The sequence below is a fragment of the Onthophagus taurus genome, chromosome 11, assembly GCF_036711975.1.
Source record: "Onthophagus taurus isolate NC chromosome 11, IU_Otau_3.0, whole genome shotgun sequence".
Classification (NCBI taxonomy): domain Eukaryota; kingdom Metazoa; phylum Arthropoda; class Insecta; order Coleoptera; family Scarabaeidae; genus Onthophagus; species Onthophagus taurus.
The window spans coordinates 3517179-3589267 of NC_091976.1; the positions used below are offsets into that span (position 1 = coordinate 3517179).

Genomic DNA, 72089 nt, shown 5'->3' on the forward strand with positions numbered 1-72089 from the left:
TTCCGTGTTTAGTTCGTCGAGTTTGTTTTCCCAGTTACGTTGGTATTTTTCGTTAATATTGTTTCGGATTTCTTTTGTTATTTTGTTCAGTTTACTTTTCGTTTGTGGATGTCTTGTTCTTACGTATTCTTTTTTGATTTTTCTTTTCTCATTTAGCTTCTTGTATAATTCCGCTGGAAGTTGTATTTTTTTTTGATATTTAAATATTAAAAAACCAGTGAAAGTACAGATTACAATGTTCATTTTAATAATTCAACAACTGGTCAAAAATGGATCTAATTGATTCTTACTATCTAAATATTATTAACTCGAAATAAATATCTAAATTAAATTAATAATTTTAAGGCAAATTAAATCGTGCCACCTATTAATAAGATGCCTAACTATACTTGTTACGAGTTTATACAATCAAATTTACAAGAATGTCCAAATTTTGCAAATAGAATATCTTTTGTAATTTTTACATTTTCATATTATTAACTTTAAATAAATGTCTGGATTAAATTAATAATTTTTTATTTAAATCTAAAATTCTAGACAAATTGAGTCGTGCCATCTGTTAATAAGATGCCCAACTACACGTGTTACGAGAAATTTTGTTTTAGTGATGCAACTGTTTTATTGATTTTCTATTGTTACCTGCATTACCTGCATATAATAGTCATCTCATCGGTTTCGATGTCGTTTTGTTTTCCAAACAAAAACAATGTTGTTTGGAAGAAGCTTCTCTGGCAGTTTTAACAGCTTTTTCACTATGAAGTTTACAAAAATGTCTAAATGTTGCAAGTGGAGTCTTTCTAGTAATCTTTACGTTGAAAATTATCTACTAATAAACAAAAAATCGGAAATTTATTGCAAATCGATGTTCCAAAGGTGATATGGAAAATGATAATGGTACCATGGTATGGATAAACGAAGAATTTGTAAAGGTTTGGTTTGGATAAGGAATAAATTAGAAACGTTTATTTCTTATTAGCTACAATATTACATTCTTATTTATTTTTATGTTATTGTGTAGTGTAATTTTTTCTATATTTTAGGTGGAATTGTATTGTGGATAGACATTAGACATTGGTGTGATTTGGTTAATGAGGGACTGACACCCTCAAGGAATTAATTCTTTATTGAAAATTAAAGATAAACTATGGTGACACTGCTGCAATTTTTGAATACAATGTTTAACAGGTAAAAGTTAATTTTTGAAAGACTTTGTTTATAAATTAACAACATAAGATAATCATCTTGTTTTGTAGAAAATGTGGAAAAGAAATTATATTATGCATAATATATCAATAATATTCGTACTAAGTAATAACTTTATTAATTAATAATAACTTAATGAACAACTGATGTTATGTTTTAGGGGAACATCTAATCTGATTAAAGTTACAGCCAACCCAGCCCTTATATATCAATGTCACTATATTTATATAATATGCCCTTTTTTTTCTAAATTTTAACAAGTTAAAATAATAATAAAGAGACTAAAACTAAAAGTGTAAAACCTAATCACCTAACTGTTTAGGCACTTTAAGTCATTGTTTGGATCTTAAACTAGAAGGCTCTACAGTTTCAATATCTTTGGTATTTTGAATATTTCAAAAAAACTTCTTACTTGCTTTAAAATAATATATTTATTTTGAACTGGTTTCGAGCAGTGTTTTACTCATCATCAGCCGAATCTACATTCAAAAACATATCTAAACAGATATTCGAATATAAAATAAGTAAAAAAAGTAACTCACAAACAGAAAAAAATTATGTTTTAAAAGTTAATAAAATATTGTATTAAGTTTTTCTTGAATTTGTAAATCTCATACTGCTCCAATAAGTTCATTTTTGGATCTTTGTTGTTTAAATGGGAAGCTATAAAGAACTGTAAAGATAAGTTAAATAAATAACATAAGTTAAGGGAAAAAAATGTTATCAAAAGGAAAAAAAATAAATGGCGTAAACTTACTTGTTTCTTTGAAAATATAGTTGAGGTTAAGAAATCAAAACTCCATTTAAAACATATACAATGTTGTTCATACAAAGCTTAAGAAATTATCAGAACTGAAATATATTATTAAATTAAAAGAAACCTCAATAATAGGTTGGAAAACACTCACAACTCAATGTCACGACATCCAGTTCGAAATAAACAGGTTATCTGTTATTGTTAAAGTCTGTAATGTCGTTAAGAATCATTTGTTTATTCTTTTTATTAACTAAATCAGTGCTCGAAATGGACTTTTTTATGAACCGGAACGCTTCCGAAATTTTTTCCGAAATAAGTAAAACTCGCAACTTTTATTTTGTTACAAAAGTTTCCACAACAGCTCGTATTTTTTGTCTAATTTGTGAACTCTTTTGCGGCTGGCTGCATCATCGGCTGAATGTCGACCTGAAACAAAAAAAAATTATATATCTATACTGATACAACAATTTAAAAATGTTATTAGGTAGTATTATATAGATTTTAATTACCTTTTGCTAACCACGATCGCACATATTTTTCAGGGTTAAATTGCGTTAGTGGTGGTCCAACGCAGTTTATGAATAACAGTGCAGCAGTTGTTTCCACCAACAACGATGATCGTAATGGTGTTACTATTTCATTCATTGAACTGAAATTCCTCTCACATTCGCTAGTGGATATTGGAATTGATGCAATAACGTTTAAAAGTGGTTTCAAATCATCAGGAATTTCTTCTTTTTCTCCGCTCATTTTGTAGAACCTAAAGCCACGAATTATTTGTACATCATTTAAATAGAATTGAGTACACAGATGTCTAATTTCTTTATCACCATATTGTATTTCTACTTCACCATCATTGGATTTCGGCCAATTCTTCGGCACAAGAACACTAATACTCGCTAGTAAATTAGTGTATGTGTTTTCATTTTCAATCTGACTTGTCTGACGTTTGGCATCATAACGAGAACCGTGAGAAGACGAAGTTGTTATCATACCATTCCTCATGTTATTTGCTAAACTGGTATACAGCTGTGCAGTATTTATGGGTACAACTCTACCCTCATGAAGTTGTATACCTTTGTATGTATTTTCTGAGATAGAGCACAAAAGTTTATCAAGTTTGGGTCCTGGTTGAGTAGTCATGGAGTCGAAAATTCGAATTGTAGTTCTTATAGCTCTATCAGCTTCAACAAGAGTAATGTTTTGACGCTGCAATATTTCTGATAAATCTCCCATTTCATCAAGAGCGTCAGACATAGCATGTAGATTTTTTTTAAATTGTACATCAGTCATAATGTTGAGTAAACCATTGTATTTAGCCCTTTCTTTTGTGTCTCTAGTCAAATGCTTAGAAGCTGTCTCAAAATGTTCACAAAGTGCTTGGTAGTTATGTAATACAGCATTGATTGTACGTTTGCTTGATGCAACCCATCGAACAGATAAAATTCTTCCGATTCTTAAAATTTGCGCCTCAAGCGAAGCTGCTGCCTTTTTGAGCCCATTTTGGTTTTTGGGCGATAGGTGGTATAAGCTATATAATTTATCTATAAAGATTTTAAAATGGTTGATACCACTGACTTCATTAACGCAGTCATTGACAGCAAAATCACAGATTAGAGCAGTGCCACACTAATAAATTTGGAAATATTGTTAGCAACCGCGTTGCTACTCCGGACTTCTTTCCATTCATAACCGAGGCTCCATCACAGGCAAAGGCTATGAGGTGCTCTTCCAGAAAAGTTTGATCAAAGCCATATTTATTTAGGCATATCAAAAGATCATTTGTGATATTTTCAGCAGTTGAATCAGTCAGCTCAATTAAGTCAAGATTAAAGACAGGTACCTTCTAGATTTGACGAGGAATCTTCGAAATTTGACCTTATTACTACAACCAAAGTCGTTTTTTTGCTTAGGGTTGTTGACTCGTCTATCAAAACTGAGATTTTCCTTTTATTGTTAATAATATTTTTGCATATGGCGTTTTTCATTTCAAATGCGATATGAGTCACAATGTCATGACACGTTTTGTCAGAATGTAAAATCTTACCCATAGTTAGTCCATTTGAAATTTGTAGATCTATATCAACAGGCAGATCAGTAAACGGCCTTTGATTTTTCGCAATTTTGTAAACAGTTCTGAAAACTCGTTCAGTGGTGGTAAATAATGTTTCATTCATTTTGTCAATGCCTCCTTCAATGGTCTTTTTTTTTGCATGCTCTAGAATTTCTATGGCCTTTTTATGAGCTTCCGAATGTTTGTGTTCAAATATTTTTTTACGTAGGCTTGATTGCTGTGACTCCCGAGTCTTTCCATTTTCTGTCACTGAACATTCTTGCCACGGTTTTGAAACTCTTTTATTTTTGTCACTGTGAATGGCGAAAGAATCCACTTTGCTACAAACTAAACAGCCCAAAGCCTTATTTTCGACGATGAGTCAGTCATTGTTTTCTTTGAATGTCTGGTACTGGCTTACATTCCAACAAGCAGGTATGTGTTTGATATTATCACTGTTCTCATCGACCTTACTCGGGCCACTTGTGCTGGGAAGATTTTGATAATCTTTTTCCAGTACTGTTTTCTTATTGCTGATCGGACTAGTCTCGTCAGGCTTGTGTGGCCTCTTTTTAAGCCAATTTTGTAGATTATTCATTTTAAATACCTACGCGACCGACACTGGACCTACAACGACATTGTAAATACAAAAATAGTAAGGTTAAAAATTTTTATTTATTGTTAGATGATTAGAATGCATACACACTGTCACTTCAATAAACTATCAACACTAATCCTATCTACCAACAAACAGGAACGAAATGAAAATAACAGAGTCTATATCTTTTAAGATCAAAGACAAATTGTACTTGTACAATTAGCACTTGTTGAAACTACGCTGCCAAATGCCAATGCGAACTCGGCTTAGGCTAGGCGCACATAAGCACACAGACGCAGGGCAGGAACAGTGCAGAAAAACTGAACGTGCGCGTAGTTACGCAGTAGAGAGCGCATATTATAATGCAGTATTTTACTATCTGTGCAATGGAAGACACCGATTTAAGCTCCGATTCGGATTTAGATGCGTTAATAAATTGTACGTTATTATATGCAGCTACAAAACTCAAGAGAAAAAAAAAGGATATGGAAAAGCAGTTATTTACGAAAGCGTGAAACTCATGGAGAATTTCGTTTGACTTCAGAGTTTTCAGATGACCAGTTTACAAATTATTTCCGAATGAATCGTATGCAATTTGAAGAAATACACAATACTATTCAAAACAAAATCTATCATGAAGGCAGCCGTGCACATAAAGAAATAACAACAAAAGAAAAACTAGCGGTATTTCTAAGGTAACTTTTTATTGGTGAAAATATTTTATTAGCGATATCTCTATAATAAACAAAAAACTTGTTCTGAGACATTATCATGTAAATCGGAGGTTTCTTGTCGAAGTGTTGATCTAGGTGTAATTTCAGTTGAAGGATAGTCAAAGGATTCAAAGGAAAATTGAGTTGAAGATGAAGTTTGTGGTGTGGGTACTGTAGAGGGTAAGGATTCGACGGGTTGAGGTTGGGATAACGCACAAGGACTAAATGGTAAATTTAAATTTTCTGCTTCAGAGGCAGATACAATACCAAATATTTTGCTTTTTACAAGATGTTGTAAATGAATTGGGAATCGCTTGGTTGTTTCGTACATACTCATAAAAAAATGGTACAGTTCGTCATTTTTTTCGATTTCAACTCTTCGCTTTCTATGCATATCCCTTTCCATACTTCGATGCTCTTGACGTGCTAAAGAAGCTTTAATTAAATCAGCAACATCACAGCCTTTTTTTCGTTTAGGTTTAGGTGCAGTTGTGAGCGTTCTGTGCACTTCTGCTTGGTCCTCGTCATTCTCTCCTTTTTCTTCTGTGTTTTCAATTTCAACTTCTTCTTCTTCAGTCTGTTCATTATCAAATTTATCTTCTGTTACATTGGTTTCTCGTGATCTATTTTGCATGTGCGCCAACAAAAATTCCATCTGTTTTTGATATTTCCATAGTTTGACACTTTTACCTCCTCCAGCACCGCTTTTCGGTTGTCCGTTCTTCTGCCTTCTTAAGGCGTCACGGTGACAATTACGTAATTTTGTCCAAGCATCTTTCGCTTCTTCACCTGTTAAATAAAGGTACGCTATTGAATACTTTTATATTTCAGATATTTGGCGTCAGGGAACAGTTATAAAAGTATTGGATATAGCTATAGATTAGGAGATCGCACAGTATCTAAGATTGTGAATGAAGTATCAGCGGCTATATGGGAATGCCTGCAACAAACTTTCTTACCGGACCCCACAGAAGAACTGTGGAAACAAATTGCAAAGGAGTTTGAGCAAAGATGGCAATTTCCACATTGTGTGGGATCGATCGATGGCAAACACATAGTGGTCAAGAAACCGGCCAAAAGTGGATCTTCTTATTTTAATTATAAACATACTTGTTCTATAGTACTAATGGCAACTGTAGACGCAAACTATAAATTTATTACGGTAGATATCGGGTCAATGGGACGATTTAGTGATGGGAATATATTTTCTAGCAGCATACTATACAAGAAAATACAAAACAAAACTCTTAAGCTTCCGGAACCAGATATGATTAGCGGTGGTGAAAAAGAATTGCCTTATGTTTTTGTGGGGGACGAGGCTTTTCCATTACTAGAAAATTTAATGAGACCTTACCCCAAAAGAAAAGTTACAGCGAATTATGAAAATAAGGTATTCAATTATAGATTATCGCGCGCACGACAAACAGTAGAATGTGCATTTGGGATACTAGCTGGGCGATTTCATGTTTTTAGAAAACCATTTGAAATCAAACTTGCTAGTGTTGATAATGTTGTTAAGGCAGCATGCGTTTTACACAATTACCTTAGAATGACTAGTACTGCTACAAATGTGGAGGATATTGCTGATGAAGAACTCCTCTCCGACCAACTAACTTCAATACGCTATAATAACTCGCGAAATTCAAGAAATGCTTTCTTAGTACGTGAAAATTATACACACTATTTCAATACTACAGGTGCTGTACAGTGGCAAAGAGATAGCATATTACGAGGAAAATATTAAACACATTTACAAAAAGAACATATAAAGTTACTTATAATAAGTTACTTATAATAAGAACATATAAACTATTTTCATACTTACCATTGTTTAGTTTTAATTCTCTTGCAATATTTACCCAAATTTCATCTTTAAGTTTAATTTTCATATAGTCAGGGTTATTTGTATTATATAATACATCATAGTTCCGTACCATTTCTATTAATTTTTCGCTGATACTCATTTTCACTATTGACCACTACTTACATAACCTTAAATATTAAGATCATAAACATTACAAATCCCTCACGTGTCGCTAAAATCTGTGTATCGTTTACTGCGCCACACGTTTCTGTCTCGCAAGTTACTGTTCTACCCTGTACTGCGTTGTAATATGCGATTTCACGTCAAAATGTACTGTACACAGATTTCTACCCTGTACTGCGCTGCGTTGCCTGTGTCGCCTGGGTCCTTATGTGCGCCTAGCCTAATAGTCTCTGAATCCAAATGGTTAGTTATTTCAAAAATTAATGTTGTTAAATATCAAACTATGCTCACCTTTAAGTATTCGCATTTCAAGACGTCAATTATGGCTCTGCAAGACTCTGGAATTATACGTCCTATAAGTTGAGGTGATATCCCAGAGCTGAATTTCAGACATTCGTAAGTCCTCCCGGTTGCCAAAAATCTCAATGTCACAATGAGGCGTTCTTCTGGAGAAATGGAGTCTCGCATTTGGGTATCTTGCTTTTGGATATATGGTGTAACCAATCAAAGTAATTCTTTGAAAGTTTCTACATCCATTCTTAAGTAATTTTTAAAGTCAAGAGGTTCGGAGACGGACAATTCTCTCACAAGGCTCATATGGCTAAATCTGTTCCGTTGCAATAGCCAGTTCTTCACCCAGTATTTGTGACGCCTTTTCTTTTTCATAAAACATTCCACATAAACACCCACGCATGCAATTGCAACTTTCCTCTTCTCATCCATTACAATCGGTTATAAAATTTTAACTATTTTGCCTGTAAAATATCATACTATTATTAATAATAATAATAATAATATTAATAATAGTAATATTAAAAATAATATTAATAATAATAATGTTAATAATAATAATATTAATAATAATATTATTATAAAATTAATTATTAATATTTATTAATTCATTTGTTAAATATCAATATTTAATAAATCTCACCACTAACACGCAAGGAATCCCAACGGCTTATGCGACGCGCCACGCTTTCCTTCAACGGGACAACATTCCCTTTGTAAGTGAGAGGAAAGCACCCATCCACATTCGTTCATTCCTTCGGGTCTCAAAAAATCAATAAAACAACAGGTTTATGCTATTTCTCGTGGATGGGCAATGAAAGGATTGCGCGTCACACGACAAGCCTGCACGATGGAATGAGCGGATTGTCTCACAGGAAAGAGTGTAGGAAAGTGACTGTGTGGATGGTGATGACATGATTATCGATCATGCCATGCTTTCCTTCGCGATTACGGAAAGGATAAGCGTGACGGGAAAGAACGCCACTGGATAGGGCGTAATTGTCATTTATTCCGCTTACAAAGATATCTTTAATTAATTGTTCTTTCAACACTCCGAAGTCGCATGTTGTTGCCAGATTTTTTAAAATTGTCACATGTTGCTCAAAACTTTCGTTTTCTTGTTTTCTATTGAAAGATATGTATCTTTCATACGTGATATTCGTTTTCGGCTTGAAATGTTGATCGAACTCTTTTATTACGTCCGCCATTTTGGTTTCGGTGCTCATTTCGAACGATTTATAAATCTACATTCCTTGTTCACCCATTCCATGTAATAGCAGAGCTGTTTTCTTCTTTTCTTTAGTATCATCGTCCAGCCAATTGTCAAATCTCATTTTGAACTTTTCCCAATTGTTCGCCAAGTTTTTTTCCATTTTATTTATTTTTTTTTAAATTTATTTTATTTCTCTTTACTATTACTTTTAATGCGACCGTTTTACCCTTTGACTCTTCAGTACTGCCGTCGTTTTACCGGTTTTTTATTTACCGGTGTCACCATGTTATATTTTTAAGGTTCGAAATGATGCAACATAATCTTATGAAGTTTGTTTATTAACTGCTGGTCATGTTTACAATGTAACGGTGGAGGGATCTAGAAATTACTTAGTTATATAATACAACACTGCCTATACAACACTTTTGTAAAGAGAAACTTTATTGGACGACAATATCTCGTCGAGGAAGGATGTGGCTTTTCCAATTGAACCACTTTTTCTTGGGTACCATTTGTGATTCCAAGGAATTGAAGAGGAACTGCAGAATACCTAAAAATACTGGTATTTGAGTAAACTATTGTTACCTCTTCATTTTCTTCCGAACCTTTGAGTCGTAGGTGTGGAACAATTGCATATACCTATTTATTAACTCCAGAAGTTCCATCACATCCCCATTTGAATAAAATTCGAACTTTTAAAATTTTTGAAGATATGCTTCATCCTCGGGGAGAATTAATGTTTCAAATAGACGCTGGCACGTTAAATTTAATAGGCTTTGCAATTTTATTGAAGCGCCTAAAAAAGATTTAAATAACAAAAATTGCTTTGTCACAGTGTAGCTGAAATAAAATGCAAATCATTGTTTCAGATGCCAGAAATACGGGAATAATGGATGATTGTAACCAGGGACTAAGAACGGAACGAAAACGAGAACGAAAGAACGAAATTAACCGAATAATTTATAAGAACGAAAACGGAAACGAAAACGAAATTTTTATTTTTCGTTCATGATTGAAAACGAAATAAATAATTTCGGTTACCGGTTTTAACCGGTTTAATGACACATTATTTTTGTAACCTACTCCTAGCAAAAGAAACGTCATCAAATGAATTGTATAACGTTGCAAAACAAATTATTGGTTTACCTATGACACAAATGGGTGTTGAACGAGCATTTTCAGCACTGAAATATATTTTAAATTGTCAAAGGATGAATTTAAAAGAAAATTTATTGGACGATGTCTTGCTTCTTAAATTAAATAGTTACATTTAATTTTTATATAAATATATTCATGTATACTAAAATTAATAATTATCCTGTGATTTACTTTAGAATATATCTTTAGTTTAATTAACTAAAATTTTTATTTATTTTGGAATGCTGAATTATTTATATATATTTTTACTATAAAATAAATATGTTAACAATTTTTTTCTCTTATTTTTAATAATAATAACAACTTTATTTACAAATAACCAAAAATTAACCATGACACCAAATTTTTAAATAAGTAAAAGTTAATTGAAATAAAGCAAGGTCAGAGAGAAAAGAAACAAATATTATTATTTAAAAAAATATGAAGCAAAAAAAAACAAAAAATCTGTCACTGGCATACCACTAAACTGCATAGCAGTTTGTGCGTGGTTTTCAAGTAACTAAATTTAATGGGAATAAATGAAAGAAACTAAAACAGATTCGTGCCTCTTCAATACAGAAACGGTCCCAAACAATTCATTCTAAATTTTATTTGTAATATTTATAAAAAGCAAAAATGCCATCACCACTCAAAATGCAGTTGATTGAAATTTTTAACATATAAGTTTTTGAAAGCATAAATTTTATGTTAATAATTTTTGCCAGCTATGATTAAAATTATGACAAGTGACTTATTTGTCAAATATAAAAAAAAATTAAAAAAAGCATGTTGGCATACTTTTATTAGAAAAATAGTAAAAAACCAGTTTTAACCGTTATTTCATTTCGGTTCACGAAAACGAAAACGATATTTTTTGGGTGTGAACGAAAAGAACGAAAACGAAATTTTTCGTTTTCGTTCTGATCGGAAACGAACAAAATACTTTTCGTTCTTAGTCCCTGATTGTAACGAATGAGTATGATTCTTTGTGGAATTTTCCCCATTGCCTAGGCATTCCGACGGAAAATATAATACTGCAGGCACCGATTCACAGCGGATGTGAATTTTATAATTACAAGGGTTTTTTTCAGAATAAGTGGAAATAAGACCGCGATAGGCTACAAGAACTGCCCACAATATTCTTAACGAAATTACTGAATACTGCATGCAAGAAGGGTCAGTAAGCTGGCAAGAAAATTATGCTTAAAATGAAACTTACAGTATCTGTTGTGGCGCCAGGTTAGTTTCTATCGAGTACAAATATCGTAGCTTAGTACGCAAACCAAGTACTATGGTAAAACGTCTTCTGCACCTGAAATTAAAACATGATTTTTATATATTTTTTAAAAATAAATAAATACTAACCTTTACCTGTACCACTGGATTGTTTCATTTTTTGTTTTTCCGTCGTCAATGAAGACTTAACTTGTCATTTTCATCTTGCTAAATTATGGTTAACTGTCGACTAATGAAGCCAATCTAACCCAAGCGTCTTCTGTCTTGTTACAATGGTCTTGATGAGCCGGATTCCATAAAACAGGTTATTCTCTACATTTGTCTATGAAATACACGGTTTTGGGAGATGGAGTGGGTCTTTATTGACTGAAGCGTAAGCCTTCAAAAAGCACTCGGAGCAAGCAACGAGCGGCTCGTTGCTCGCTTGTTTCCCCGTACTGACCGCACGAATGCTTGCTTTGTAACATGTTACATTACGCCGGAAATAACGTAGAAACAATATCACAGGCTTTTTGATAAAAATAAAAATAATTTTAATGATGGGTGAGGCGGGTCTGTGCGGTTACGCCACAGGGCAACTGTTTTGAAGTTGCACTGTTAAACTGTTAAATTTTGCATGCACAGGTCTCTATAATTGCTGATTCTACCTTGGTACAGTTTTTCTTATTCTTAGTGCTACCATTAAAGGTTTCGACACATATAAATAATAATTCCAACGAAATCGTCCAGAAAATAAGTCTATTTTCTAAGAGTGTATTATTATTTTCTTTCCTTTTTTTTGCGACTTATTAATAAAGGCATTATTATTATTATTATTAAATAGTATAACAAGGAATAAAACATACATCGTAATAGTCACAATATATATTTTAAATAACGTAAATGTCATTTTCCATTGTTTCAAATCAAATAGAACGTAATATTCAACTAATGAATATTGTGTGGTATTTTTAAAATTGGCACAATACAATTGCATTCAAACAAAACATAGAATATCATAATATAAACAATGGTTTTGAGGAATGCCGAATTGATTAAAATCAATCATTTCATCAGAGACAATAATAAACATGGCGCAGTCATAATAATTGTGTACAGGAGAAGAAAAGGTAACAGAAGAATGGAGTTTAATAAGCCAATGCCCTTGGTCTTTGAGGGAAACCTTGCGGCGAACTATAAAACGTTCGAAACAGAAATAAATGTATACCTAACAGCAACAGAAACAAAGAAAAAACCAAAAGAAGTGCAGGTGGCGATATTAAAAAACCTAATAGGAAGAGAAGCATTATTAAAATATGAATCAATTAAAACTGTGAAACCCGAAGAGGAGTCTATGGAAAAGATTTTAGAAGCATTAAAAGAATATTGCGTTCCCAAAGCGAATCAGACGGTACAGTTGTTCAAGTTCTTTAAAAGGAAACAAGAAGATAATGAAAGTTTTGAATCATTTTATGCAGATTTAAAAAAACTAGTAAGGTTATGTGAATTTGAGACCCAAGAAGATAAATTATTAAAATCCCAAATAATTCTCGGAGTGAAATCAAGAGGACTTCAAGAAAGACTCTTAAGGGAGGACATCTTGTTAGAAAAAGTAGTTGAATTTTGCAGATCGGTAGAATTGGCAGATATAAATTACCGGCAGATAAATTACCGGCAGAAATTTTTTATTTTTAACGGTCAAATTTATTATTTTTTTTTAATTGTCCACATCTGCCTCCCTCTCCCCTACTTGGTCCATTGACATTTTTTGAGAACATTTTGCAGTCACAAAACTTCCGGCGATCTACTATTATCTTAGTTGATTTTAATATAAACGTAAATGGTGATACTATGTATGCATCAAGACTGATTAGCTTAAGGGGTTACCCCACCTTACTGAAACAGAAAACTGACGTATGAATTTACACCTAATAAAGATACTGAGTCAGAAATCGTACTGAAAACACTGAGAGGTGAAATAGACCCCCACCTACTGGGGATACGGATTGAAAATATAACAAAAACCAAACAAATTAAGCTTAGAATCGCAATTACAGAAAAAAGGGAAGGCGCTGCGGAAAAGTTTAGAAAGTTAATAGAGGAGAAAGTTGAAAAAATTGCCAGAATGACGATTAGAGAGACAAACCAAAAAACCATAATAATTAAAAACCTGGACACGGCTACTGAAGAAAAAGAAGTATATAAGGCAAAGAACACTAAAGCTAAAGGGAACAAGATTAAAGAGAGAGAAGAACTCACGGAGACAGGAGGGGAAAATGAAGAAATGGAGACGGAAGAACCTCCAAACAGCGAAGAATGGATAGTACAACAGACGAAAAAGAAAAGGAAAGATAACTAATACCAAACTGCCGACAGGGAAGAAGGAAAAATGAGCGATAGATCCGATGATAGCGGGGAAGGCTCAAAAATGGGGGAAACAAGTACCCAACTTGCTAGGAAAATGGCGGGGAAGATAAGAAACGAAAAAGAACGAGGGAACAAAACGAAAACCTATATTAAGGCGAACAGAAGGAAAAATAAAGTGGAGGGCGAGGGGACTAAAGTCATAAAAGTATTACAGATAAATGTACAAACATAAGTTTAGAAGATGGATGAATATGGACCTGGAAAGATATAGGAGGGGAAAAAAAGAAAAAGTGTGTGCTCATCATTAAGTGGCTGCTAAGTGGCACTCAGTAACGAACCATTTTAGGACATGTGTTTATATAAACTTTTTTGCTTATTTTTAGTTGTAGAAAACGTCTATGGTATAGCCAGCCCAACATTTTTGTAACACCCTTTATATTATACGATAATAACAATATTTGATATAGTAGTTTATGGAAATAACTTGAAGGAATGTCACCGTAATGTTCTAACAGTAATAAGTCGTTTGAGAAAATACAACGTAAAAGTGAAATGTAAATTTTATGAAAGCCAGGTTGAGGTTTTGGGTGATTTGATTGATTGTGAGGATGATTATCCAACAAAAGACATATTTTAACATATTTTAACCCAGATTCTATAACCGATGAAATATTAAGGCCGTATTTTAAAAGAAAACATGAAATGTCAGTAGAGAATGATTACTTATTAGTTGGAAACAAAACGATGGTACCAAAAAGTTTACAAAAGGATATTCTAAATCTATTTCAAGAACAACACTTAGGAATTATATGATCAAAAATGTTGATAAGAAGACATTCTCGGTGGCCTAGTATGAACAAAGATTTGGAAAATCATATAAGCACTTGTTCTGTATGTGAAGAAACACATCCTCAACGAGCCCTGCGAAACCATACACACCGCGGAATTTCGCCACCCACCGCCATATTTGCAGCCAATCAAACTAACCTCGCTAATTAAGAGGTGCATGCCAAACGTAGGATTTGACGATGTTTTAAACCAATTAAAGGGTGACTCTCAGTTTTTCATTAAACTCATACTGTTATTAAAACATAAAAAGATAAAATATCCTAGCGTGTTGTTAAAAGTACGAAATGAAAAATTTTTCCGAGGCATTTATGATATCAGAGAATACAAAATACCTAATCTCAAAAGTGAAGTTTTAAATCTTAAAAGTGTGTTTAGAGATTATATACACCATGCGAATTATTTCTGTCTATCATATACATCAGAAATATCAATGTATGCAGACGTGTGCATGAGAATTATCGTAGCAAATACTTTACAGACAAGGCGTAGGCTTTATGATAAACTGAAACGATTTAAAAACTTAGATTTCTTTCATCCTGAAGATTTGGTATCAAAAGATGCAAGTTTTATTGTTTATCCAGACATATATATATTCAGTCGTGTTTATGATTTCATAGCGAACGCACGCTTTTCGGCTGCGCTCGCAAGAAAACGTAAATTTCGGTGAAATTTTCGCGATTTAAAGCGAGTGTTGTGTTGGCCAACGTAAAGGACCATATTAGCATTAGTGTAGAGTTAGTTTAGTGATAATTAGTTTAAATTTGTGAAAGTTATTAACAATTTAGTGATTAAGTTTTGTGTCGGGTGTACGTAAGGACCAGAGTCGCTCACCGACTTCGAGTCAGTGTGCGACGAGAAAGGTCTCCGTGTGACAGGGAAAAGTACATAAAAGGACCGATTGGAAATTTCTTGACGTGACGTCAGAGGACGAACATATACGGGGTGAGCATAGTCAATTTTATTATACCGTGTGGCGAAGTGGAAAAACGGTCGTATCTCCTAAACGGAAGCCCGGAGAGAAATTCTGAGGGTGGTTTTGCCCCCCTTATAAATGCCCCCATCTTTGGGAAGGGAACATTTTGGGTTGGGTGCGTAAAGTCAGAGAAATTGAAAAATCGGAAGCGGAGCGGAAGAAGGATGCAGGAAGGAAGAAAGAAGGCGAAGTTCGCAAGAAAAAGGAGCCTGAAAGAAAGAAAGAAACTGGGAAGAAAGAAGAAGAAATGATGAAGGAGGAAGAATTACGAAGAAAGAAGGCGGAAGAGACAAAGCAGAAGGTGGCGAAACTGGTAGCTGAAAAGGGGGCGGCGATGGCTGCGGAAGGGGAAAGGGACGTAGCAAACTGGGATGTTGACTCGGACTCTGTTGTATCCTCTGAAGTTAGCGAGCCAATGCAGACGAGTGATGATCAAAGAAAGCAACAGAGAGATACGGATAGTGAAGGGGAAAGAGACAGAGAGTCCTCTAAAAAAGGTCTTGCTGCGGGTCCATCTTCGTCCGGGGTGAGGCCACGCCGGGGTGTTGTTCCGTCGGTATCTGAAACAGAAAGGAAGATACTTATCAAACCGTTGGAGGGCTCCAAGGTCGCTAGCAGCGTAGTCGTTGAGGAGGAGATCTCCAAAGTGTTGAGGAATGAACTAAAGAACGTGAAGGTGAGGTCAATGAGAACAACGAGGAGTACAGGGATACTGTTGGAGGCGGCTGACAAGAGGGAGGTAAGTAAGATCCTATCCTGTAAAAAAATCGGGGACAATTCTGTTCACCGCAAGGTATTGGTTTTAAATTTCTATGTTGGGTGGAGCTGATGAGAGTTGAGAGAGCGTGTGATTGTGGAGGATGGCTCTCCTGGTGTGCCGGGGGTTGGTCACCGCGGAGGAAGGTCTGGGTGCGGTACCGCCTTGGCAACGATCACTTGTATCCGTCTCCTGAGGGACTGCCGAACGGAAACGTAAGCCTGCCCCTACTGTCATCAAGGCTTTTGGTAGCTATAAACGCTGAGCAAGGCTGAGATGGCAGAGGGAGGGCCGTTGGGCACCGCGCGGCTACGTGGATGGTAGGTGTGTGCCCTCCGGGGAGGGTTCGAGGGGTCGTGCCGGGGGTCTGGTCGTGGCCTGGGCTGGATGCCGCGGGAGTGGTTTTCGGTGCGGTGGCGAGTCGTCCTGGGTGAGTATGGCGGGAAGGTGTGAACTAATTGTTGTCCTGCGTTGGTCTTAGTCAGTGTAGCGCAGGTGAGTCGGCAGTGGTTTCCTGGTGCGTGGGGCCCCGCCTCCACGTGGCAGGGATGGTAACTTCTCCCTTCGGGGAGAAGGCAATGTGGGCGAGTATATATGAGAGGAGAGATTGAAGCGGCTATGGGCAATGCCCTGGTACCGCACGTTGTGTTGAGTCTGTGTTGTGTGTTTATCCAGACAGTGCTTCTACACCACTCAAGACTAATCAGAGGCAATTTACCCTGTAAACAATTAAAAAACAACGACGATATGAAGTGTGATGTAAGTGAAATTAAAAATAATAATGAGTTTAATAATACAAACGATCTCGTAAGCGAACACTTAACTGTTACTCTAGATTTCGGTTCCACATTTTGTCCCAGTACTAATTTTAATCTCAATTTGAAATAGTTGAATAATATGAATAGTACCAATAGTAACCGACTATAGTATCAAATTCGATGTGTCCACAAATGAAATAAATGTACCAAAGCCAATATTAAATTTGCCAGAACCTAACTTTAAACGTGTTTTACCCGAAGCTACTTGTAACAAGATTCTACAAGCTGCAACCTATAAACGTTGCACTATTCAAGAGGGATATTTTGTTTTGACAAATGCCGTTTGGGACAGTATACAGACAGAGGGCAACTTATTTCTCAAAACTACACATACGCGTTAAGAAATAGAATAAATAAAATGATAAATAATACCAGTGTTTAAAAATAGGAAAAATTAAAAAAAAACAAGTAAAATTATAATTTTTGCCACTTCTCATAATTCTCGATAAACCAAAAGTTATGGTTTTCTCCTCATCGTGGGATTATTAAAGAAAACTTACGGGTTATGTGAAGGGCATTGAACGTAGTATTAAAAAGTAAACTTTGCTCAAAAAAACTGCAAAAGTGAAACTATCGCGAAAGCTAACACAAAAGTAATAAATTGTAGCAATCTTCAAAACATAAAATCAGACTCCACGATTAGAAAAATTAGTTCAGAAGGGAAATCCATCATGGATAGAGGTTCCGATGATGTAAATAAAAATGCAGAAAGAAAACAAAAATTACATCAAAGAAGTGACAATTCCGTTTACCGTTAAAATGTATAGTTTCATAGTTTTTCATTGGGTTATTGTACCTTGCAGGTGCATTACGCATATCCAATTCCAATTTGGATGAGGTCTGATGTGTAGCATACGGAAATGGAATATTTCGTGCAACAATGTCACAACAACGATTTAATTTTATGGCTTCGTGCCTTAGGTTCGATTGCAAAGAAACTAGAATTGAAAGAAGATTGATTGACAAACTCGCCCCTATACAAGAATTATGGGATATCTTTGTGAACAATTGTTTAGCATTCTATACGCCATATGAATACTGTATCATTGACGAGCAACTTGTTGCATTTCGTGGAAAGTGTCCGTTCCGTATTTATATGGCTAGTAAACCAGATAAGTATGGTATTAAAATATTAATGATGAATGATTCCAAAACGTATTATATGGTAAATGCAATTCCCTATATCGGAAAAGTAAATCCAGAAAATGATTCGGTACCTACTTATTATGTCCGAAAGCTTTCAGAGCCTATTAAAGGAACTTCTCGGAATATAACATTTAATAATTGGTTTACGTCAATACCATTAGCAGATATAATGTATAACGAATATCAGTTAACAATCCTTGGAACGTTAAGAAGAAACAAGAAAGAAATACCCCCTAAATTTATCAATAAAAAGGGAGTAGGTACATCATTATTTGCATTTGATAGAAAGAAAACGCTTGTGTCCTATACACCAAAAAAAAAACAAAAATGTATTATTATTGTCAACACTAAAACCCGATGCATCGATTAACCCCGATACCGGAAAGCCAAATCTGATACACACGTACAATGAAACTAAAGGGGGAACAGACACGTTTGACCAACTGTGCCATTCATACACTACTACCCGTAAAACCAGACGATGGCCTTTAAGATTTTGGTTCAATATTGTTGATACCAGTGGAGTAAATGCTTTAGTTTTGTTCTCTCTTGCAAACCCATATTGGAAAACAAAGAGATGTCATAATAGAAAATTCTTTTTAAAGGAATTAGGAATGGCTTTAATAAAACCTCATTTACAGGAGCGAATGCAAGTGACGACATTGCAAAAAACATTACGTGTTAAAATTTATGAAATCCTCAACAATGAAGAGTTACCCAAGCAAAGTGTTAACACTAATTTAGATAAAAGGGTTCGATGTGCCTTTTGTGATAGAGGAAATGATAAGAAAACAAAGTTTGCGTGCTCTGCTTGCGGAAAACCATATTGTTTGGAGCACCGTGCAAAACTCTGTTACGAGTGTGAACATCTTTTTTTACACTAACTTTAAAAAACTATGTTTCGTTTTGTGAACTTTTTCCTACTGTACATAAAACATATTTTTTTAATTTTTGTTCATTCATATTTTAAAAGTAATTACTGTAGTTTTTGTCGAACAATACGAAATATATAAGTAAATTCATAAAAAAATTTGATTTTATTTGTATCACCACAATAATATAAGGATAACCACATATCTTTTACAAAGATAGTCTTATTTATCTACTATTATTTAAAAAAGTTGTTCAAGGGTCTGTGAGACCCATGTGTGACATTTACGTTACACAAAATAAGTGTGATGTTCCAGGAAATGGAACAAAAGAAAGGATGAAAGGATTAAATGATTTCAAAACGTTCTGCGAGGAAAAATGTAAATGGCCTGTAACAAGCGGAATTGTAACAGATTTTACTTTTGTTAATATCCACGCCATTTGTAAATCGATGAATAGCTGTAAACTTTTAGATTATCTCCACATACATATATGGTATGATTGTCAATCAAAAAGAAAAACACGATGTTTTTATAGGAATTCACCTTTGCTGTTCGTATTTTATTAAAATAATTATAAAAGATGTAAATAGTTATTACACAGATAAAAACTGCAGGGAGACAGTAAAGAAAATTTTAGTCAAACTTTTAATTATTGATAATTTTGATCTAATTCAAATTTGGTTTTCAAAATGAAACCAATGTTGCGCCATAGATACACTAAATTGCTGATATACCATTAGTAGATACCGATGAGTTGATAGATATAATACCTATGGAGACCGGCAGAATGTACGACGCAAACCTATTTTACGTACTTTTTAAGAAAATTTCCGTTATGATCGATATTTCATTGGAAGAAGGAGCATTTAATAATATTTACCAAAATCGCCCGTTTTTGGAATTAATTCTGAAAAAATACTTGGCATATGGAGCATAAATATGTCCACTATGGAGCGATGCAATGTTAAAACTCTTGAGACTTCTGTGAACCGTGTGAGTGATGAGCTTGTGACCTGAAAAACAACGTCTTATAATTAATCGAAACTTAAAAGTTTCTCGCCTGATAAGAAAATTAAGAAACAATGTACTAACTTTATGCAAAGAAGTCAATGTTAATGTAAGTAAAGAACGCCTTACTCGACGAAGAACCAAAAACCATAATTTATATTCCGAAATACGTTCCCAGGAACAGTGGGCAAAGAAAAATAAACCCAAAAACACGTATTAATAATAATAATAATAATGTTTATGCAATAGTATGAATACAAAATATACAAAGAATATAAAGAAAAATATACATTTTATGTAAACATTACAAGAAAAAAGTAATAATAATTCTTGATTAAGCATATAGTAGAAATTTGAAGCAGTATATTATGGAAACAGATATGTAAACACGGCTCCAACTATTTAGGATAGTTCTTCTTCAACAGAGCCTACATCTTGTTGCTACTGTTCCAGAGGAATGTTTGGTACAACCACAAATTGGGTTGGGTTGGACTGTGATGAAAAAACCAATAAAACTTATACAAAAGACTTTTTATGCAAATTTTGTGAAAATGAAAATGATTTTAAATGTGCCTACTGTTTTTGTAGAGATTTTAATGTAATTACTGACGGGGTGCAGTGTGACAGCTGTAAACAATGGATACACCAAAAATGTTATAGTAGTGAAAGAACATGAAGCGAATCATTTTCATGTAAATAGTGCTCTTAAACCTCTGCTAACGAAAGGATTACAGCAGAATCCAGTAATTCTTACATTCAACAGACCGCATTAAAATTTCTACCGAATGGCTTGGTAGATGACATTGAGTTTTATGCAACATTACCGAATAAAATCTACTGTACCGTTGCTTATTACAACAATATAAATTATTCACTTCTCGATTTAATTAGCGACAATTACACTAGCTTAAATCCGAAAACCTGGTTAGACAACTTTTCTATCGACATCTTGCTACGCCTAATAAACATAAAGCCATCCGTTCACGTCGAATTTTCTGTAGCTTTGTTGATTACAAATTAAAGCGTGTGAAACAGACTTCACTATATACCGGGCGACATCGCTGAAATGGCGTGCTATGTTTGGAGTGCTGTTTTCAAACCGGTTGCGATACATACCGTATTTTCAATCGAAACGTTTAGAAAGCATTTTTAACGTTTTCCAAATGCCTGAAGAAAAAAAAGCTGCTAATCTTTTACATTACATGGGAGCCGATGCTTATGTCTTGTGCGATAAATTATCTCCAGTTAATCCAAGCAATAAAACGTACGATTAATTAATACAAGAAATGAAACATGATTACAATACCGAGTCATTGGAAATAGCTGAAAACCTTCGGTTTTTCCAACGTAAACAGAACGATGATTTAGTGTCATTACAACGTTTGGTAACCACATGCAAATTTGGCAACTCCCTAAAAAAGGACTTCGTAATCAATTTGTTTTTGGTTTATAGAATCAGAACATACAGAGGGTCTACCAACCAAATTGAAGAAATATTACATGTAAGATTAGAGCATACAAATTACAGCGACAAGTTTATGATTGCAGTAAAAGTTCAAGTCCTGTATATTCCTACATATATCTAAAATGTATGGTTTTCGTAGAAACTTGAAAAAATGAAATTTTCTTGGTTATTAGTAAATTTAGAATTATCAGTTAGCTTTGGTTTGAAACAACCAAACCGAAGAAGCAAAAACTATCGTATCAAATGAAATAATTTGACATTTACATAGCAAAAGGGTTAATCATGTCCCATTTAAGATTTAGTAATGAAGATTACTTTAATTTGTTAATTATATACGGGGAATGTAATAAGATAATTAAAAGGGCCTGCGAAACCTTTCATGCGCGATATCCGGATAGACCGAATCCCACTCATGACACCCTAACACGACTAATTGATGAGCACGAAAGGGTTAAACCTGTCATAGATAACGAAGAAAATTAAATTCCAGTTTTGGGGTACTTCAGAGCGTATCCTGAAAATTCGTTATCAGATGCTAAAAGAGATTTGGGAATATCTGAGGAAAGCATTCACAGGATTTAAAAAATAACATAACTTTCGAGCTTATTCTTATTCATTGGCATAAAGTTTAACCTTCCGTTGGTCGGGCCTGGTCTCACAGACCGGTTCAATATTAATGCATGCGTATTTTTGTAGAAATAGGAGGGGGAGATGGCGCGGATCGTCTAGCTTCTTAACTTAAGGTAGCCACAGACGTCGTTCTTTTTTGGCAGTTTTAACCGCACGGGTAAAACTGTACGGGTAAAACTGTCGATGTATGGCCAAAAACCGTCCTTCTTGCCGGCGTTCAAAAATATCTGCTGCAGCTTGATTTTAACCGTCCGTTTTCAAACGTGTTCGTTCAAGTCGGTTCGTGCGTGTGACGACGCAGTTAAGAAGGACCGGTTTTGTCAGTGTCGACTCTGTCCTCGATTAACCGCAAGTTATTTTGTTGTTGTTTTCACAATGACAGACCTAAGGAGTTACAACAAACAATTTATAATTGAGTTCATAGAATTGTATAGAAGCCATCCGTGCCTTTGGAAAATTAAATCTACTGAATATTCTGATAGAGATAAAAAAAATAAAGCTTACGAAGACATGATAATAAAATTACAAGAAGTAGATAATTCCGCAACGAAAGAATCTGTTAAAAAGAAAATCGACTCTCTACGTGGTTGCTTCCGAAAGGAGTTAAAAAAAGTAATACAATCTAAGAAATCTGGTTCGGGGACTGATGAGGTGTACAAGCCCCATTTGTGGTACTACGAATATTTATTATTCCTTACAGACCAGGAAACACCGAGAGAAACAGTATCTAATATTGATGAAGAGACAAATAGCAATCAAGTAAGTAAAATAGTATATTAAATTGTCAGGTAGTCGGAATTCGATAGTTACTTAACGTGTACTTATCTGTTCTCGGCGTTTGCAAACTTGCAACTTTTCTAAAGTGCATCATTATTTTCATTCAGATTGTTTAAGTGACAATGATGGATTGCGATAATTCAGGTAAGGAACAATATTTTTCGATACTTATTTAAGTAATTTTAATATTCCTTTATACATTTTTAACTGTCAAAAATGACACTGTTAAATATTATTTTTTTGTATTAATTAATTTTCAAAAGGTCTTTTAAAGTACTTCAGTGTTCGTCCTTGTACTAATTTATTTTGTACTCCATATTTAACATATTAAGCTATATATTGACAAAAAATATAGCCGCGGAAAGCCGCGCTTTTTCAATTTAAGAGCAGTTTTAAATTATTGATTCGAAAGAAAGCAAAATGTCATATTTGTGCTTTTTGATATTAAATCAACTTTATTTTTGTATTAGGTCAGTATAGTGCCTCGGGTACTAAAATGGTGACTCGAAAATATTTGTTTGGTCAAATACAAGCGCAAAATTTACCAACTTTAAGTGAAAAACTCGATTTTTATGAAAATCATCTTATACTTCGTTATGGAGAAACTGAAGACGGTAAAAAGGGTTTGAAGCAAAGATTTTCTTATGTAAAATCACAAATCAAACAAAGATGGTTGAAAGCCAACAAACACGAACGTGTTTTTCTTAAAAACAACCAATCTTGGTTAGAGGGAACGTTCGAAATGCCAGTAAAATCGCCTTCCCCACATGGTCGACCTCCCAAACCTTTTGGAGAGTTAAGTGAGCGAAGCAAGCGAAGGAAAACTGAAAAAGTTCGCGCCTCTTTAGACGACGAAGTCATTGTGCACGCTGCACAATCGGTTTTGCAAACTAGTGGACACAGAGATGCCTCGAAAGTTCTAAAAGATATCACAAACTCTCCAACACGAGCTAGTAAATATAGAAGGGCCTACTCTAAAGTGAATGACGAGATACTTCCGCTAACACCTCTGCAAGCACTTCGGATGTTCGTGGAAGCCGACCTTACTAGACGGCAATACGAAATAATAAGGGCAACAAACCCAAAACATTACCCTTGCTATGACCTTTTGTTAAAGGCGAAAGAAGAATGTTATTCGCCAAAAGAATCCCTAAGGATTACGGCTACCTGTGCAGAAAGCAACTTACAATGTCTAATGGACCTTACTGTGAAACGCTTATCAATTTTTCTAGAAGAGGTGCTAATTACACTTAGCAAAGAAGAAAGGAAATCGGTAATGATTATTTGTAAATGGGGTTGTGATGGCTCTCAACAATCCAGGTTTAAACAAAATTTTAACAATGAGACCGAATGTGATGGAAATATGTTTATGAGTTCTCTTGTACCTTTGCGCATTGTTTGTGGAAAAGAAGGCAGTAAAATAATTTGGCAAAATCCAACGCCATCCTCTCCGCGATTTTGCCGTCCTATCCGATTCCGGTATTTGAAAGAGTCTATAGACGTAACGAAAGACGAGATAAATTACGTGAAGGATTCTGCAAAGTTGCTGAATAACACCAATGTCACGTTACAAGACAAGGAATTTATATTCCGGCACACACTAAAAATGACAATGGTCGACGGAAAGGTGTGTAACGCTGCCACAAATACTAAATCAACCTCTCAGTGCTACATCTGTGGAGCTACCTCGAAGAGCTTCAATGATTTGAACAAAAGGACCATTGTAAACCCTTCTGTTTTAGAATTCGGCTTGTCTGTATTACACGCTAGAATTCGGCTTTTTGAAAGCATAATCCATCTAGCGTACAAATTACCGGTTAAGAAATATAGAGAAAGGAAAACTGAAGAAGAAAAGGCATTGGAAGCACAACGAAAGTCCGAAATCCAAGAGAAGTTTCGTAATGAAACCGGACTCATTGATTTGTCAAAGGCTAACTTTGGCAATACCAATGATGGCAACACTAGCAGGAGATTCTTTGCAAACCCAGAATTAGCTGCTGAGATCACAGGGATTACCTTTGAACTGATCTATAGATTGAAGGTTCTATTAGAAACAATATCAAGTGGTCACAAAATACCCAACATTGAAGAGGGGATTAACGATAAATTCCACTTTACCATAATAAATCCCATCAATAAACAGCAGCAGCAGCAGGGGTCTAAGAAGACTTCAAACGAGGTAATCGGGATTCCTACGGGCGCATACGAAATTTCAGACATTGAAAAATATTTGCAAAAGGAGATTCTACGGCTGACCGGATTGGATAAGATAGATAGACCTGACGGTCTATTGTCGCTCAAGGCCAATAACAATACCTTACAGTGCGAGATTAGCAGTGACTACTTGGAGATTGATTTCACAGGATCCGATTCGATTGCTTCGATTTTAGGATTCTCCCAACGTACACTGAAACCCAGACAATTACACAGATCCGATCTCCCAGTAAATATAATACGCGTGACGTCCGTTCGTGTGGAGTGCAATATAATTTCGGGATCATATTACAACAATAAGCTGTCACATACGCTATTTGAATTTGCACCGGCGGTCGATCCTGGCTTCAGTATAAATATACAGCTTAGGAACCCAATTTATTTTTCAGTCGACACCGATCGACCGATAACGAACATTACGCTTAGACTTCTCGATCAGCGCGGTAGATTGGTAAACTTTCGAGGAGAGGAAATTGTAATTAGGTTAGAGCTAAAACGTGTGGCATTATAATGGGTTTTATGTTTGAAACACCTGTTGGTGGAACGTATCGCACACCACCACCACCACCTCAACTTACCTTGAAAAAGGGTAAAGGATATAAATGCAAACGTAAGAGAACGTCTAGATCAGTCTGCAGAAAGACTTCGTTGCGACCTGACAACGTTCGTTTCCTTCAAGATTTGGGGTACCATGTCAACAAAAAAATTAAACATATTTAGAGATCCTATCGTGGATAATTCCATCGCTAGGGAAGAGGTGCATAGTTACCATCTTTCAACAAATTCGTTTCAAAACAACGATGTGTTCACCATCGAACTGAACCAAGAAGATGTTTTATTCTCCTTTTTCGAGGATTATATACGAATTGAGGGTAACTATGTTAAAAATTTAAAGGATGCTGCAGATAGCGTAAGTTTAACGCACAATTTACCGGTATTTCTATTTGAGTACATCGCGTTCGAACATAATGGTGTTGAAATAGAGCGGGTTCGCGAACCAGGACTCACATCACTAATTAGAACCCTTCTACATCATAACGATGTGGAATGTAAATCATTGGAGATTGCCGGGTTAAAATGGCCTCCAGAAGGAGCCTTACCCACAGTGGACGGCGTAAACGATAACTTTGTATTTCAAATCCCACTTGTGCACATCTTTGGACTATTTAGAGACTACAATCAGGTTATGAGAGGCCGTTTCAAGTTTAGGTTTGTTAGAAGCCGTGCAGATTCAAACTGTTTTAAATCTATATCGACGAAAGCCGACCCCAGCACTGCAGAGTTTATCCTAAAGACAGTGTCATTGCTGGCGAAGCATGTTTATCCCAGCCCATCGATAAAGATTAGGCTTTTGGATGGGTTAAATAAAAATTCGAATATAGCTGTACCATTCCGTAAATGGACGTTTTATGAATTGCCATCTATGAGACGGGTGAATAAAGAGATTTGGCCTGTCACCTCAACCACAAACAGGGGTAGACCGCAATATGTTATAGTGGCATTCCAAACCAATCGAAAGGATCAGCCGAATTCTGATTGTACGCTGTTCGATCACTTGAACATAATAGATCTTAAAGTCTATTTAAATTCATATTCCTACCCATTCGAGTCTATGAATTTGGATTTCGCAAAGGAAAACTACGTTGAACTATATAAAATGTATACGGAATTTCAACCATACATTTGGGAATCTATCCGAAAACAACCGATAATGGATTTCAACAGCTTCAAGAAAAGACCTCTATTCGTAATTGATACCACAAAGAATAATGATGAGGAAGCGGCGCCATCTGCATCATGCGAAGTACGGCTTGAAATTCAGAGTGATAAAGATTTTCCCGCCAAGACGAAGGCATACTGCATCCTAATACAGGAATCTATGTATACCTATAAACCGTTGAGTGGGGAGGTATCAAGCGTTATTAATTGAATCAATTTCGATCGCACGTCATAGTCCGAGTTATGGAGTCACGTAGAGCGGTAGTTGATATTCAGGGGTTTTATATTGACTCTGAATTCATAGTTAAAGAATTCACGCTTCTGGACCTGATCACCGACTATGCCGTACATCTCCACTTCAAGGCTGACAGACCCTTTCGATGCTTATCGGTTCAAGATCAACGTTCCGCCAGGTATTTAGAGCGAAATCATCACAAACTATCGTACATTGGAGGATGGATGGATCTGTCGATGGGGCTAAATTTACTGGACGATATAGTATCGTTCTATGGTGAGGTATATGTGAAGGATAGTCAGAAGAAGGAGTTTTTGGAAAGTAGACCTTATTATCGGTACCGGTGCCATCGAAATTTTAGACGTGCTATATAAGAAGTTGTTAAAATTTTTTTAATATATCATCTATATTTAGAATTTTTTGTATTTATTTTTGAATCCTTATGCATCCTTCAAGCATTCACTGTCTAACCTCCATCACGTAAATATGTACATTGTGATAGTTATTTTAATATATACGCTCTGGATGCTTTTTTTTAAAGGTGTTTTTTTTTTAACACCTTTACCGAGCCACCGATCTGACAGACCTGAGGTAAATTTTATTTTTCTAGTGTGGCCACCCTGCTTGACCTTGGTGGATGCGCGTGCAGGTAGCTTCCCCCAATCTCCCTACCAACCCTGCGTGATGCTCATATTTTAGTTTGAGTGAGTCGTTTGCCTGTGGTGTGTCAATGTTTGAAAGTCTACCGGTCTCGCGTACCGGACAGCTCTGATAGCGTGATTTACTGCTTGGTCTCAGATACCGGTTAGCTCCGTTAGTGGTTTATGAGTAATTAGTAATGAAGTAATTGAGATTTATTTGTGGAGTTTATTCTATTTTTTTATTTGATATCCAGACCCTATTTACTGAGACATCAAATGGATCGTCCCACCACATGTTCTGGAGTTCGGAGAGACATTCGAGACTTTCCACATGTGATAAATAGATTACTTAGGGATGTTGAATTGAGCTCTTCCGAGGGAAGTGATGTAGACGATTCAGATGCCGATCCGGACTATTTCCTCCCCAATGACCACAGTGGCAGTGATACTGTAAGTGATTCGGATCCTGACGATGAGGGTTTATTAGATGAGGTAAGAGAAAACACAACTACTGATAATGATTTACCAGACTATGTCAGTGGACGTCTAAGAAAAAAAGAGTTCGGCCCAGGATACCCTTGGTGTACTAAGAGTCCAAGTACAAATCGACGATTACGTACTCCTGCCCATAACATTATCAGAGGTCGGTTGCCAGGTTTGACAGCACAAGCGAGAACGCTTGGAAACAGTCCGGAGAAAAAAGCTGTTTGGGATTTCATTGTTGACACCGCTGTAATTGATAGCATAGTTACTAACACCAATATCAAATTATCAAAAGTAAGGAGTGGTCTTGCTGTCACAACTAATAAGAGTACTTATAGAGAAACAGATCCTGTTGAAATCAATGCCCTAATTGGACTTTTGCTCCTGTCGTCTGTCACCAAATCAAATCATGAGACAATGCTCTCGTTGTTTTCCAAAGATTCAACAGGAAGGCCATACTTTTATGCTGCCATGACCTACAAACGCTTTGAAATACTTCTAAAATGTTTGCGATTTGATGATTCAGCTACACGTGATGAAAGAAAAAAGACGGATAAGGCAGCAGCCGTGTCAGAGTTATTCAATACTGTAATTCAAAACTCAAAACGGGCTTATAGTTTGTCTGAATATGTAACGATCGATGAAATGTTGGTTCCTTTTCGTAGGAGGTGCAGCTTCCGGATGTTCATGCCGAACAAGCTCCACAAGTACAGGATAAAAGTTATGTGCATGGCCGACTCAAAAACGTCCTACTTGTATGATGCCTACATATACACAGGCCAGGGTAGCGATGGAATAGGACTCACACGACAGAAACAACAACTAAGCAAGCAAACACAGTCCGTGATTCGCCTCACCAAAGATATTCAGAGAAGTAACAGAAACATAACGGCTGATAACTGGTTTTCCAGTATTGACACCGCTGAGGAGCTAGTAAAAAGGGGGCTCACCTATGTGGGAACTCTAAAGAAGGATAAAAAAATTATCCCTTCAGAATTCTTTCCTGACAAAGAGCGACGTTTAATGTCGTGCCGTTTTGGCTTCAATAACCAGTACACACTCGTGTCTATGGTGCCAAAGTATAACAGAGCAGTAGTGTTGATTTCTACTATGCATCATGACAAGGAAATAAATCCAGAAAACAATAATCCGGAAATTGTATATATAGCTGGAGTGGATTTACTGGATATGAAGTGTGCGATTTACAGTTCAAATCGACGCACACGAAGGTGGCCCCTGGCGATATTTTACAGGATCCTTAGCATTGCCAGTGTGAATTCTTTTATTATATTCATGTGTTTCACTGGTTCAGAAATGATGACACGGTTAGAGTTCACCAAGCAGCTGGCCCAAACATTAGTGGAGCCCCACATGAGAAGACGACTAACCATACCGCAACTGCGAAGGAACGTCAAACAAGAAATAAAGAAAATACTGGGTGAAAACCAACAAGAAATGCAAGGCGATGCGATTCCCTCTGACAAAATGGAAAAGCGTAAAACATGTGGAAAGTGTCCGTCTGCAAAAGAACGCAAAACACAGTACAAGTGCATTCAGTGTCACACTCCAATATGTTTAGAATGCACCCGAAAGGTGTGTGTGGACTGTGCCAAAGAAATAGTTTGAGCCCTGATTGGAAACATTTACCTCCAAGTGAACATTTTTTGTGATATCGTCGGCTTAGTAAGAAAACCGCGTAACCCCCATTTTTTTCAAAAATGAGATTTTGGCGTTATCATGCGTAAAATCATTAAATTAACTTATTTTGATAGTTTCCTGTAAAATTTTCTGAAATGGAGTTAAGCGGTTTTCTTACTAAGCCGACGATATAGATAATTCATTGAAACGTAACATTTCATATAAACACTTTCCTTACTTTTTTACAATATTATAATTTGTATTTTTTTTTTACTTATAAATACCTGTTGTAACCATATATATTGGAAAACCACATTCTTTTTTTATTGTTGAAATAAATAAGATATAAAAAGATGCATTCCATTTATTTTCCTTGGTTTTTAGTAAGAAAAATTGATAATTTGTACATGCCGGTCTCTCAGACCAGGTGGCTCTACTAATGTTATGGGAGTGAAGGCTCAATAAAGGTGTTAATGCAAGATTTGATGGGCGATAGGGATATGGAAATCTATAAATATCTGAAAGCATTCGGATATTTAAATGGTAATGGGAGCGGTTTACATCGCCAAACGGGGTATACAACAATGACGGAAGGGCTACGTAGATTGCAGAGATATTTTCACTTACCGGTATCAGGTGAAGTTGATTTTAAAACTTTGGATTTGATTGGTAAGTCTAGGTGTGGGAATCAAGACTTGGAAGACATTTCAACGGACGCTAAACGTACGATACATCGGAAGTGGGGGATCTCAACAGTTAAATGGGCCATCTATAATAAATATCCAGATGGTTTTCCCAACATCGTTGAAAGGGCATTTGGGATTTGGGCTAAGCATATAGATTTAAAGTTTCAGAGCTCATTTACCGACGTTAACATTCTAATCGGGTTTAAAGGTTACAACCATACGTGCATACGGAACGTAGGGTCAATGTGCGGTAGTACATTCAAAAATGGAATTTTGGCTCACGCTTACTATCCCTATATTAATGGACGTAATGTTGAAATCCACATCAATGCAGATTTAGAGTTTGATTTATCTAACTCTACAGTAGATGGGAAATATAACCTATTTTTGGTAATGGTGCATGAAATTGGACATTCCTTAGGTTTAACGCATCGAGTTGAACTCGATTCCATCATGCATCCCAACTATGGTCACATGAGAATAGAGGATTTCAAGTTGAATAGCAGCGATATTGCGGCAATGCAAGCTATATATGGGAGGCCCAAACTGTATACATCATCAACCGTTTCAAGTCACGTTACGTCATCATATAGGAGCACGACGAGTCGGCCTACGACAAAGCCTGCCGTTCAACCCTCAATATTTATGTACGTGTTTTACAAACAGTGGGTTTGGCTAATGGATTTAAAGTCTAAACGACCTAAACAACCCAATCCTATAGACATAAATGATTGGCTGCCGACTTTGAGGAATGTTTTTCGTGCTGTAGACTATAGCTATAAAGTGTCTATCTCACCTATAGGTGACCTTATACTTATAATGGAAAATTCAATATATAGAATTGATTTTAAGAGTATGAATGTGCGGTCTGTGTGGCCATTTACTTCGACCGAGTTAGGGTTTAACAATTTTACTCGAGTTAACGGGATAGTTACAAGCAATTACGGCTTGCCTTACATATTTTTCGATGACATGTACGCAATTCAAGTGGATTTTAATTACTTTAGAAAGGAGAGAGTTATAGTTTCGATGGGTGAACTTTTTCCGGGAATTCCGACTTCTTTCAATGGGGTTTACAAAGGTTCCGACGGTATCTTCAATTTCTTTGTTGGCGATCGAATCCTCCAATACGACGAATATTTAAAGGAGGTTGTAGTCACCTCTCACAAGAACCTATCGATATTAGGGATAACTTGCCCCTATATAACAATTTTAGATCAATTGAAATCCCTCCTCTCCACAATAATTTCGACCAATCTCTCAATTCCCGTAAATTATTAAGATGGAAAATTAATTATACGTACTCGCTGCATACATTTAAATTCAGTTCTACATTAGAAATGGACATCGAGGGAGTGAACGACGTCTGTGAAGAGACGGGCTTGGATTATTGGAATTCAGTCGGTACGCAGTGGAAACGATATCTTGAATTGATAAAAAAGGAGACTAAATTTATCGGGGAAACGCAATTTTCAAGCGAATCTTTCAACATTAAAGTTGGAATTAGCGTCGCTGGAATCTCAGTCGCATCAAATTACATTTTTACGTCAAGATTGGGAGCACCTAATTTCTACCCTTAAACTGATACGTTTCAATGTAGAGGTTTCCTCACAGACACTACTATTGGCCGAGGGTAATCTAAAGGTTGAATTTGACGATGAAGATTACCTGTATCTAACGTATGTGATTGAGGATTCTGAGTGTGACGTATTCATACCGATTTTACTTCATTCAACGGCTGTCGATAAGATTTTGGCAATGGAGAAGCTAATTACCTATAAAATGAACCTTTTGGATGGATTAAATTTTTGGGAATACATTAAATGTATTCCGGTTGATTCCGGTTCATGTTTCATACTGAGTAGGACGTGCTTTACCTCGCTCCGTTAAATTACGATTTTATTTCTTCAAAATGCGTTTAAGTGCCGAAGATCTACGTCAAATCGAAGAATTATTCAACCAGTCAGTTAAAAGGATGTTTGAACAAGAGGATTTCTGCGTAAGGATCGCAAAATTAATTAATAAAGAAGTGGATTCCCTGAGAACTCACGCGGTCAAGTTGGAGAAAGAGAACCAGTTTTTGCGTGGAAAACTCGACGACATCGAGCAATACACACGGCGGGCCAGTGTACGTGTTTACGGTATCGTTGAGGAGAAGAACGAAAATGTTGAGAGCAAACTACTCGATATTTTTAAAGAAAAATTGGGTGTGGAGATCTCTTCTGAAAACATCGATCGCTGCCATCGAGTTGGTCCCGTCCAGAGAAGATCGGGAATGGGAGCCACGTCGGAAGATACTATTCGCGGCCGCAAGACCGGTCCTGTCCAGGAAGGAAATTCCAAGGTTGTGCGTCCTATATTAGTGAAATTCACTAGTTATAGATTCCGTGAACGTGTCTTTAGAGCCAAGTCAAAGTTAAAAGGTACCAGGTTAGTGATATCCGAAGATTTGACTGCTACCAAATACAATTTATTAAAGTTAGCTAAGGATAAATTCGATGTTAGAAATGTTTGGTCCTATGATGGAAAAATTTTTATTAAACATAATAACTTATCTATTGCTATTAGATCGCGCGCTGATTTGGATGGTCTTCTAAGCTCTGCGTAAGCGTAAACATTTTTTTTTTTTTCTTTTTTTAGAATCTAAATTTATTTCATTATATTATAAAATACATTTTTGTTTTTATGGAAACGGAGTGAGTGGAACGAATTATCTCAGTTACCTTGAACTTATTTTGTTTGTTTTTTTTTTTTTTCTTTTTTTTCTTTTGCATAGTTGCTTTAGCTTTATATTACATTTATTGTCTCTTTTTCTTTAATTTGTCAGACCGTTGAAGTATACCGAACTGTGATTTATTATTATTATAATTGCTTTTTTTTTTTTTTTTTTTTTTGCCATTCGCTTTTGTGGATGTCGAATTCAAGAAGAGTAAAATTCGCTCATTTAAATATAAGATCTCTACTGCCGAAGGTCATTAACTTACGTGATTTTCTGTCTGATTCGTGCGTGGACATAGTAGCTCTTTCTGAAACCTGGCTTTCGGATTTGGTCGCTGATGATTTGATTGCTATTGATGGTTACCGTGTTATAAGATGTGATCGGGGCTCTAGGGGAGGTGGTGTATGCTTTTATGTAAAAAAGAATATAAAACTTTCTGTTATCAACTCATCTACTACTATTGAACAGCTCTGGCTATTACTACATTTGCATGGCGGTGATATAGCGGTGGGAGTTGCCTACAAGCCGAATGACATTCATTACTCTCTATTTTTGAGTGAGCTGGATGACTCGGTTGCGAATTGTTTATTATTGACTGAGCGAATTCTTTGTTGTGGTGACTTTAACATTAATTTGCTCAACCCCGGGAGCCCAGATTCACTTCATCTATCTTCTTTTTTGGATTCGTGGGAAGCAACCCAGCTGATTGACTGTCCGACAAGGATAACTGCACTAACCGCTACACTTCTGGACCTTATTATCACTTTTGATACTTCCTTAGTTTGCTCATCGGGAGTGATGGACTGCGCTTTTTCAGACCATGATGTCGTCTTTTGTGAACTTGCTGTAAATGTTTGTTATAACGTGCCAGCTGTCCGTTACTTGCGGAGTATCGCTAAAATTAATTTAGAACGATTTACTCATGACCTTAATCAGATACCTTTTAATTGTATATTAAGGATGAATTCAGTCAATGAAAAGGTGAATTACTTTAACAGTAAAATCACTTCTCTATTTGATCTTCACGCCCCCATAAAAAAGTGTGTCCTCTCTGAAGTTAGACCTCCTTGGTTAACTGAAAATCTAAGACTACTGATGAGACTTCGGGATGATGCTAAAAAAAGATTCAGGCAGACTGGTAATATTGCTACATGGGAGTATTATAAAGATTTACGAAATTTAACTACACGCACGGTAATTGCCGAAAAACGGGCTTATTTTGAATTTATCACGAATAACTTTAATAATAAAAGCGTTTGGCGTCGTCTTGAATCTTTAAACGTGAAGCGGAGGAAACATTATGAGTTGCCTGCCCATCTCAAACATGTTGATGAGTTGAATGACTTTTTCATTGATGGGGTTGCGGGTATAGTTGACGGTATTGCCGATGGGGATGGGCCCGACCGATATAACTGTACTCCTTTTTCTGATAGAAACTTTGAATTTTCAACAGTTACTCTTGACACTATAAGTGATATTATTTATAATTTTAAATCTTCTTCCGCGGGGTCAGACGGTATTAGTTCACATATGTTGAAGCTATGTTGCCCCACAGTGATTCCTTATGTCACGCATATAATTAACTCCTGTCTGTTAGAGGGAATGGTCCCGGACTGTTGGAAATGTGCTATAGTAAAACCTATACCTAAAAAATCGGAACCTTCCCTTAGTGACCTGCGGCCTATCAGTATCCTCCCGTTTCTTGCTAAAGTGTTTGAGAGAGTCATTCAGTGTCAACTGACGCAGTTTGCTAGCCTCTATGATATTTTTCCTCTCACTCAGTCTGGCTTCCGAGGGGGATACAGCTGTACGACGGCAATGTTGGCAATCACGGATGACATTATGGTGGCTACAGACAGGGGCGATGTAACAATAGTAACGTTGTTAGATTACAGTAAGGCGTTTGATACGGTGAACCATAGCACTTTATTAAAAATTCTAAATTACTTTGGGCTTGGCGTGTCTGCGCAACAACTCCTTGGTGATTATCTGTCCAATCGTTATCAAGTGGTTCAAATAGATAATTTGTTGTCTACAGCTAGACTGGTCGAGCATGGTGTCCCACAGGGTTCAATTATCGCGCCAATTTTATACACGTTTTACACTTCCCTTATATTAGAGTGCATTAAATTTAACAACTTTCATATGTATGCTGATGATACCCAGCTCTATTGTAGTTTTAAACCGGATGAATATATCACAGCACAAGAGAAAATCAACTTGGACCTACAAACCCTGTGGGATATTTCAAATTTACACCAGTTGAAAATTAATCCTGGGAAATCTGCGGTTATGTTGTTCGGCAATCAGCGTATCTGTTCTGAGCTGAAGAACTTAATACACATTAATATTGGTGGTTGCACTCTTCCCTTTATAGACGAAGCTAAAAGTTTAGGTCTTTCTCTATCGAGTGACTTTAGATATAGAACTCAGGTCGGGCGGTACATTAGAAATGCTTATTTGAGTTTACGGATGTTATATCCTCACAGGGCGTGTCTGCCTCCTCACTTGAAGAAGGGATTATGCGAAGCTCTTGTGCTGTCGCAGTTTAATTATTTAGTACCGGTCTACCACCCTGCTATTTGTTCTTCTGAAGCAAAACGCATTCAGGTAGTGCAGAACAACTGCCTAAGATTTATTTATGGTATCCGCAAATTCGATTCTATAACTTATAAACTGACTGGGGCGGGGTGGTTATCAATGGGTAACAGAAGGCAGCTCCATGTACTCATATTTTATAACAAATTAATAAAAACGAAAACCCCTAAGTATTTATATGATAAAATACGCTTTAATTTTACAGTTCGTGATCGTGATACGAGAGGGAAACACCACATATATCCTCCTTATCATAGAACCTCAATGTTTAAGCGTTCCTTCTCGTATCACATATATAAATCATATAATGAACTGCCGGATGAACTTAAGTCCGTGGGGGCTGCGCGGTTTCGGAGAGAGCTCTATGCAAAACTTTTCGATAATCAGACATTAATTATTAATCAGCGTCAGAATCTGAGTGTGATGGGCGATCAGGTCAGATGGTGAGTCAAGTTCGGTTGTTGTTTACCGGTCTGGCAGTTATAACTACTTTATTGTTTTTGTATGAACCCGGAATTTAATTTTCTTAATTTTGTAATTTTTAATTTTTACTTTCCTAATTTGTTTTTTTTTTTTCTTCCTAACTTTTTGTTTTAAAATTGTTTTTCTTTTTTTTCGAGGTGACAATGGAAGATCAGGTGTTGCTCCTGAACTGTCACCTCGCGGTTGTGCAAAGAAGAGAAGTTATTTTCTATTTTTGCTGTAGTTGAGATGTGTTCTTTTTTTTTTTTTTCTCTTTATTTTTGTTATAACTTTTTTCGTTTCTATGATTATATTTTGATTTTGTTTATATATATATTGTTTTTTTTTTTTTTTTCTTTATACTTCTTTGTACAATAAATGATTATTTATTTATTTATTTAAATCCCTACAGCTAGTTGACGACGACGACGACGATGATGATGATATCTGTTTAGGCAACCCAAATAACAAACCAAATTTTTTATGTAACCATGACAATTTTGTCGATTTCAAATGTTATAAATAAAACAAGAAGCCATTATTGTATTCGTTATTAAAACGACGCTTTTTTATTCGAACCTCTGAAGAATTCAACTTAGAACCCCAACTCAAGTAAGAACTTTCCTTTTTTTCTTTCGAACCAACACCTACAATTATTCCCGACATTTGTCGCGCGAACATTTGGTCCTTCGAGCCGGATTGTCGGTATTACCGGATTGTCGGTATTTTCTCTTTTCCCCGGTTATCGGACACATCTTCGCCAGCGTGCGTTGTTGGGCCCTTCGTTGCCGCGCTTTAATTCCCGGTACCTTGGGGTGATCCGGACGCACGACGCTGTTTCCGAGATTCCTTTTCCCTTAATTTATATTTAATTTCGTTTATTTTGAATTTATTTATTCACCATGACAACGACAACTGATAAATTACAAAAGGCCGTTTTAAAAAGGACTAGTTTGCTTAATAGATTAAATGAAACTCTTACCTATGGTCAAAACTTGATGTCGGAAGAAGATAAATGTATCTCTTCTGCACGGGCAGACCGGGTTGATACTGTTTATGACCAATTTCAGGACATTCACAATCAGATCATGGGTTTTATCTCAGATGGTGACTTCCCACAACATGATGAGGTAAGGAAAGAAGCTGATAAAGCCTATTTTACCATCAAGTCGATTCTTCTAAAAAATAAATCGTCACCTGCACCTATTCCTATTCCGCAATCATGTCCAAAATTAAACAAAATCATAATTCCTGTTTTTGACGGCAATTACAAAAATTGGCCGACCTTTTTCGATTTATTTAATACAATGATTATTAATGACAATGATTCATTATCAGCCGTAGCCAAATATCAATATCTTCTCACTTCACTGTCCGGAGAAGCGTTAAATTTAATAAAAGGTCTTCCTGTGACCAATGACAACTATACAATTGCCTATAACTCGTTAAAGGGGAGGTACCAGAATAAACGTCATCTTGCTACTTTATATTTTAACGAGATCGTTGCTCTGAAACCAATACAAGAAGAGTCATCGAAATCTTTTAGGTTTTTAATAGATACCTTTAAAGAAAATATAGACGGTTTTCGGATGCTTAATTTTCCCGTTGATCAATGGGACTTTCTTTTGTTTAATATTCTTCTTCAGAAGTTAAACATTTCTACAAAAACCAAGTTTGAATCCGAACATACCACCTTTGAAATTCCAACGTACCTTCAATTAATTAATTTCCTAGAAAACCAAGCAAAGGCTTTCGATTCAGTGTTACTCACATCTGATAAACTTTCCATGAACAAAAACAAACCTTTTCAAAATTATCGTGGTAAAACATCGGTTAACCTCAAAACTGAAGATGTAGAACTATCTTTTAAATGCATATTATGCCCGGAATCACATTCAATATATCGTTGTTCTAAGTTTCTTGGAAAATCAGCTTCAGAAAGATTATCCATAGCAAGAGATCACAATCTCTGTCGCAACTGCTTAAACAAAAATCACAATACAAGTTCTTGTACATCCAATTATCGCTGTCATTCCTGCGATCAACGTCATCACACATTGCTACATTTTGAAACTAAGAAGCAACCAACTATGCATGTAGGGACGACTGCATGTAATAATGGCAACGTATCCATAGAAGGCGCTAATCATCAGGTCATTTTACCTATCGCGTTCGTACAGATTCGTGATCATTTTGGTCGACTTCATTTGGCAAGAGCTTTATTAGACTCTGGGAGCATGTCTAATTTTATTACCACCAAACTATCGCAAAGACTTCGGTTGCCACGTAAAAGTCATTCATTGGAGATTCATGGATTGAACTCTATGACATCAATTTGTAATAAGGGCATCGTTAATTGCAAGATTCAATCTTGTCAATCCCAAAATTTCTCTTGTGATCTGAAAGCCATTGTTACTCCGTCTATTTGTTCTGCTCAACCTTCATTATCACGTATCATTAATTCTTACAATCATCTTAAATGTTTGGATTTTCATCCTGAACATAATACCTCAGTCAAAGATGTTGATCTACTATTGGGAGCAGAATTAGTTCCTCAAATTTTTACTGGTGGTCGTGTCTGCGGTGGTCAGAACGATCCTATTGCTTTACATTCCGTCTTTGGATGGATATTAATGGGAAAATCTCAATTATCGACATCGACTTCAGTAGTATAAAAATGAGAGTTCTGGAGCGGAAGTTAATCCCCCAATCCCCCTGTGACGTCTGCGCGCGCATGAAGTGACGTGAATGAAAATAGAAATTTAAAATGCAATAAAATAAAGTTGACTATAATACAATGTATGACGTGTTTTAACTGGTGACACGCGTAAATTTTTAAAAATTCATGCGACGTTATAGAATTAAGATACAATTATTTTCGTAGTATTAAAATACATGTAGCTTTAAAATATTTATTGAGCGATAAATGGCGCGCGAGTTAAAATTCTAAGATCAGAATTTTGTTTTTTTTTTTAAGGTTTATTTTATTAAAAACTAAGTTACAAAAGTTTAAGTTTGCTATTTATTTTATAATTGTAATTTAACTTGTTTATATTAAATCTAAGTTTCGAATTTTACGAAGTGCGGCGACGTCGCGATGATAGCTTAGTCTCTGTTTCGTAATTACGCTCGGGATTATATACTTTTTGGAAATGCTTATTTAGCATTTACTCTTGGAGGGCACCTATAACTCCTCCCGCCAAAGAGGGAAACATAGCCTGGAATTTTCTCAAAATGACCATGTTTGTTTCCCTAGATTCTGTTTGGGTCTTTCTTCTTTCGGTGGATTAGTTTTCTTTTTTCTGTACATTTTCTTACTTATCAACCCTGCAATTAGAAGTATGATTAGGCAATATAGTATAATGGTCCATATTGTGATTGGCCTCTCGTGTAGATATGGTTCTTCAATTCTTCTCACGTCTTCTGACAGTTTCTCCAATTCACCAATAACGTCTTGAACTTTACCATTTTGGACTTCTTTTAGTTTTTCTATTTCTCCATTCCAAGGTAGTTTTTGTTCGGGTATGTCGGATATTTTCAGATGCGGAATCTTGATTATTCTTTCGGCAACTAGTCGGGATCGGTATGCTTTCAGGGTAGCAGCGCCAATTTGTAGAGAACATCCAGGTGTTATCTTGATGATGTAGGTACCATTCAATATTTCGAATTCTTCTATCTTCCTACAATTCTTTTTTACCTTTTGAGGTGTAGATGTTGTGATAAGCCATCGATCGTCTGTTATTCTTGTAATTCTCGGGGTTAATACTTCGTCCATTTTTGTTTCACAATTTTCATATTGTCCCATAATCAGAATTAATCGTACTTCGCATGGAGTTTCTTCAAGACTGATTTGATGACTGGTTTCGTGACATATAAATTCTGACGGTAAAACTTCTCTGCATCGCTGACTTAAAATTATAGGGTTCTATGTTACACTTGGACTTTTTTGAGAAAATTGTATTTAAAGTTTTGGGTGTATAATGCTGATACAGTTATGTACTAAGTGCCTTTCTGATGTTCTGTTATTGTTTGAACTCTGGTCATTAGAAATAAAAGCTGCACAAAGTAAAATTTCTCTCTTTAAATTTTTTTTTATTAATTTTGAAAAAAAAACATAGGACTTTGTTATAGTACTTTTTATTTCGATTAATTTTGAGAGGTTACATAGAACTTATTATAAAGCAAAATAACTAAATAAACCACGCGAAAAAGAGGTCCAAAAGTTTATTTATCATATTTTAATTAGTCACTGATACTAATAATAGAAAAAAAGCTAACCAAATATATTGCTATAATAAGTAGGTGCGTAGGTAGGTAAGCGTAAATATTTTTAATTTTATTTTCGCTTTCCTGTAGTTCTCTTTACATTACGTTTTATTTCTTTTTGAACTCTGCTTGTTCTTAGGCTTTTACAGGACTTTTTTGCTGTGCAGGTGGTCTGCTTATTTTCTTTTTCTTTTAATAGCTTCTTTTTCGAAGCTACTCGTTTCTTATTTTTCTTTTTTGGTAAGTTTGGAATGGCCGCGTAGAAATAATCTCTGTCACATTTTGGCATAAATGGTAGCATGCTGCTTATGGCGTCTCTTTTAGCTGCAGGAAACTCAATTTTGCAATTTACAGGTTTAGGATTTGGAAAATTTAAATTATCAGTACCCCTGGTTTTTCGTTTTAAGTTAACCGTAATAAATTCGGCGTCGTGTAAAGTTTTATATTTAACAAATAAGGCATTTTTTTCAATTTCCAGAACTGATATTTTGGTATAAGGCACATCACTATAATTATATATTCCGGATACAGTTTTGTAGTCCATAAAGTCACAGCGTCTCATCTGGTAAATAACATAAGGTTTTTTTCTATTTACCTTTAGTAAAATTCGCAAAAGAGATAATGGAGAATAGTACTCTACCCTACTTAAAACTTTTTCGATCACACTGTGAACTGAATCGATTTCTTGTACACAAGAGTGTCCTGGTGCAGAATATTTTAGTGTGATTTTTAAAATTTGGTTTTGTGTTGATATAAAATTTGCTAGTGCAAAGGAAATGTGTGAATTTCTATTTTGAGGCACACAACTATCACTCCACAGAGTTAAATCTTTTACATCTGGATTATCAGCAAGAACTCTTTTTAAAATCTGAATTAAAGCACTGGCAATATCGTTTCCTCTCCTGCCCATTAAAACCTCCGTCCACAAAGAACAATAGACCCGACCAGTAACAGAAAAATGGGCTGTCAAATTATAGACAGACATTTTACTTTTATAGTAAAACGATGACACTTCTGCCTTGGGAACCGTTAGAACATTCTGCAGGTCAAAAGTGAGAACTGGTTTATTTTTGTCATTTCTATCAAGGTTTCTATCTTTTCTTGCTGCATTTTTTAATCTTATATGATTTAAATATTCTTCATTCTGGTTTACCTCTTTTCCTTCTGCTGTTTCCAACTTGTTTAACTCACAAACATCACACCGGTCCTTTTTGGGTTTTTGAAAATAAATATTAAAATTATTACAAAATATGTATCGGTATTGAGAAAGTTTAACACAAGGTAAGTTCTTTTCATGCATTTTTTCAATATATAATTCGTACATTTTTACTACTGAAAGATCTGATTCAAGATACTCTCTCTTAGTATCGGCCCGACAATAATGTGATTCTACGCGTGGAAAAGATTTTATGTGATCCATTACTGCAGACTTTATTTCTGTCGGTATTTTCTTTTTAATATGGCATCCTTGCCTAATAGGCTGTGGCATATTAGAATACGAGGTTCTGTTGTTCATAGCATTGTATATGGTTTTTTGACAAATCTAGAGTTCCAAGAAAGTATTTTTTGCAAATTTGTATTTTTCGTTCGTTTACGGTGAAAAAGAAACGATACGTCTTTGCCTTACGTGAGTTTTTGTCGTTTTTTCCCTTTCTTCGTCTGTCTGGTTCATGTTGTTCACAATTAGCTACAATAAACGTGTTTTTAGCTAACTTGTTTAAGGTATAAAAACTTTTAAATACATCTGCACGTTCTTCTTCAGATATTTTAGTGCTACACTTAAATCGACAAGTGGAACAATCTTTTAAATTTTTAATTGATTTGGCCGGCACCACTTTTTTTCTTGCAGAAACATATTCTTCTCCTTGTTCTCTCTTCGATTTTCTTATGTTGGCTTGCCATGTAGCTGGATTTCTTTGTTTCTTTCGAGTAAGTTTCTTTGCTTCTTTTTTCTTGTCGATAATTTGGTCTAAAATTATATCGTAGTATATTTTTCATTCACCATAATTTAAGATTTGTTTTTACCTTGTACGTTTGCGTTTTCAATAGCGTCCACTTCTGCTTGTCGTTCAGGTCCTACTTTTGTCTCTTCTCTACGTTCAGTTTCCGCCTGTCCTTCCTTAATTCTTAAAAAATTGAATGCCTTTTTACGACAATTTCTCTGAGTAAAACTATTTTCATTATGTCTAAAAATTAAATACGTAATAAAATAAAATTATTAACTATACAAGAAATATTATTTCATAACCTCACTTTTATTTACATACCTGCTATCATTATCAATTGGTGGATAATACTCCTTATCTTTATCTGAATCATATCCGAATTCATCAAACGGATCTTGATCTTCCTCAGAATCACTCATTTCGCTATAAAACTCGCCTTTAAGCTCGACTTTAAGTTAAATTACCAAAGAGTAGACGTTTAAACGGCGTGTTTACTAACATCAACTAACATACTAAGCCGGCCAGCAAGGTTCTATGGTTTTAAAGTTTGAGTATAGTTTCATATTATAGGAGAAAACACAAAGTCCTATGTAGCACATAGAACCAATTATTTCATTTGATAAAGAATATTATTTTGATATAAGTTCTATGTTACACATACAACTTAGTGTTAGCAGTAAAAAATTTTCAGCACGTAGAACTTTATATTTTCATCCATAGAACCGTTATTACAATTCAGATGCTCAAGCCGCTCGAATTAAAAGGTTCTATGTAACACATACAACTTTGTGGTGTGAATAAGTCCAATAGTGTCAAAAATGTAACATAGAACCCTATAATTTTAAGCCAGCGGCATGCAGTGTGAGTAGCTATAAACTTTTCATTATTGATTGCTAAATAAGGAGTTTTGGGAGTTATCGAGGCGAAGGTAGACAAATTGTATCTTTTTGGAAGTGGAAATAGTTCATATAGGGAATAGGATAACTTTTCAACAATAGGAATCATAAGAACATAAAATATTTTAGAATCTTTCATAAATGCTTTAAGTGTAATTATTTGTTCTATGTAGTACATGCCTTCTTCGTCGGGATTTATTGGTAATTTGTCATCTGTAAGTTGTTCTTCAATATGTACCAGTTCATGATGTAATGTATTTTTGTCGAGAATAGATGGATGAAATATTCCTGCTTTTGCGAATACTATGGAATTTGTTACGGTAGATAAGATGCTATTAAGTCTGTCGATCATGAATATTAATTGATTAATGATAGCATACATTGACATAAATTTTCGAGATTCCAAAGCGAAATAAGATGCGTTTTTCATTGCGGCTCCCATTTGTAGTATTCTAGATGTAAGGACCACTTGATTCGATTTAAGAATCTTTATCGAGTCGTCAAATTTTGTCAAGGCTTTGGTCGATAAAGTAATTTGTTTATCGACGATGGTTTTAATTTTCTTCTGAGACGATTGGAGTTCCTCTATCGCTTGATCGTAACGAAGGGCATCTTCTTCGTCTATGTTTCCTGTAATGGCCTTTATTATACTTCCCGCAATGTTAATTGCTCCTCTTTTTGCTTATGTACACTAATTCATTTACTTTGAATGGTTTTCCTTTGATCTTTTCTTTTCGTTTATTCACATAGTTTTCTTTGTATGCTTTATTTTTTTCTTCTATGGTTTTATATAGATGTTTAAGTCGTTCTTTGTGATTTTGAATGTAATCCGCAAAGTAATCTTTTGAATACAGTAAATCCATGGGATCTCTTAGCGATGTGTGACCAAAAACAACTTCTAGTGGAATCGTTCAATGTTTCCTTGGGAATTTGAATTTAATGGGGTTCCGAAATGGATTAATATTTTGTGTGCTTCTAATAGTTGTTTAATAGTGGAGTTGTTGAATTCGGTACCTTTGTCACAACTGATCTCTTCTGGTGTTCCATAAAATTGAAAATACGTGGTTAAGGCGTCGGCTACATCGGTGGCATTAGCGCTCTTCAAAGGAATAGCTTGTGCCATTCTTGAAAATACATCTATGATCGTTAAATATTTTCTGTTACTAATTGAAAATGTGTCCATGAATAATTTTTTAAATGGTCTGTCTGGAGTTTGTGTAATTTGTAGGGGTGGTTGCGAAGGGTGTCTGTCATATTTAGCACGATTACAAATTTCACATTGCTTAATGTAATTCGTGACTGTATTTCGCGTAAGCACTGCAGAAATCTCTGTAAAGTGATTCGCTACTAAAGTACATATAATACTTTTCATTTGACGCCATGTATTCTTTCATAAAATCCAATATCAATTTTTCGTTATTGTCTTTTGGAATTCGAGCAGTTATTATTTTTCTGTTGTCTTTATTTACTTTACTTCCTAATAGTTCCATTGAAGTTGTTATTTCTTCTCCTCTTCCTACATTAATGAGGAACTGCACCCTTTGTTTATCGATTGGTTCGTCGATGATTTCGATAGTTTTATCAGGTTCTATGGATCGATTAGAATGTCTTGTATCGTCATCTTCACCAGGAAGTAACATTTCTTGATCGTTGTTTCCTCTTAGTTCTTCTCTGAGCATGGATAGATTTTTTCCTGTTGGGAATGATAAAGGGTGATTGACGTGAAACGAAGTATTGGGTAGTTCGCTTATGTTTGGAATTGTTTCTTCTTGCAAAAGTTCGTTAACGAGTTGGTCTAATTCTTCACCAATAGTGGGTGCTGTGGTTTTGTCATCTTCTATTGCGTTTAGTTCCTCGAGTTGGATTCTAGATAAAGCGTCAGCGTTTGAATTTAGTTTTCCCTTTTTATAAATAATTTCGAAATCGTATTCTTCTAGTTTTAGTTTCCATCTCATTAATTTTGAAATTGGTTCTTTTAATTTCCAAAGCCATACTAAGGGTCTGTGATCTGTAAATATTTTAAAACGATGGCCATATACGTATGGCCTAAAATACTTTACGGCCCATACTATGCTTAAAAGCTCTTTTTCTATAGTGCTGTATCGTTGCTCTGTTTCGCTTAGCGTTCTTGAGGCATAACATACTGGTTTATCGTTTCCGATGTTACCTTGTGACAAAACAGCGCCGATTGCTACGTTCGATGCATCAGTTGTTATTATGAATTCCTTATTGAAATCAGGATACTGTAACAATGGTTCGTTACTCAGAATATTTTTACATGTTTCGAATGCATCTTTATAATCGTCGTCCAATATTATTTTGGCACCTTTTCGTAAACATTTAGTGAATGGCTTCGTAATATTTGCGTAATCTTTAATAAATTTCCTGTAGTATCCTACTAGTCCTAAAAATGATTTTATTTCTTTCGGCGTTTTAGGCAAAGGATAATTACGGATGGCATGTACTTTTTCTGGATTCGGTTTCACTCCGTCTTCCGTTATGAGATGTCCCAAATATTTAATTTCTTTACGGAGGAACTCGCATTTTTCTAATTTGATTTTAAAATTCGCCTTTTCTAATCTATCGAAGACCTTCTGAAGTTTCATTATGTGTTCTTGCAATGATGTCGAATAAACAATTATGTCATCCAAGTAAACTAAACAGGTGTCTTCTAGGAGTCCTTTCAAGATGTTGTCCATTACACGTTGAAATGTCGCTGGAGCGTTTTTCAAACCGAATGGCATTCTTTTGAATTCATAGTGTCCCTGTTCTGTAGAGAACGCCGTTTTTTTCTGTATCACTTGGCTCCATCTCGATCTGGTGGTAACCAGATGCTAAATCTATACTACTAAAGTAATGACATCGACCTAGTTTGTCCAATATATCCGAAATATTCGGTATTGGATATTTATCTTCTATCGTCTGGTCATTTAATCTTCTGTAGTCTATTACCATTCTCTTCTTTACTTTTCCGTTTGTTGTTCTCGTAACGATGTTTACAGGGCAACTCCAGGGTGATATACTTTCTTTAATTATGTTCTGGTCCAATAGTTCAAATATTTGCTTCTTAATTTCCTTTTTCGTATCTTGTGATTGTCTATACATCTTGACATAAATTGGAGTATCATTCTTTAGATTTAATTTGTGTTTGATACAATGCGTAAAACTTAATCGTTGTCCTTCTACGTGAAATATGTGTTTATATCGTTCCAAAAGAATTCGGATGCTACCTTTTTCTTCTAAGGTCATTCCTTTCGTGTTCAAGTGTTTCGTTACGTTTTCTTTCAATAAGTTGCTTAATTCTTCTTCAGACATTTCTGAGTCTATTTCCATGTCTGTTTCGAAATTGTACGGGGTTTGAATGTCTTCTAGATGGTTAACTTCCATTTTGTCGTAAAATATTAGTCCTACTTTTTCTGTTGTATAATTAGTTAGCATAACAAGCGCTTCTCCGTTTACGATGTTTACTACAGAGTCTCTTATCTTTACGTTTGGAATAAACTCACGTTCTTCTACGTAAGCGATACCGTCCAGCTGATTTACGGGTATTCGTACGGGTTTTGATCCGAGGGCATTTAAAACTACTCTGTTGTCTCTAAAATAGATTGGAATTTGGGTATTTTCAGTAATTAATTTTCTTCTTCGAATATCTAAAACTGCGTTTAATTTTTGTAATAAATCTATTCCTATAAGACCATCGAAGTTCTTACTAAAATCGAATTTATAGAAAACGTGTTTGATTGGCGCTTTAAATATGTCTGGAATTTCTACATAGATAGCGTCATTGTGACATGATGTTCCATGCGCTGTCTTTACTTTAAAAGGCATTTTTATCGCAAAATCTTTGAAATTTTTATATATTAACGAATTTATTAACGTTTTAGTGGAACCTGTGTCGATCAAAAATTTAAGTCCGCTAAATTGTATATATGGAAGAGTACTGCTAATGTTGTTTAATTCGATAGTTTCGGGCTTATTTTTCGTTATGGGTCTCGATAGAAGGGGCCTATTGCATGAAAATTTACTTCATCATCGTTATCATTTGTTTGTTCGTTATTTTCATTATTTTCGTTAGTCAAATCGGCTTCTTCGTAGTAGTCAGGTTGATTGTAATAATAACCTTCGTAACTTATGTCTGCCGATTCATCGCCGATCTGTTCCTCTGGATAAGTTTCTTGATAGTATAACTTATTAGGCCTTTTATGCACGTTTAGAATGCTGGATTCTGCTGGTCTTTTCATTGCAGAAGTATCCACATCCATTGGTGTCGGTTTTGGTAACGCTTGTGCTCTATTACCGAAAGTATTGTTAAATTGTTGTGGCCTTCCGAACTGTTGTTGTGGCCTTCCGAATTGTTGTTGTGGCCTTCCGAATTGTTGTTGTGACCTTCCCGCCGCATTCCAGTTTCCGAACGAATTTCCAGTTGGGTTTACTCTGGGTGGATTAAAGAATGGTCGCGGAGCAGATTGTGGTATCATCATTCTAGAGCTCTGAAACGGTTGAGTAAAAGATTGAACTGGTGGATAGTATGGTACGAATATCGGTCTAGGAGACGATATTGGTTTGTGCGGAGAGTGTGCTTGATGTTTCGCCTCCGTTTTATGTATATGATTTGGTCTTCCCGCTCTGTAATTGAAGTTTTCTACCTCAACGACATGACTCATTGCGGTTTCTAGGTCTCCGGGTTGTTTTACTTGTACCATAATTCCCATGTTTGTGCCGATCTCGAACAAACCTTGTAAGAATATTTGAAGTGCCGTACTTTTATAATTAGTCATCTTTAATGCACGACTATTTGCATCATCATCTCGCAATTTGACTTGAGTTAACAAAAGCTGCATTGTTTCTTTTACTCTTTTTCCGTAGACGTACGGAGCTTCACCTCGGTGTGGTTTCAAGGCTGCTAAGTCTCCGAATAAGCATTGTTCGCTTCTCTGATCGCCAAAGTTGCTGAGGAGGATGTTTTTTAAATCTGTCCATCGGGTAACTTCTTCGTTGCTGCTGATAGCTTGAAGTGCCTTTCCTCTTAATTTTCCTTGAAATATACGTAATAATAGAGAGGCAACTTGCGGGCTTCTTTCTCCGATAGGATTATAAAAAGTGTCTACCAGAAATTCGCAAGCTGATATGAAGGCGTTGAGAGTGGTGTAGCGATCCGCAGATCAGTTCAGATTTTGGTAATTAATTATTGATATTTTTATTCATTCTCGGATAGAGGGGATCGCTGCTCGACTCATCCTTCCCTTCCTTTTCTTTTGTCTAATTGTTATAGTTGTAATTGTTTGATTGGTTAAACCACGCGTTGACCAATAAGATTATTCTTAGAGTTAAGAGCGTTCAGGGGGAAAACGTTTTCCTTTTGTTTTCCTTCCTTCTCTTTTGTTTAATTGCTGATGTTGCAATTTCTAATTGATTGAGCCATGTGTTGGCCAATAAGGACTTTCCTCGAGGAAAGAGCGTCCAGGGGGTAAAGGTTTAAATATTGAGGAGGAGCGCCTTTTGAGGCAGTTAAGTTGAGTTAAGTTAAGTACAGTTCGGTTTGGATTTAAATTAATTTCTTCGGCGAAGCACCCTATTCGGTTTCGGTTAAGAGTCTTAGTGTAAAGTCCGAGTAAGACTCCGGTAATTCTTAAGTTTGATGTAAGTTATTTAATTAATAATTATTAATTAACTTTTATTCGATCGGATTAAAATTAAAGTGTTATACTTTTTGACGAGTCGCTCCTCTCAATATGATCGCTTTAACCCTTGGTAAGTCGTTAATGTTTTATTTTATATATTAACTAGTAAAGATTGTAACTAATTGCTTTGGCTTCTTCTGATTTGGTATAAACCTACGTAATATTCGATGTTATTTTGAATTATTCATTTTATTAAATTGATCATTTTGTAATTGTTGAACTTAGATATTTTTTGATTAAATTGCTTATACAGATTTTCAAGTAAAGTCAGGTAAATTACTAGATTAAAATTTCTCTTGTTAATTAATATAAAGTTTTCGAGTTATTTTTGTAGCTAAATTTTGTTTGTTCCAATTTATTTTAACTTTAATTCTGTTTATTAATTTTAGGTTGTATTTTATTTCTTTTGCTATTATTTTCGTTTGATTTCACTTCATTAAATTTGTTATTTAAATTTGACTTGATTTCTTTTATTAAATTTCATTTAACTTTGCTCCCTAAATCCAAGCCGGCGTGACAAGGTTCTGCTTGTCGCATACGCCTTTAGCACGCCCACACAACAAAGTAAGAGCCGCTCCTTACAAATTGGTGTCAGGTGTGGGGTTAGCTAAAATTTTTGGTTTTGACAAGTTAAATTTTTAGGATTTTGAAGTGGGATAAAGTAGATTTTGTTTAATTCGCGAATCATTAATACCAATCAGAATATTTACTAACCCTTATTAACATGGCAGAAACCGCCCCACAAGCCATGACCGTTACCCCCGTGTCACTGGGGATGGTCGCAGCAACAGTAGAAGCGTTCTCGGGAAGAGAGAACGTAAAATTACATTTTGAACGAATAGAGCAAAGAGCCACTTTGGATAGGTGGACAGAACAAGAAACGTTGAATATCGTAAAATATCGACTGACCGGAGAAGCGTATCGATATTACAAAAGTGATACAACATTGCAAGCGGCGACGGTAACGTTTAATGAATTCAAAGAGAAATTCATCCAGAGATTCAAGCCGCGAAGAATTCCAGGTGAAGCTTACAACAAGTTAAATCGTACTTTCCAGGGACCTAATGAGACGGTGTCCGAGTTCCAGACTAGATTAAGGTTGATAGCTAATGAAATTTTGGAGGATGACCAAAGTAAGGCGACAGCTGAAGAATTGCCAGGTATTAAGAAGAAAATTAACGAAAGCGTCCTTAATCAATTTACGACGGGGTTGCGAAGAGAGATTTCTCAAAACATCGGAATCATATTGATGCGAGAAGAAAATCTGACGTTGCAGAAGGCGGCGGAAATTGCGACTCTAGAAGAGAGTCATCAATTCACCTTGAGGCATCGATTCAAATCGGTGCAGGTGATGGAATCTTCGATTACATGTTTCAATTGTGGAGAAATTGGACATATATCAAGAAATTGTAGAAATCAACAAAGACAAAGAACGACGCAGTTTAACGGAAACCAGAAATTTAATTCTACAAACGTCGTAAGTAATAGAAAATTCCCTTCGGTAAATTCACTAAAACAATCGTTTAGTTGTTATAATTGTGGACAACCAGATCACTTTAGTCGCAATTGCACTCTTCTGAGAAATCATAGACAAGGCTCGATTCAGAAAAATTTTAAACATAAACAGGATGTAGCAGAATCGAGAAACTTGCGGACGACGGGAACCAAATCGCACGACGAAGCGGATTCTAGAAGATACGTCCAAGCAAAGGACAAATGGTCACGTAGTCCAACGAAAAATGCTGATGGACCAAAGAAAGATTATACAAAAGCAACAAAGTCGTCTTTAAACTGGATAGCACCCGCGGATACGGCTTCCGCCGCGGGAAGATCAACAAATCAGTGGAGTCAGCGAAATTAAATGATAGCGATTGTTCTCGAATTTCAGTACCAATGATCAATGATGCAATGGGGGAAAAACCTTTGTATATTATTTTAAAAATTAATAATATTGAACGAACATTGCTAATCGATACCGGCTCACCAATTTCATTAATAAAATTCAATTGCGTTTATAATAAAAATTTTAATCAAACTAAAGACCAAGTAAGAGTAACAGGGATAACGGGACATCCAATGAATATAATAGGTGTAATTGATGTTCCATTTCATTACGAAAAACAAAAATTTTTAGGAAGTATTGAATGTTACATTTGTTCGCAAAAGATTTACCTTTAAGGGCTGACGGATTGCTAGGTCGAGATTTTTTAGAAAAATTTGGTGCTATCATTGATTATCGGAACAGAAAATTACAATTTAGTGATGCTTATTTTAAATTAGATCAAGAACCGGGTATTATTGTTAATAAAGTAAAATGTGAACGAAATCCTACGAAATGTTTAAGAAATAAAAAATGTGGGAATTGTTCAAAATGTGTTAATCCGTGGCTTGATGTAAGAATTAATGTACAAAACCACGAATGGTCAGAGGACGAAAGTGATAAAAATTGTATCGAATTACCGAAGAACAAGGATCTTGCTGAAGAAACCGCGAGATCGAAAAAATTAACCGAAGAAGAAGAAAACCGAAGAAGAAGAAAACCGAACTAAATCAAACCGAAATTTGAGGAAGGAGAAAATGGATAAGGTCATATCAAATTTTATTATAAGATTCACGAGGACGGTACTGTTGTGTTTAGAAATAATAATTGATGGTGCACGTTTGGTGAGTGCAATAATTGCGGAGTTATCCCAAGAGTTGAAGGATATTCCGTGGAATAACATAATGAAAGATTATGGTAACAATGTACTTTGTAGCGTACAAAAATGGAGAAATAAACGAAAGAAAAAATGGAAACTTCGAGAAGTTGAACGGGTGAAATTAACGAGGTTCGATACTGACGGACAAGTATCGAATGAATTTAAGGCGATGGAATCGCGAGATATTTTGCCCTTTTCAGAATGTTTTGTTAACGTAATCCTGAATCGAGAATTTGAAAATAAAAATGTCATTTTAGAAGGAAATGACGATTTCAAAAATTCGGGAATTATGATTGCACGTGGTTTTGTGAGATCAGGTGATCGGCCACAAGCATTAATGGTTAATTTATCCGATAAAATAGTACGGATAAATAAAAACACGAAGTTGGGGAATGCGATAATCGGAGAACTACCGGAGAATTGTTCTCGAGAGTTCAAGGTCGCGAATATTGCAACGAAGTCGTCAGATGTAAACAAAAAGAATAATGATCCCGTAGAGCAGATTGACTTGAGTCATCTGGAATTTAACGATAAAAATAAGGTTAAAAAATTACTTAGAAAATATAACGATATTTTCGACAAGGGAATCGGAAATCTTAGTAGTACGCATAAAATAAAACATAGAATTGTTACTGATGACGTACCACCGATAACGAAACGGCCTTATCGAGTACCTTATCATCAGAGGGAAATGCTACAAGAAAAAATAGACGAAATGTTGGAAAAAGGAATAATTACGATGTCAGAGAGCCCATGGAGTGCACCTGTTGTAATAGTAAATCGACAGATGGCTGATGGTTCAGTGAAACCAAGAATCTGTATTGATTATCGAGAATTGAATGCAATTACGAAACGAGATTATTATCCTTTACCAAATTTGCAGGAAACAGTTGATGTTTTGTCCGGAGCAAATTTATTTAGCGTTTTCGATGTATCTTCGGCGTACCATCAGATTGAAGTAGATGAAAGAGATCAGGAGAAAACTGCTTTCTCTACACCGTACGGACATTATGAGAGTAGTAGAATGATGTTCGGATTGGTGAATGCACCAGCTACATTTCAGAGATTTATGAATTATACATTATCAGGATTAATTGGGAAACATTGTTTGGCATATTTAGATGACGTGATTGTTTTTACTAACGGCAGCGTTGATGAACATTTGGGCCGATTAGAAAAGATTTTTGAAACTTTTAGGGAAGCTAACATAAAATTAAAAGCGGAGAAATCGCAAATATTGGTCAAGGAAGTTAAATATTTGGGACACCTATTATCAAGGAAAGGAATCCAACCGGATCCAGATAAAATTAAGGTAATTAAAAATTATCCTGTCCCGAGAAATGTAAAAGAAATTAGAGCTTTCCTTGGACTGATCGGATGGTATCGGAAATTTATTGGTGATTTTTCCAAATTATCGGAGCCACTAACTCGATTGACAAAGAAGAATGCGGAATTCAAGATCGGAGAAAAGGAATTAAAAGCAATCGACGATTTAAAAAAGGCAATTAATGATAAATGCGTTTTGACGTTTCCAGATTTCTCTCAACCTTTTATATTGGCAACGGACGCGTCAGATAAAGGACTTGGAGCCATCTTAAGCCAAGTAAAAGATGGATTTGAAACTCCAGTTGCCTTTGCTAGTAGAGGTTTAAAAAAGGCAGAATTAAACTATAGCACCACCGAAAAGGAATGTTTAGCGGTAGTATTCGGAATCAAACAATTCAGATGCTATCTGTATGGTCGTCGTTTCACTGTGGTTACCGATCATCGACCATTACGGTGGCTACTAACAATAAAGGATCCGAGCTCAAGATTAGCGCGTTGGGCGTTATCCTTAGCAGAATATGATTTTGAAATCGTTCATCGACCTGGAAAGAAACATGGAAACGTGGATGCGTTGAGTAGAATTTATACGGTGAGTACCGTTAAGAAAAAATTTGAAATTCAGGAAATTTTGGGAGACTTGTTTACGGCACCACAGGAATATTCGCTAGCACACTGTGTCAGTCAAGATTTTCAAATGTCGCAAGGAATTGCGAAAACGTTTCGATCTAAATTTGGGCGACTTAATGAATTAAGGCAACAAAATCTTTCTGTAGGTGACGTAGCAAGCATCAAAGTTGAAGGCCAAACTCTATATTATTTGGTCACTAAAAGTAATTATTACGTTAAACCTACTTATCAGTCGTTAAATCAATGCTTGGAAAGATTGAAAGTATTGATGTTACAAAGAAACGAAAGATTTTTGGCTATACCAAAGATTGGGTGTGGCTTAGATAAATTAGACTGGAAAACCGTAAAGGACAACATTAAAACAATATTTGAAGATACAGATATTAAAATTGTGGTTTACGTATGGGAACAACCGTACTCACAATTAATTTCAACAGTAGCTAAAAATAAAGAATCGGAATTTTTCCCTGTTTGGGATAAAGAGATGTTAGCGAAAGAACAACAGAGGGATGATTTTTGTAAGGAAATTTTGAAAGTGTTAGAAAACCAAAATTCTAGCGAAATTGAGAGTTTTAATTATTACAAGGACGATGAAGATGTTCTCTATAAAATTTATAATAATCGTGATCTATTAGTGGTACCAAAAACCTTTATTAAACGAGCTATGAGGGATTTTCACGACCTACCATACGCAGGGCATGGAGGCCAAGCAAAAACTTTGTCATTAATGAAAGACCGATTCTATTGGCCTAATATGAATCGAGATATCAAAAATTATTGTACTAATTGTGAATTATGTAATAGGAGAAAAAATACTCCTCATTTACAAAAAGCTCCTTTACAGAAATTTCAACAGTTATCTCGACCATTTGAACGAACATCTATGGACATTGTAGGGCCGTTAGTGACAACAGATAACGGGAATCGATACATACTAACTTTTCAGGATCATTTTACCAAATACTTAGAAGTAATACCGTTGAAGGATCAAAAAGCAGCAACGGTGGCAAAGGCATTTGTGACAAAGATTGTATGTCGACATGGGGCTCCTAAACAACTTTTAACAGATCAAGGGACAAATTTCTTATCTAGAGTAATGCAAGAATCATGTAAGCTATTAGGTATTGAGAAAATTCAAACAACACCGTATCATCCTGAATGTAATGGATTAATTGAGAGAAGTCATCGAGTGATAAAAGATATTTTATCGCATTACATCGAGAAAAGTCAGAGAGATTGGGACGAATGGTTACCTTTTCTATCCTTGGCATATTGTTCATCGTATCATAGTGGTACTGGACACACCCCTTATTTTCTGTTGTACAGACGTGATATCGAATTGCCAATTGATGAATTCATAAAACCAATACCGATAAAATACGACTATGATGAGAATTATGTTTCTGAATTTTTAGCGAGAATGCACAACGTGTTCAACGAAGTCAGAGAAAGATTAAAAACGGTATCTGATAAACAGGCGAGTTATTTTAATCGTAAGAGTAAGAAAAGATTATTTGAATTAGGAGATTTAGTACTTCTTAAGGATGTTAGTGTCAAGCCTGGATTGTCACGAAAATTATCTAGAACATGGACAGGACCGTATCGAATCGTAGAAATACTAAATGAGGTAAATTACAAAATTAAAGTTCAAAACGGGTCGCAAACAACTGTTGTTCACGTAAATCGATTAAAACCGTTCAAAACCAATTGGAATAAAACTCCTTCAAATCATAACTACTCGGATTATTTACGGAAAAATTATGTGAATATAGGTGATAACGAAATTTCGCCAATTAAGGAAACTGATCCAATGTATAAGCCTATGACCCTACCGATGCCAATCTTTAGAACAATTCCTGGGCCATGGAAAATGAGATCTCCAAGAATACAAGAAAATAGACCATCCTTAACTCCTACTAGAAACGTGAAAGTCGTTCCAACCAGGTTGTTTAAATCTCCAGAATTTGCCGAAGCACTAGAAGAAGATCTGGATGACGAAAATAACATTGAAACGACCGAGAGCAATGAGCTGGAGGCCGATACAGAATCTGTTAGTAGTGTTCCGAGTGATAATGATACTAGTTTACCGTTAGCTTTGCGAAGGGGTCGTAGAGATATCAAACCCCCGGAAAAACTAACTTATGGCGTCGATCCTTGAATTACACATCCCTCCTAGGGTATCGGGAGGCTAAAGAAAAGGAGGCCGTGCCCTTGGGGCGTAGTTCATAAAAATTTCTTTTCATTGCAGACACTCGCGAGGCATCACTCAACTACGGGGTGGAATTATTTGATGTGGAAAATTTTTTTTTTACGTATTGTGGCTTATGGGTGATGCCGTACTACCAGCTCTAGTCAGGCTGTCGACTCTTGAGTAGAGCTAGGGCCACCGCTGGTATTTTAAGTGGTTTAACACCAGTGCGGTTTAAACCAGTGTGGGAGGGTTAGCGAAGGAACAGATGTTTAGTCCTTCGCTAATCAGGGAAAAAGGAAATCCTTTCCGTCTTTTCCTTTCTTACTTTATTGTTTTGTAACGTTCGTAATAGTTGTATTATTCAGTATAACCGATTTGTTTCGTCTCATGAATTTAATTATTAATGTCAATTAGAGTAATTTTATTTATAAGATAACGTCGTTACGTTTGGAAGAATAGATTGTCGAATCACAATGTTCATTGTAATTGAAAATATGTCCAGAAAAATGGATCGTGGTTTTCATGATGGTCGTCTTCGAGGTTGAAGCAATTATAGCGTACGACTGTAGTACCCAGACGATTAATATTACCAGAGTATATTGAAGAAATGACCGATGTCCAAATATTACAACGAAATCGATTCTATTCACAAAAAGTATATAACTGTTTGGTAGAGGTTACACATTCAATTACTCATTGTGGAACGCATAGCCATTCTTCTGAAGTATGAGTAGACTCAGTTCCTATGTACATGCCTTGGGTGATGATGATTGCAAAAAGATACCAACGATAAATATGTGGTCGTGAGACATCAAGATCGTATTTTGCCCTCAGCATTTTAAAAAGAAGTTTCATTTGTTATTCGGAAATATATTTAACTGAAGACCCGAGATTGGTTCAGTACTTCGTCGACAACCAGCAATTGATACCAACATCTCATGTTATCAATCCGAGGGATGTCGATTTAACGGTTTATATCAATAGTAAATTTATGTATGACGAACATTCATACAAGAAGTCCTTAAACAATCTGTACCGAGATACCGTTCAAAGGCGCTGTTTGATGAAAAGAGAGATATTGCAGAACAGATTGCTAATGGCTCCTCTTGCGCCTAATGCCGTGAGTACCCTATTGAATAATCATCCCGGTTATGTTGGTCGAGTAATAGGGGAAGTATTATACGTGTTGCAATGTATTCCTAAAGTGGTACAAATTCGCCGGGTTCCTAAATGTTATAACGAATTACCAGTGACGGATAATCCAAACGAAACCTATTTTATGGCGCCGTTGACGCACATTCTATCTAAGATGGGCGAAGAAGTGGATTGTAACGTGGCGACTCTACCAATGTTTCAATTGGAAGACAAATGGGTATCTATGGGTCCGCATCCAATCTTACAAAATCCACCGGAGAAGCTAGAAGTAAAAGAAGAAGTGGTGTTTAAATTCACGCCCTTATATACCTTTGGGGCCGCTGGGTTGTACACACAAGAAGATTTGGTTCAAGCACAAGATGCGATCCGATTTGGAATCGAACGAAATGCGATTCAAAGCATTTTAATTAGACGGTTACAAGGAAAAGATACGCATGGAAGTAATATAGACGTGGTAAATCTATTCAGCCCCAGTGAGCTACGAAAATTTGCGAAAAGTACCCTATCATACCTATGGGGTTGGTTTACGGAAGTAGGTATGGCTATTAGTGGTTTCATTGGAATTATAGTTCTATTCCGTTTCTTAAAAGGGTTGGCTAGCGTAATACTAAATGGTTACGCTCTATATCGAACAATTCTAGCACAAACGATAGCTCCTAAGAAAACCTTTTATCCGTTTGTAACCGAAATACCAACATGGATGAGATCATCAACATCTACCGAGTAGAGGGTTCTAGCCCAGCTGATCTACAAAACAAGGAGAGTGTTATGATGAGTCTCGCCAAGTGTTCGAGTGCGCGATAGAGTCGTTTTCCGAAGTGATAATATTACATCTTTAGTGATGCTAGTTAAGGACTATAAGTAAATATAGAATTGCTTATTGTATTCATTAATTTTGTTGTCAGATAACATCAAGCAACCACCTATGTTGCCCTTGCTAAATATACGAATAGGTGATTGCATGATAAGGGTTGAAAAAGAAACGCAACTATAGTAGCGTTCTTTTTTCAAGGGGGAAGTGATGTAGCGATCCGCAGATCAGTTCAGATTTTGGTAATTAATTATTGATATTTTTATTCATTCTCGGATAGAGGGGATCGCTGCTCGACTCATCCTTCCCTTCCTTTTCTTTTGTCTAATTGTTATAGTTGTAATTGTTTGATTGGTTAAACCACGCGTTGACCAATAAGATTATTCTTAGAGTTAAGAGCGTTCAGGGGGAAAACGTTTTCCTTTTGTTTTCCTTCCTTCTCTTTTGTTTAATTGCTGATGTTGCAATTTCTAATTGGTTGAGCCATGTGTTGGCCAATAAGGACTTTCCTAGAGGAAAGAGCGTCCAGGGGGTAAAGGTTTAAATATTGAGGAGGAGCGCCTTTTGAGGCAGTTAAGTTGAGTTAAGTTAACACTATGCCGTCCGGCGACACCACAGTGGTGTCGCGCGAAAAATATCGCTTAACGGCCGGCGTCACCACATTGGTGTCGCCCGCTTACGTATGGATCTACTATCCGTGCAAAAAGTCAAGGACCCTCACTTTAGAGACCGATATCTTCGCAACCGATCGATGAAAAAAATTGCGACAAAGTTTGTTGTAATCACTGAACATTTCTACGTAACATATGTTAATTTGAAAATGTTCGGATCCGCGGTTTTCTTTTTATCGCGAGTTAAATGAAAAAAGTACCCGATTTTTGAGTGTGCCGGCAACTTTGTCAACTTTGCGATTTTTTTTCTCGAAAACTATTTGACGAAAAAATTTCAAATTTGAACTGTTGGTAAACCGTTGTGTTCTTAATGTGGGGCATATTTTATTTTTTCAATATTCCCAATAGTTTCGCGGAAAATCGCGGTTTAGTAGGATGCGGTTATTTCGGAAACGACCTGGCGGATTTCAACGCGGTTTTTACCAAAATATGTCAAATCATGTCGGTTGTCGAATTTCGTTATCAGTTTTTCAAAATCAGGGCCCCCTATTTTGTTAAGGATGATTTAATGGAATTACAAATTAAAGAGAAACAGAAGTAAGCCATGCGGGGAGGGGTGGGGTTCCGGCCAATCGGAACAGAGTTGAAGAGATGTTGCTGGCGTGCGCTTCGGACGGGCCGTGGCGAATAATATTTAAAATTTTAGATAAAATTATTTTGTTTCAAATTCAATAAGTATGTTTCATTTTTGTATACAAGACATGAATAATGCATATAAATTTAAACAAAATAGCTTGGCACTATTTTCTTCAAAATTTTTTATTTTGTTTTTAACATAATATATCACTTATACATGGACAATTACTACAATTGTGTAGAACTTGCGGAGAATTTACTTACAAAGAAAATTCGAGTCTGTGGAACGATGCGACAACATAGAGGATTTCCAGAAAAATTAAACTTCGTAAACGAAGAAGATGCCGTGTTTGTTCCAAAAACAAAAAAAGAAGGACAACGAATTTAATGTGCAAGTCTTGTGGAGTTGCGTTACATCTCGGGGATCGTTTTGCTTCATATCATCAAAAAGAGAAATACTAAGTAGGTACCAAAGAAAATATAAATCAAGGAACATATATGCCAAAATACGTATGTATTTGTTGTGTGGTTTACGTATTAGTTTATTGTTATTCTTACTATTGTTTTTTTGTATTTATTTTGTGGTTTCAATAAAAATACATTATTATTATTATTATATATAACATACAAATTTTACATTTATTTACATTTATTCGAAATTTCGTGAAAATAGCTAGACAGGATTGAAAATCAGGAGAACTAGCAATAAGATTAATATAACATAATAAAAATAAAATAATAATAATAATTATTAATATTCTTGATATATGTTAAAAAACAAAATAAAAAAATTTTTAAGAAAATAGTGCCACGCTATTTTGTTTAAATTTATATGCATTATTCATGTCTTATATACAAAAATGAAACATACTTATTTAATTTGAAATAAAATAATTTTATCTAAAATTTTAAATATGATTCTCCACGGCCCGTCCGAAGCGCACGCCAGCAATATCTCTTCAACTCTGTTCCGATTGGCCGGAACCCGCATGGCATATTTCTGTTTCTCTTTAATTTGTAATTCCATTAAATCGCCCTTAAAAAATTAGGGAGCCCTAATTTTGAAAAACTGATAACGGAATTCGACAACCGACATGATTTGACATATTTTGGTAAAAACCGCGTTGAAATCCGCCAGGTCGTTTCCGAAATAACCGCATCCTACTAAACCGCGATTTTCCGCGAAACTATATGGAATATCGAAAAAATAAGATATGCACCACATTAAGAACACATCGGTTTACCACCAGTTCAAATTTGAAATTTTTTCGTCAAATAGTTTTCGAGAAAAAAAATCGCAAAGTTGACAAAGTTGCCGGCACACTCAAAAATCGGGTACTTTTTTCATTTAACTCGCGATAAAAAGAAAACCGCGGATCCGAAAATTTTCAAATTAATATAGGTTACGTAGGAATGTTCAGTGATTACAACAAACTTTGTCGCAATTTTTTTCATCGATCGGTTGCGAAGATATCGATCTCTAAAGTGAGGGGACTTGACTTTTTGCACGGATAAGTAATCTGAATATTCTGCCGGCGCCGAGCGAATAAATTTTTGCGAAACGTGCGGACGGCAAAGTGTTAAGTACACTTCGGTTTGGATTTAAATTAATTTCTTCGGCGAAGCACCCTATTCGGTTTCGGTTAAGAGTCTTAGTGTAAAGTCCGAGTAAGACTCCGGTAATTCTTAAGTTTGATGTAAGTTATTTAATTAATAATTATTAATTAACTTTTATTCGATCGGATTAAAATTAAAGTGTTATACTTTTTGACGAGTCGCTCCTCTCAATATGATCGCTTTAACCCTTGGTAAGTCGTTAATGTTTTATTTTATATATTAACTAGTAAAGATTGTAACTAATTGCTTTGGCTTCTTCTGATTTGGTATAAACCTACGTAATATTCGATGTTATTTTGAATTATTCATTTTATTAAATTGATCATTTTGTAATTGTTGAACTTAGATATTTTTTGATTAAATTGCTTATACAGATTTTCAAGTAAAGTCAGGTAAATTACTAGATTAAAATTTCTCTTGTTAATTAATATAAAGTTTTCGAGTTATTTTTGTAGCTAAATTTTGTTTGTTCCAATTTATTTTAACTTTAATTCTGTTTATTAATTTTAGGTTGTATTTTATTTCTTTTGCTATTATTTTCGTTTGATTTCACTTCATTAAATTTGTTATTTAAATTTGACTTGATTTCTTTTATTAAATTTCATTTAACTTTGCTCCCTAAATCCAAGCCGGCGTGACAAGGTTCTGCTTGTCGCATACGCCTTTAGCACGCCAATTCATTTTGTCAGCCAATGATATATCACTTATTGCGTTTATGAGTTCACTGAGGTCACTCATACAAGGAACAAAAGTACAAGAGGCAAGGGAAACAATCAATAAGATTTACTCACATGCAGATTATATGCTGTAGGGAAATCATAACCGATGTCCTGCTGAACCAATTTGTTGTAATCCAATAAGGGTTGTACGATTGTTCACAATATGTTTCGAACACTACACAAACCGTTGAAACGGACCGCGAATTCACGAAGATTTTTACTCGCGAACACGTTGTAGTTATCCTACTGACTGCGCCAGTTAAAATTCTAAGATCAGAATTTTGTTTTTTTTTAAAAGTTTATTTTATTAAAAACTAAGTTACAAAAGTTTAAGTTTGCTATTTATTTTATAATTGTAATTTAACTTGTTTATATTAAATCTAAGTTTCGAATTTTACGAAGTGCGGCGACGTCGCGATGATAGCTTAGTCTCTGTTTCGTAATTACGCTCGGGATTATATACTTTTTGGAAATGCTTATTTAGCATTTACTCTTAGAGGGCACCTATAACTTGCGTATAGCTATACGCGAGTTACTTTTTATCCGCACCACTACCTCCTTCTGACCACGTACACATTTTAAATTCATCTGATGAGCGATAGATAGCGCGCGTATAGCTATAGGCGTTCTGGACCAAACTCCCATAAGATTTAATATAGGGGGGTTCGAAATCACATTTTATCCCCACCACTACCTCCTTCTGGCCACGCCCACATTTTAAATTCAACCAATCAGAGCGCAGCATTCTCCAAGAACCCTCTTTTTGGTGGGAAATTTGAATGAGGCTATCTAGATCGACGGGCCTTATCAGGATGACGTCATCGTCGATACATGCGGACACAAAGCGTTGAGCGATAAATGACGCGCGCTAGGTGGGGGGGTGTTGCCTGATGGGCGATAGATGGCGCGCGTAAATTTAAAATTCATGTGACGCCATCTGGTGGTGGTGGTAAAAGAGGATAAAGATAGAATTATTTTGATAGTATTCAAATACATATTTTTTAACAAAAATAAATATTAATTTATTGATTCAAACATAAATTTAATAATACAATAGGAATATTTCTAATAATAATTCAGGCAACTTAAATACAAGTAACTTTATTTTGTTTACATAAATTTTTTTTTAAAATTAAAACATTGTTCTGTGAACATACCGCTGGACAACAGCCGACGTGGAACCAACATCGATTGGAGGTTGAATTTAATTTAGTTTCATCATCTTCCGCAAATTCTAACGCAATATCTGTTATTGAATTATTATTATGGTTACGTGTTTCCAAAAACTGCTTCTTTTGATTTCCCTTAACAAATATTTGATCGTAGGAGGAAATTAAACCATCAATTGAAGACCTTACGGCAACAACGGTACAAGCCACATTTTTAAAAAAAGTGAGTTATTTAATTTTTTTATATCAGTAGGCTATGACTTTTACTTAAAAAACAAAAACTTCCGATAAAAAAACGTTGACAGGTTCGTAAATAGAGAAAATCGTTTTTACATTAAACTTAAAATACAGTTTTTTTAATGTAAAAAGGGTACAAGCCGTATTTAGCGTTATTAAATTAAATTATGGCGGCGTCAAACAGTTTTCCGACTCAAAAAAAAAACGTTTCACAACGAAAACTCAGAAAGTGATGGTGACTTAGACCTTGGGTCTGACGATAGTGCAAATGAAACTTCTTCAGACGAATATAGACAGGTAAGTTTTAAAATATGTGGCTTATTCCCTTCTTCAGTTAAATTAATGTGACTTATTTTATTTTATTTTTTTTTATATTTAAATTACGATGTTATATTTTCATAATGCAAAAATGTTACATTTTCCTATTCTTTGGTTCAAAATGCTTTAAAAATTATACAGGGTGATTCTCTACCGATGCGACAAACTTCGGCAGATGATTCTCTGGCGAAAATTAATGTCAGTTTCTATTATGAACCATATGCGCCTTCGGCACCCCTGAGGAGCTACGCCCCTCTAATTTGGTTTTAATTTTTTGCTCGGAAACCATAAGTACCTTAGGAATGAAATATGGGGTAGAAGTTCAGCTCCTAATAGGCCACGTTTTGAGCCATTTTTAGCTTTTAATCTTGCCCTCAAGTTACCAAACTTGACTACCACCTTCACTTAACTTCGGCGGTTGTAGTTACGTTTGGTAACTTGAGGACCAGATCAAAAGCAGAAAATGGGTCAAAGCGCGGCCTACTAGAAGCTGAACTGGTACAAAAAAATCATTCTTAGATGCTTATGGTTTCCGAGAAAAAATAAAAACCAAATTTTCTTTGGGGGACCGTAGGTCCTCAGAGGAGCAGAAGGCGCTTATGGTTCATAATAAAAATTGGCCTTAATTTTCGACAGAGAATCATCTGCTGAAGTTTGTCGCATCGATAGAGAATCACCCTATAGATACTTAATATATTAGTAATAATTTTAAGAAATTTTAAGAATAATAATATAGTAATAATATTGTGACTTATCCCTTTATGCCTTCGAAAATATCTGAAACTACTTAGTACTATTTTTAGGAAAATGGTTTTACTAATCTTGAAGGTCCGCGTTCTTTAAATAAAAGAATTTCTTTTCACATGCCACCTAAAGCTATTTCTTCAAGAAAGCGCAAGGCAAACTTTGCAAGGCAGGTTAGAAATAAAAAAAAGATTAAACGAAATTTGGGTCACAAATATGTGAATAAACGACAAAAGCAAGTAGCTGAACGAGAACTTGGACCTTCGTGCGACTGTCGCCGAAAATGTCGAAATGCTTTAGAAGGAAAAGAGATGCACATTTTCAACACTTTTTGGGACTTAGCGGATTACAACAAACAAAATATTTACCTTTTTTCGCAAATGAAATCTGTACCGAAAAAAAGGTTATACCCTAAGAAAACAAAAAAAGAAGTATCGTCACGCAAAGTTACTATACAATACTTTGTAAAAGTTAATGGCGTTGATGTCAAGGTGTGCAAGCAAGAATTTCTTGCAGTGCATGGCTTACAAAAATCAAAAAAAAAAGTATTCAGCTTTTGTATGAACGAATTAGCAAAGGAGCTACTACCCCAAAAAGTGACCAACGTGGTAAACACCAGAACAGGGCAAATAAGATTAGTGATGCTGATCGTGATAATGTGAAGGCACACATCAATTCAATTCCTAAATACACCAGTCACTACAGTAGACAAAAAAATCCTGATAAGGTGTACATAGATCAAGACTTATCCATTTCTGCTCTGTACCATGATTATTACCTTGAATGGTGTGAAGACAAAGGTTTACATGCCGTAAATGAAAGTTACTACAGAAACGTGTTTTGTAATGAGTTCAATATTGGATTCAAACTCCCTAAAACCGACACTTGCAAAACATGTGACTTTCTCAACATACAAATAAAACACGCTTTGAGTAAAGGCGAATTAGCAGACACCTTTAAGACTGAACTTGAACTACATCATTGTAGGGCAGAAGAGCTACAAACAAGTCTCAAAGAAGAAATAGAAAAAGCTAAAAACACACGAGATACCCTCGTCTTAAGTTTCGATTTACAGCAGGCTCTACCAGTACCAAATTTAACGGTTGGACCTGCTTTTTATCTAAGAAAAGCGTGGACTTACAACTTAGGAATACATGACTGTATAGAGGATAGAGGATATATGTACATGTGGCCTGAAAATGTAGCCAAGCGAGGCAGCGATGAAATTGCTAGCATTTTATACAAACATTTTAAGAAAAATTGCAATGATCAGTATACAAAGCTTATTGTATATAGCGATAATTGCGCAGGTCAAAATAAAAATTGGACCATTGTTTGTTTATGGCAACAACCAATACGAGAAAATTTTTTTAAGAGCATAGAGCACAGATTTTTAGTAGTCGGTCACACGCATCTTCCATCTGATCGTGATTTTGCAGTTATAGAAAAATACAAGCGCAACTATTTAAAACAAGTATATTGTCCTGAGGACTGGTACCAAGCTGTTTTAAAAGCAAAAAGGAAGAATCCTTTCAATGTTATTATACTTGAACAAGAAGACATTTTATCTTTTAAAGACCTACAGATGAAAATAACAAAAAAAACTGCGGCTGAATAAGCTGAATTTCAGTAAAATCTGTGCTTTTAAATTTGTACAAGACAATCCAAATGGAATGTTCTTTAAACACATTTGGAACGAAGAATATAAAACAGTAAATATAGGTAAAAGAGGTATAAGAAGATCTGTAAATATGTTAATAAAAGATTTAAAAAAAAAATATGATGCTCCCATTCAATTAAACCAAAAGAAACTATCCAATCTTTTCGCACTTCTAAAGTATATACCTCCGATTTATCAAAATTTTTATAGGGAGATTGGTGTTCGTGAAAATAATAATGTAAATAGTGCACCGACTATAGATGATGACATAGAACATTTAGACAACTTCAGCGACATTGACGACGAAAAGTAATTCATCTTAATTTATTAGAACATTTAATAATGTTTATTGTGTGTTATTTTTTGTTTGTTGTGACTATTTCATGAATTAAATGTGTTTTTGTTCTTATCTAGTTATTTTTATTTCAAATTTTCACTTATTTCAGACTCTTTAGTGTTGCCATTATGAATTTGATGTCTTAGGTAATAGCTACTGGACTTCTCGACTTATCATTTTTGAATACATTTTCGTGTAATAAGGGTCTAAGCCACACTATTTTGACATAAATTAAATTTTGTCATTGAAAGCGCTGTTTTTAAAAAAAAATCTTCAGTTTTCATCGAAGAGAAATAAGCAAGTTTCAAATAGTAAATGTTATAGAATTTTTATCTTACTTCTTATTATTTCACGATTTAATTACAAATTAAAATGTTGATTTTCTCAAAAAGTTAGTTGTGTGGCATGTACCGTTGTTGCTCTAACGTCTTCAATTACATTTAGACCTTCCGATTGATTTATCCACCCATCGTTATATATCAACCTGTGATGGTTGCGTTCTAAATATCTTACTGACCTCTGATCTTCAACGTTTAATCGTTGGAATGGTACGCTCGGCTTTAGGTGTAAATGTATAATGTAGCCGGTGGCGGTAATATCCAGAAGAGTAAATTCTTTAACTTCGAATTTAGAGTTGACGTAAAACCCTTGAACGTCTACAACCACACATCTGAACTTCATATTGTAAACTAATATGTGAAATTTAATTTATAACTATAGATACCTCCCCACCCAAAGGTTTTTGTAAAATTATTAAAGAATGTACGTAATGATTATAAATAACTTCTGAGTATTTCGAATTCCAAAGTTATTTATGTTTCAGTAAAATTATGCAGGTATGTGTTATGTTACATTATACTTGCATATAAGTTACTTTAAATATATCTACAATATTTCGAGCGCTGTGTGGGAATTTTATTGGATCCAGTACATCTAATTTACTAAAACGTTATGTTGTTGAGATAGAGTTGTTTACAAACTGATCTATATTTAATTAATCATACCAGTTAAAGGAACATATTTGAAAACACGATCGTGTAAGATTAAACAGTAGAGGGAAGTAGCATTAGGTATCTCTTCACTCGTTTCAAATTCAATGCGAATATCAACGGTTCCAACATTTAAAATATCATTTTGCCGTGAACAATCAATTACAATAATCGGTGTATGTGCTAAAAATGTATCTCTGTTAAACATTGGTTCTGCAAGTTCACGATCGTAATAGGTCTTTGCGAAATTACAATACATTTCATATAAAACTGCAATTTGACCTGTCTTAAAATTTAAATTTAAAGCTTCATAGGGATATTTCTCACTATTTAAAAACACTTTCATATCTGTTAAATTACAGTGGTCAAATTGTGACGCAGAACGTAACGGATTATCTTTTCTATTGATTTGAAACCCTAATATAAAGTATCTGGGCTTTTCTAATTGAGTAGATGTTTTAATTGTCCAAGTGTGTTGTCTATTTTTTGGTAATGATGGGTATTCATGTAAATCAAATGATCTAAATCCCATGTCTAATTCAATTCCTTGTTCAATGTACTCTAAAAGTTTTAAACGTTCAACATCGGCTACAGAAACATGAGGAACTTTCCATACTATTTTATTAATAGTAATCGTCAGATTAGGTAAAAGACTTTCGATAACATTCTTGTCTGAATTACTGCGTACTAAAACTAATTCTTGACGGAAATTTATCAAAATTTTATTATAATCTTCTGCGAACCCAAGAAAATATTTCAAGGGAACACAAAAATCAAAATCTCCTGTATTTTCATTTACTTTAACATTTGGATATTCGAAACCTGCGTTAGAGGCATGATAGTATTCCGATCTTGTTAATGAGCAAAGATTTTTTAATGTGCTAGCTATTCCTGGATTTCTTACTCTGTCAATTACGTTCCCTCCACATTCAAATCGTACTTCACTAAACATATGAGCGATCGGATTTGCTGACAATTTTGAATCTTTATCAACGGTTCCGTCATCTTTCAAGAGTTTCCCTTGTACGTAAATAAAAGATTGACTTGGTAACGTGTAAACGTCCTGTTGTTGAATTGTAATACGAATTTCATCGCTATTGTTAAAAGAATTTGATGAGTATGGTAAATGATTATGATACTGAATCCGTACGAGTGAATTATCAAATTGTACTTTATCAGAGACGTTTAAGATACTCATATTGTTATTATTTTATTAATTTGTAGCGGTTTTTATTTTCATTTTTCGTAATTTTATTATTTTCATAATTTAACACCATCTATGGTTGGTTTGACGTAAGATTCGATGCATTTTTAGTGATTTTTATTATGTTTTGATTGATTGGGGTGGGGGGATTTATTTCCGTTTAGATATTGTTTTCGTGGTTACAAGCGGTTTAACCAGTCGTCTTCGAACCGTTGTGTCTTTGGGTTCGATTGAGGAGGCGTCTGATTTTTAAATGGGCTGATACCACGTTTTTGAGATAAGAGTGTCTTAGAAGAGTTTTGCATTGGTGTTTTGGCAAGATCTTCGTTTGCGGATTTTCCGGATTGGCTCTTATACTCATTTATTTTGGCACCTGTTGGAGTGTCTCATCGGATAGTTTTTTCCGGATTTATTCGTGGTTTATTTCACCCATCACGTGAAGCCGTTATAGATCGTCAGGTAAAACGCTTTGTTATTTTCATAATTGGGGTTTTGCATTGTTTATTTTTGGGTTATGGGTTTTTGTTCATTCATATTTCGGATTTTAATTTTTGTTTTCCCTTTAGGCTTTTTATTTTTGCGTCTTATTATAAACTTTTACTAATATATATATATTTATATATACAGTGCTAGCGTAAAGTAACCCCCCCCCTGTTCAACTTCCGAACAAATTGAGATATCACTATGAACAAAAAAACGTCAGTTTCTATATTTTATCAGCACAAATATTTTCTTATGGAAAATTTTGCCATCACTTTTAGTTTTTCCGGAAAATAGATCAACTTTGTTTTTTTAAATGGAACACCCAGTATATTATGGTATCTTCCGAAAGATGAAAACAATACGAATCCAACGGTACCTCACAATCAAATATCGGTTTATTAGTTTTTCGCATAAAAATTAAACAAAATGCGGAATTTTGCCGGAAAAACCAACGTATCTTCGTCGACTACCTGTCGAAATGCAATCGGCCAGGTAAATGGTGGACGGTAGGTTTACGGTCGGTATACGCTCGAGCTAAGACGGATTTAAAATTGCAAGTTCAATTACTTATTTTTTTTAGAAATGAAATAAAAGTTGTTTGGAAGTATATTAAATTTATGAATTAATCATATTTTATCAAAAAATATTTATAAAGAAAAAAAGTCAATATAAGAAATGAAATTTTCTTATTAAAGATTTTGCTAGTATAGGTAACGGTTGAAAAATTTGCTTAGTGTTGTTATTGAATAATAAAAGAATTTTTTATTTATTAAGAATCAAATATTAAGTAAATTGTTCGATATGATTACTTTGAACTTCTAGGCAGTGGTACCATCTTTGTAGTGTTTCCTCTCTCACACGGCTTAACATGTGATCAATATTTTGGTAGACGTCAATAATTTTCTGTTTTAAATCCTCAATACTACCCAACGGAATTTCATATACCTTGGATTTTAAATAACCCCATAAAAAGAAATCTAAAGGTGTCAGATCTGGTGATCTTGTTGTCCATTAAAATTTTTATCAAGATAATTTCGTACCATTGGCGCATAATGTGGAGGTGCTCCGTCTTGATGAAACACTAGTTCCATTTCAAAATCGTCAGAATTCTGTTGTACAATTTGCAAAAGTCTTGAAAAAAAAACATTTACTTTCTAATGAAATTGAGTGATAACGTCACGATATTCATGTGGATTAACATCACGCCGATGCAATTTTCCACCCAAAAAGAAAGTACATTCATCACTGAAACAAATATGTTTCAAGTAAAATCGATTTCGTTCAACCATATTTGTCATTAGCTCACAAAATTTTGTTCTTCTATATCAGGGTCATCTTCTGTTAATTCATGAAGCATTTTTATTTAAAATGGATGATATTTATTCTTCTTTAAGTATTTTCACGTCGTCCAACAACGACGCGGAAATATTTAACACATCACACGTTGATGCGATAGCAGCAGACGACATCATGGGCACATTAAATACTTCTGTTAATATCTGACGACCAGTTCTTTTGCGGTCTTCGACGCTTCCAGTTTCCAAAAACTTATTCACAAGCTCTCTTAAATATTTTCGACTAATTGGATGTTCAGGAAATCGTTCCTTAAATTGTCGGCCTGTTTCATGTAGATTTCAGTCAGCACGAGCGAATATTAAAATTGCTTCGATTTTGTGCTCTAAACTCCTTCTAGCCTTTTTGATCTCGCCTTTCTTTGGTTAAGCTAGGTACATAGTGTCGACAAAGTCGCGGCGACAAAGACGCAAAGAAGTCGCATTCAGTATAAAATGCATGTAGTGTTCATAGTAACTGCGACAAAGACATTGTCGCGGCTGTGCGCGACTTAGTTGCATCTCGACAAAGACGCACCCATACGCAGCCTAGTGTAACGTAAATAGTGCCGTAAAATTTGTGTTCATGCTATCGCGTCAGTGTCGCTGATATTAAAAAAAGTTGAAAAATTCGCTATTCCGCATGTTTATATTTTTGTTTTAAGTTGTAGAGGGCGCTCAACTCGAGTTACATTCAGCTTATATTAATATAAGTTAATCGTTGTAGAACGAATACGTTTGTTTGTTAACAATACTTGACAATAATGTTTGACATCGAAAAATTTATTGATGCTATTGAAGAGCGTCCAGCTCTATATAATTTAGCAAATAACGACTACCATAATCGTGACTTAAAAATTAGGTTATGGGAAGAAATCGGAGAAATAATGTATTTAGATTGGGCTAAGTTAAATAATAAAGAAAAAAACGAAAGAGGTAAGTTAAAGTGTAATAATGTACTTTATTTCATGAAATAATTTAAATGTAATCATATTGCCAAGAAAGTGCACCTACAGAGGACACAAAATAGTCGGCAAATTTTTCCCTCGTAGCTAATGCAATATTTGAACCACCTCCAGTCGCAATAGGCTCAATATTATCGAATTGAAAATCTTGTACCTCGTCATTGTTGTGCGACCCATGATTATCTTTTCTTATTACAAAATTATGTAGTATACAAGCTGCCTTAACAACATCTGTAACAAAGTCGGGATCTAAATTTATTGCAGTATGGAAAATTCTCCACTTATTAGCAAGGATTCCAAAGGCACATTCAACATAACGCCTTGCTCTCGAAAGTCGGTAATTGAATATTCTCTTTCTGACGCTCAAATTTTTTCTGCTATAACCTCTTAAAACATGTTTACTACAACCGAAGGCAGTTCGGTTTGTGCCTTCGGAGAGTGAACACGTGTTCGTTGGTGCTCTGCTCTTAGGTGCTATACTTGTGCGTTTCTTTTCGTTTGTTTATTATCAGGGGTATCCTGAGTAACTTTGGGGTTGTTTTTCACTTTTTCTTTGGTATGATTTTTGTTTTGGATTGAATTTTGATTTCTCTTTATTAGTTTATTGTATTATTTTCGTATTGGTGTCCTTGAAATCCTGACCGGTCTGACTTCGATCAGACCGGGGGTGGGGTTATCGCCCCCGCTCTTAAGAGCGTGCTTACTTTCTCGTGCGGTAGTGCGGCTCATTGAAGAGTAACGCTATGGACCTTGCGGAAACAACTTCTCCGAATACTTTCGTTGTAGAAGGTACTTCGGCTTCTGCTAAAAACGATTTAGATAAGTCAATCTCTACTGTTAATGATACTACTAGTAATAATAAGATGTCCTTCGCCAATGTAGTTAAAGATAAAGGGTATATCTTTCCATCTAGAGATCAAGCCGTATTGTTCGATGCTATTGATGATATCACTAAGAATGATTATATTATTGGTTTAGGTGAACTCATTGGACCAAAAAAAATCTCTTTCGCCTCTAGAGTATCTAACAATCGCATTTGCATCTATTTATCATCTAAAGAGGACGTTGAATGTTTTATGACATCACATGGAGGAATCACCATCAACAGTAAATTTCTCTCTGCCAGACGTTTAGTCTCTCCTGCAAAACGGGTTATAATATCAAATGTTTCTCCCTCATTGCCTCATGATATTATTCAAGAGAAATTAAAATCTATTGGTCTCCAACTTGTGTCGCCAATCAGTTTT

The 72089-nt window shown here is 35.3% G+C and overlaps 4 protein-coding genes and 2 long non-coding RNA genes across 8 annotated transcripts; 3 read left to right on the forward strand and 3 right to left on the reverse strand.

Moving 5' to 3' along the window:
- The first annotated feature begins 658 nt into the window (after positions 1–658).
- Positions 659–7148, forward strand: LOC139431702 (uncharacterized). 3 transcript variants are annotated; one of them, XR_011641765.1, is made up of 5 exons: positions 659–929; positions 1041–1185; positions 1254–1308; positions 1364–5670; positions 6156–7148. It is a non-coding gene; the product is annotated as an uncharacterized lncRNA (long non-coding RNA). The 3 variants fall into 3 exon arrangements; XR_011641767.1 differs by having other exon boundaries at positions 1364–5552; XR_011641766.1 differs by having other exon boundaries at positions 1364–5306; positions 5433–7148.
- On the reverse strand, positions 2227–3253 carry LOC111421962 (E3 SUMO-protein ligase KIAA1586-like). The gene is made up of 2 exons (XM_023055153.2): positions 2470–3253; positions 2227–2386 (listed from the first exon to the last, which is right to left on the reverse strand). Exons 1-2 carry the CDS (start codon positions 3251–3253, stop codon positions 2301–2303), a joined length of 870 nt encoding a protein of 289 aa, XP_022910921.2. The 3' UTR covers positions 2227–2300.
- Positions 7149–9135: 1987 nt separating the features above from the next.
- Positions 9136–22941, reverse strand: LOC111421229 (uncharacterized). Its single transcript, XR_002707170.2, has 3 exons — positions 11318–22941; positions 11172–11264; positions 9136–9611 (listed from the first exon to the last, which is right to left on the reverse strand). It is a non-coding gene; the product is annotated as an uncharacterized lncRNA (long non-coding RNA).
- A 7402-nt stretch (positions 22942–30343) lies between these two features.
- Positions 30344–31726, forward strand: LOC111426084 (matrix metalloproteinase-18-like). The gene has a single exon (XM_023060427.2). It carries the CDS (start codon positions 30344–30346, stop codon positions 31724–31726), a length of 1383 nt encoding a protein of 460 aa, XP_022916195.2.
- Positions 31727–37126: 5400 nt separating this feature from the next.
- Positions 37127–38899, forward strand: LOC111421703 (uncharacterized). The gene has a single exon (XM_023054881.2). The coding sequence runs from the start codon at positions 37127–37129 to the stop codon at positions 38897–38899; it is 1773 nt and encodes a 590-aa protein (XP_022910649.2).
- Positions 38900–66860: 27961 nt separating this feature from the next.
- Positions 66861–68057, reverse strand: LOC139431825 (uncharacterized). The gene has a single exon (XM_071200028.1). It carries the CDS (start codon positions 68055–68057, stop codon positions 66861–66863), a length of 1197 nt encoding a protein of 398 aa, XP_071056129.1.
- Between the last annotated feature and the right edge of the window lie 4032 nt (positions 68058–72089).

Coding starts and splice junctions, on each gene's coding strand:
- LOC111421962 (XM_023055153.2), bottom strand. CDS start 3,253: ATGACTGATGTACAATTTAAAAAAAATCTACATGCTATGTCTGACGCT. Junction 2,387..2,469: donor GCGATCGTGGTTAGCAAAAG/GTAATTAAAATC, acceptor TTTTTGTTTCAG/GTCGACATTCAGCCGATGAT.
- LOC111426084 (XM_023060427.2), top strand. CDS start 30,344: ATGACGGAAGGGCTACGTAGATTGCAGAGATATTTTCACTTACCGGTA.
- LOC111421703 (XM_023054881.2), top strand. CDS start 37,127: ATGACAACGACAACTGATAAATTACAAAAGGCCGTTTTAAAAAGGACT.
- LOC139431825 (XM_071200028.1), bottom strand. CDS start 68,057: ATGAGTATCTTAAACGTCTCTGATAAAGTACAATTTGATAATTCACTC.